Genomic DNA, 60,948 nt, shown 5'->3' with positions numbered 1-60,948 from the left:
TGCACAGGCTGCGGGATCCCAGGTTCACTTGTCCCTGTGGTGGCAGATTCTCTCTGCCCATTCCAAGCCCACCAGGACTCAGCACTTGCTGCAAGCCTCCCAGCAAGCAGCTCCTCAGCATTAGAAATGGTCTCCCCCTGGTTCAGTCAGAATTAAACAAGGATTAGTCCACCCAGATACGAAGGCTTCTTGCAATATTTCAAGATCTTATGTACACATTCACCTCACAAGCTGATTTTCTTTCATCTTCAAAAACTTATCACTAGTGCCTCACCCCCTCCACAAGAGGAAAATTGTAGCGACTACTTTTTCTGTTGTTTGTCCAATTTGTGCTTGCAGCCAGCAGCCAAGGGCAGCATCAGCCTCCAAGTACCTCACTTGACACAACCACAATCTTCTTGCATGGATGGAACCGCGTTGTCTTGATCACCTTGCCACACTTCTGCTGAGATCCTTCGAGCCACCAGAAACAGAGTGAAAGCACGTGCACCGAACTGCTCAGGCTGTACATTAGAAACACCACAAGCAACACAAAAGGCTCAAGTTTATTTTTTCTGGCATGCATGCTGCTGGAAACACAGCCCAACAGGTCTTCCAGAATCTATTTAAAACCCCAACTACTTTTCCCTTTAGCTGCCACTTTGTATGTCACTTCTTTTTTTTTTTACGGTGGAATTAAAACATCCCCAAGACACAAGTTTACGTAATGGAAACAATGACAACTCCCTGCTCTGTGAACTTGGAGCTACCGCACCAAATAAACCATTTTCCTTCAGTCAGGGCCTTGTTTTGCAGTGTTAGTGTATTACTAGGGGCATAAAAAGCAGGGCAGGCTCAGGATCCATTGCTGCAAATGTTCACAAATTCACCATTGTTCTGCAAAATACACCTGGAGTAAGGAGTGAATTTTCCAGGGGTGCAATACAGGAATGTGCACATTATTGCACTGGTTTGTGTTTAACAGTTGTTGAGTGCCGATGATTCACAGCCTGGGAAGAAAGCCTGTTAGGGTACACTTCGGATGACCTTATGCCCGACAGCTAGAACGGAGGCTGGGCACCAGCCACATGGAATGAGATGTAAGGGAGCAAAATCAATGTATGGAGCTGGCTACAAGACTCAAAGGAAAATAACACTTAACGGCCACTGGCCAAGGGAAGCAGAAGATGGCAACACACAGGGGGCTGGAGCCCGAAACACAGCAAAGTGCAGGAAAACAACATCAACACTGCTGCCCAGTGCAACGGCCAGAAAGGATCCAGGACACAGTGGCTGAAGCTGGCACAGAGCAGGACCCAACTTCTAGTTTTCTGTTCTTATCTCCACACCAGCAACTGTCCTTCAGCTGGCTGACACGTAGCTTTGTCCTGTTCTGAGACGGGCATCTGTACTGCTGGCAAAGCTCCTGGATTAAAAACCTTCAGCGATAACAACTAGGCTTTTAGAGTTTCTCTGGTCGGTGAAAATCAGAAGGCCTAAACTCAGCATATGGACACAAAACGCCACCACTGAGGACATAGCCGAAGGCTGTACCAAACCAGTCATTTCTGTGATAACTAGCAGACAGAGTAAAAGACAGTGCTTTTAAAAAAAACAACACCCAGAACCTTCTAAGGTTTTGTTCTCTGGCATTGAACCTGTGCACAATCCTGTTTAATTACCTTTTTCCTGGTAAACATCCATAGGAGTGTTACTGCTTAGAACAGAGCAGTATTTCTGTCTCTTACAAAGAGCATTACAATTGTTATTCAGTTTGCTTTAGTCTAGATCATGATATCAGCAAAAATATCAAGACTGTTTTCTATATCATCCTCAGGCTCCAGCTCTTCATGCTGATCCTTGGGAGAGGGGCATACTCTTTGTCTGTGAACTGTCTTCCTCTTCCTTCTACGAACATACACAGAGCGACTCCTCTCCATCCCCTCAGAATGCAAGTCATTTGCACCAGCGGCAGTTTGCAAAGCTGACTCTAAGCTTCTGTAGAATCTAGAAAGAAACAAATTATGTCAGTATTATTTTTGTAGGTTTGCTCAGAATCTGCAAAACTGAACAAACAAATGCTTTTGTAATATCACCAAAATGTGCCAAGAGAAGAAAATTGCTACTGACATTGAGATGTTCTAGCCAACACTGGAAGGATAATCAGAAATACCAGGGCGTGTCCTTGTGCGTGTCCTGCTACTCCACTCTGTAATGCCTGGATGTTAGCAATCAAGTGGTGGAGGCACTCAAGTGCCATGAAGACCCTGTTAACCTTACAGAAACTAGAAACGGTATCAGGTTAAATGTCTAATGACTGACAGCATTAGCAATCAGATGGACTGCTGCTATGAGCAGTCACTGCTAACTTTAACCACTACAGAGATTCCCAGTGGACATATAAAAAGAAACTCCTCTGGTTACGTATACATAGGTGCCTCACCAGTATCTGTGTCCCTCGCACTCTGGCACTTCTGCCTGTTCTCTTCCTCAGCTGGACACAATTGTACTGTGTGTAACTCTCCACCACCCTCAAAAATCCTCAGTTTTGCAAACTATGCAAAGCATTTAGTGGTTTAAAGCATGTATTGCCACCTGAATTCTGCTGAGATGGCCACTGTGTTAGAATAACAAATGCTGTTAACATGAGAAAAGAAACTCAAACCACTCTTAATAACAAAGTCTGCAAACTCATGTCGCTTACAGGTTTTTCCTTAAATACTTTATAGCCTTTGGAGCTCCTACAATTAATTGAAATTGTATTTTAGACTTTGTAAGAGCTGTCTAGTTTGTGTTTTTTTTTTTTTTTATTTAAACAATCTCTCCTGTGCATTTTTCACTTTCAGATTTAGATGTAATGAACAGGACTAGTGGAATCCAACAAACCTGCCAATCCTCCTTATGTTTTCTTCCATTTTCTGATTAGCTACATGTATCAGAAATTCAATATATTCTTCAGAGACCATCAGTTTCCCCTTGTGGCTCAATGGAACTTCTAAGCAATGAGTGCTCCGGACAGCCTAAAAACACACAGAGAAGGATTTCTCTAGAATAAAGTTTTTTATTTTATTAAGGTTGTTTGAATATTATGGGGAATTTACTAAAGGAAAAAAACCACTCTCCCACACAATTGGTTAGTTTGCTGTTAAATGAGGCAGAAAGAATTTGCAGTGCTACAGCATGGCCTGTGAAAGCAGTCAATCACGTTACAGCACAGATCTTGGCTTGTAAAAAAACTGAGGCTACAAGTAATGATGGGATTCTGTTATATTCCTTACAGGTCAGTAGAAAAGTCCTTACCATCATAATTTTTCCTCCTCTGCCAACTGTAATACCAGAGTTCCTGAACCCAGAATCAACAGCCACTGAATGCTGAGGAAAAAAAAAGATACCTTAAACAAGTCTCACACACTTTCACAGCAAGGAATAATTCCCAGTAGGTTGCAATGCAGCTCAGTCTCAGTTTTGCAAAAAAATTATTCCAAACCATCTCCCCAGATTAATACAAGAAAATAGTTACAGTAAAATGTTTTTAAGATCAAACCCATGTAGTGTCACAAATAGTGGGCAGTTTTAAGAGAGCTCCAGTCAATCCTGACTGTCCAATCTAAACCCGTCACTGCAGATGGGACATGACCATCTCTCTGGGCACGGCACTGCATTATCTGGTAGCCATGCACTCAGTCATGCTACTCTTGTACAGCTAGAAGGGCAGCAATGCTATAAAAGCAGCTAATCAGCTCTCTTCTAGATCAATGAAGGAACAAACGCATCATGCATTACTCTCTGGAGTCAGGCTAGAAAAGCAGAAGGCAAAGGTACTATTTAATGAGCTGCAACACAGGAGCCAAATGGCCTGGCTGGCAGCAAAATGCTGTCTACAAACACCGTCACTTTCAGCCCATGAAAGCAACCTGAGCTCGCTGGAAAAGCTTTTTAGCAGGCAATCTGCTTCAGCTTGCAAACCAAGCTGCAGTTGAGTAATTTTGATTTTAAAATGGAAAGCAAAATCTCTACTCACTTTAAAGCTGTGTTTTCTTCATTAGCTTACTTTTAATACCTTGGTTATTAAACATATAGCACATCTGGGACTATTCTAAAGTGCTAGAGCTTGCTCAGGAGCCAACACTTTTTCCTTTGCAGCACAGAATATAAGAGAACAATATTGTGATACTGTTACTCAATGTAATTTTACCAGAAGCTGTGCATCCTGCATCTCTTGACACTGCACGTGAAGAACAAATGGTTCAAACTTGAGCACAACATCACCAGTAGCTTTCTCAAGTGCTGCCATCTGGAAAAAACACCAAAATATTTATATTAACACTGGAGATGGGCTACAAAAGAAAGAAAAAACAAAAACAAAAAGAAAGAAAAAAAGTACCTAGTCCATGTGTGAAACAAGCATTAAAATGCAGCCCATGAACTCCAAGGAATCACGTTCAGCTGCTTTTAATTTTTCATTGCTTGTAATACACAGAAATCTCATGGATTTCCATGATTCAGTTTGCTAAGCTTGAGGTTTGATAGCAATTCATAGCAAGAGAGACTTTAAAGATGTACGCTTCTCTGTTTGTGTCTTCCTACATGCAAACAAATAGATTCAGTCAGACAGCACAGACTGAGGGCTGTGTTGCTGCAACCATGTGAAACCCAAGCACAACTATTCAGTTACTTAAAGCTGTTCTTTAAAATAAAAGACATTTACTTCTGAAGCACATTCCTCAACTTTAGAAACTCTTCTCAGGTTCAGCAGATTAAATTTGTGGCCTAACAGACTTGATCACGTTTGAATCCTAGTTTAAAGAATAACACCTACAAAGGTAAAAAAGTCAAAGTTGAAATTAGATGCATAAATACACAAGACAAGGAAAGAAAAAAAAGAGGGAAGGAACTTCATAATTGTAAAATGCAAGACATCACCTTCAGACCCCCTGAGCTGTGCCAGAAGACTGAGACACTAATGGCAGTTTTTCCTGGATTTGCAAGCGTGGAGAAAGCTGTATGATATTCCACAGGGCTTATCAGTACAATTTCCCTACTCTTCTATGCTATCTTTTTTGCAGAGTGGCTCTAAGGGCTGATACTACTTTTTTCCATTCAGGAAAGTTGCTCTGAGGCAGTTATATGACTTATTTCATTTTATGATTATTTAACCATAAGCACCATTCCCCACCGTTTGCCTTCACTTGCTCAATTTACAGCACTAAGAAATGTGCTGCGTTAACTGGAGAGATGTCAGCTGTTACCCTTTCCTTTGCTGTCTTGTCCAGCCCTCCTCATCTTTCTTGCAAAATGAAAATATTCAATAAAATAATCAAATTCATATGCTTTTTTAAGACATGATGGCATAAAAGAAAACTGCTGAAGTAGCACTCTCCACTTTCCTTCAAAAATTGAAAACTACTTAAATGTGTTTGTGCAGAATCTCCTCTGTAAATGTTCTTATTTTAAGTTGGAAGCCGGTCTTTCTGAACAGCTAAGTTAGTAATTCCTATTTTCTCTGGAACGCTGCTTTTCCAGAAAGCATCATCTCAATGCTGCCTGATACAGAACTTCCACCAGTGAAATGCGTGGTTTGACACAGCAATTGTCACTGTGGTGTCAGTGAGGAATACATTTTTTGTATTTCACCCTGTGGCACCTGCTAATGACTCTTATGCCACTGCCCAAAGACCAGCAAGCATTCGACAGAAACTGAGCTTATTTCACTTCTGGACAGGACAGCTTTCATTTTGAACAGAGCCACAGCTTTGCAAAACCAAGACTCACTTCATTCGAGATTTTCATAAATCATTTTCTGAAAGTCAGTGTTCTGTGACAGAAGCAACACCTATTCCTGACTTCTTGAGAAGCTATTGAGACGTGGGGATTATGTGACTTCTGACCATACAAAATCAGTCACATTTCATATTGGCTGCATTTACAACTACGCAGGGAACTTGGTCTTAAGCTTAAAAGCATTCTCCTAAAAACAGCTCTTGAGAATCTGTTAAGTAGAGCAACTAGAGGACAGTTTATTTTTAAATTAGAGTGCTGATTCATCTCAGTAACAGTCATAAAACCACCTGAACATTTCTTTCCATTTACGTGCCATTTTTTCCATGACATTAGGAATCCTGCATTACATAAATACAGAAGTTGTACCATAATGTCCTCTTACCACATCGTCTTTGTTACACATTTCATGTGTTACCATGAGCCAGGTGCAGATTTTCTTCTGGATCTCAGACCTGTTTACATCCTGGAGACAGAGAGAAAGAATTAAAGTGGCACTACAGATACATGATCTTTGATTTTGTGTAAAGAAAAGAGTCCTTCATCATAAATAACGTTGCTTTTAAAAAAAGCGTGTTTTCTCAAGGTACGAAAATATATTCATATAGGAGTAGTTTAAAACGGATTTATCCATGCTCCTCATGGAAGAACGGAATGTAATCCAGAGGGACCTGGACAGGCTGGAGAAACAGGCCTGGGGAAACCTCATCAGGTTCAACAAGGCCAAGGTCCTACACCGGGTCAGGGCTATCTCCAGTTTCAATACAGGATGGAGGACGACGTGATTGAGAGCAGCCCTGCAGAGAAGGACCTGGGGGTGCTGGTTGATGAGAAGCTCGACATAAGCCAGCAATGTGCACTCACAGCCCAGAAGGCCAACCGTGTCCTGGGCCGCATCAAAAGAAGCGTGGCCAGCAGGGCGAGTGAAGTGATTCTGCCCCTCTATTCCTCTCTCGTGAGACCCCACCTGGAGTATTGTGTCCAGTTCTAGAATCCTCAACATAAGAAGACTATGGAGCTGTTGGAACGGGTCCAGAAGAGGGCTACAAAGATGATCAGAGGGCTGGAGCACCTCTGCTATGAGGACAGGCTGAGAGAGTTGTTGTTGTTCAGCCTGGGAGAAGGCTCTGAAAAGACCTTCTAGCGACCTTACAGTACCTGAAAGGAGCTACAAGAAAGCTGGAGTGGGACTGTTCACAAAAGTTTGTGGTGACAGGACTAGCTGCAGTGGATATAAACTGGAGAGAGGCAGATTTAGGCTAGACATAAGGAGAAATTTCTTCCCAATGAGGATGGCGAGGCACTGGCACAGGCTGCCCAGGGAAGCTGTGGCTGCCCCGTCCCTGGAGGTGTTCCAGGCCACGTTGGATGGGCCTGATCTACTGGGAGGCGTCCCTGCCCATGGCAGGGGGGTTGGAACGAGATGATCTTTAAGGTCCCTTCCAACCCAGACTATTCTGTGATTCTATTCTCAGTCAGATAAAGCGTTGAGAGCACGGTCTCGCACTGGAAGGATTTAAGTCTCAGCAATTAATATGAGAACCTGGAGCAGAGACACCCAGCAGGACCCCGGGACCCCCGGCACCCCCAGCCCGTCGCGGCGGGACTCACGGCGGCGCCGCCCTGCAGCAGGACGAGGCGGCCCGAGCAGGAGCTGGCGGTGCAGAACGGGTCCCGGGCGTTGAGCAGCCGCAGCACGGGGGCGGCGCGCTCGTCCAGGCGGCCCTTCCTGCTGCCGTCCGCCCGCGCCAGCCGCTGCGCCTTCCGCCGCGCGAAGGCCGCCATGAGGGGCCGGGCCCGGCCGACGGCAGCCTGCGCGGGACAAACCTTCGCGGGGGCGGCCGCGGGGCGGGGCGCGGGGCGGGGCGCGGGGATCCCGTCACCGCCCCCCTCGCCGGCCCGGGCCCGCTTCGCGCCGCGGGCAGTAGCGCCGCGGAGGTAGGCGGCGCGCGCGGGGCTGCCCGTGCCGGCTGTCCCCGAGCTCGGGGCCCGGCTCCGCAGGCCCAGGCGGACACGGCCGCGGGGCTCCGGCTCGGGCCGGCCCTGCCGGCGGGAGGGGGGCCCGGGGCTCCGGCGGCGGCGGCGGGCGGGGCGGGGCCTGGCGGTGATGGGCGCGGCGGGGCGGGGTCTCCCTGAGGGCCGTACTCGGGGGCGAGGCCTGGCGGCGGAGGTCGCGCTGTGCCCGGGTTGTTGTTTCGTTGCGGAGCGGCTCCGCGCCGCGTTTCCCCGTCGAGCGGGTGCTGAGCGTCCCGGGAGCCGGGTCGGGCCCCTCTCATCCGGCCCCGCCTCTGCTTCCCACGGAGGACGGGGCCACCTTCCCGCCCGCCGAGGGCCCGGCTGCCGGTGGCTGCTCTGAGGCGAGGGAGGCCCCGACTCCCGCCGTGTCCTCGGGGCGCGGGGAGGCCGAGTTCCACCCCTACCGCGAGTCGGGGCGATCTGCGGATGGGGGATGATGTGACTGAGGGCTGCCCTGCAGAGAAGGACTCGCTGTGCTGGTCTATGAGAAGCTCGACATGAGCCGGCGATGTGCGCTCGCAGCCCGGAAGGCCAACCGTGCCCCGGGCTGCATCAGAAGAAGCTTGGCCAGCACGGCGAAGGAGGGCATTCTGCCCCTCTATTCCTGTCTCATGTGAGACCCCTCCTGGTGCATTATGTCCGGTTCTGGAATCCCAAACGTAAGAAGGATGTGGAGCTGTTGGAACAGGTCTAGAAGAGGGCTACAACGATGATCAGAGGGCTGGAGCACCTCCCGTACAAGGACAGGCTGAGAGAATTGGGGTTGTTCAGCCTGGAGAAGAGAAGGCTCCAGGTAGACCTTATAGCGACCTTCCTGTACCTGAAGGGGGTGTACAAGAAAGTTGGAGAGGGACATTTTACAAAGGCATGTAGCGACAGGATGAGGGGAAATGTCTTTAAATTGAAGTAGAGAAGATGTAGACTAGACATTAGGAAGACATTCTTCCCAATGAGGATGGTGAGGCACTGGCACAGGTTGCCCAGGGAAGCTGTGGATGCCCCATCCCTGGAAGCGTTCAAGGCCACGTTGGACAGGGCCTTGAGCAGCCTGGTCTGGTGGAAGGAGTTCCCCGCCATGGCAGGGGAGTTGGAACTGGATGGTATTTAAAGTCTGTTCCAAAGCAGACCATTCTATGATGTTATGATCCCGAGGGGCAGAGCTCTCTGTACGGGCTGTGCTGCTGCTGCTTTCCCTGCTTCCCCCACTCTCAGGCCCTGGGCCCTGCCCCATTCCGCAACTGGTTTGTGCCGATGAGTCTGGGGTTCCCCAGGTGCTTGGAGCCACTGGGATGATGTCTGCCTGCCTGCAGCCACTCCAGCCAGTACCGGGCTGCTTCCAGTCCTCTGAAGGTGGCCCCATACTAGGTTCATCACTGGGCTGCAGAATAGTTTATTAAAACATATGGGTCCATTTTTTTTCTGAGCAGAATAGAAGCTGCTTTTTGGTTTGTTATCACAACATATAAAAGTGACCTGTACTGCAGAAATTGCTTGGCAGAGTGGATTTTTGCCACGTCCTAAGGGAAATCTTAGTAGTGTACATCCCTGTGACCAGTGCTCTTTCTGGCTTGAACAGACAACCAAAACTACGCAGGCTTCTTACAGACTAGAGTTAGGAAAAAAAATAATGTTGAAGTCAGGTCCTTGTGAAAGCTGTAATCAGCTTTGGGAAAAGCCTGCCTCTGTCTGCAGCCCTGAAGTTCCATAACTGGAGCTGGCCAGCAGTGGGATCTCCTGATACCTATAAGGTTCCTATGTGCCTCTGCTGTTCCGTGATTTTTTGCTAGGTCACAAGTAAAGTGCTTCTCTCTGAGTGGATCAGCTTCCTGACAGACCTGTGTGTAACTGTCCTGTGGTGGGAGTACCGTGCTCATGGTGGTTTGTTGGAGCCCATCAGGAATGAGTGTGGTTGGAGCAGTTGCACCTCCCTGTGTTGATAAGCTTTCCTTGTGTCCAGCAGTGCCTGTGAGCTGTGAGCTGCAGCACAGGGCTGTCACATACAGATGCAGTTGTGGAATTAAGGACTGGAATCTTAAATGTCTGCATTTCAGTCTTTCCTGGCTTGTTTTAATGTTCTAGGGGTACCTTTGTTTGTGATAGCTGATTAATAGATTTTTTTTGCCTTTTTTACCTGGAGGTTTGACAGCCTGCAGGAGCGGTGACTGGAATGTCACTTGGTTAGACAACCCTGTTGGCCTGTGTGTAGCAGGCTTTTTTTTTGGCAGAGTGTAGCAGTAAGTTGTAGCAGTTTTCCCCGCAAGTTTTGGGAAAAAAGCCCAAACCAACTCTCCTTCCCCCAGTTTAAATAAAGAGTGAAGCTCTGTTTAATCTGTTGCTTGGCAGGTGGTTGTTTGATTTCTTTATTTTGAAAATGCAAAATAAATTATGATGGCAATACCATATTTTTTTTCCCTGCAGATATTCTGATAACTATGGCAGCCACAAGAAACCTGATGAGAGCTGTCAGAGTTTTTGAATTTGGTGGCCCTGAAGTGCTTAAAATCCAGTCAGACGTTGTAATTCCTGTTCCAAAAGAAAATCAGGTATATATGAGTTCTGTGTACTGAAATAATGGCATTGAATGATAATAGGCTACTCAGAACAGAATGAAGAATACAAACCAAAACTTTTCATCTTGAATATGTAGTTTTTGATCAGTATATTCGTTCTGGGACTTACGCTAGAAAACCAACTTTACCCTACACTCCAGGCTCAGATGTGGCTGGTGTAATTGAAGGGGTTGGAGAACATGTTACTGCATTCAAGGTAGGTGTAGAAAATACATTGAGTTTTAATTCATAATTGTTTATGGGTTCATCTTTGTGGGGTTGCTCTGCTGCTAATCCTGTTTCTATTGCTTTGCTGGCTTTTTTCACCTTTGCCAGCTAGTGGCAGCACACAGTGGGGTCACCCTGACAGTCCAGAGTGAGAGCTGATGCAATGCGTGTGTGTGCCCCAGACAGACATCCCAAAAATGCCGAGTGGCCAAGCTCGTGCATTTGCATGCTCGAGCTGCTTGGGAAACCATTGCACTACCCTGCAGCAGTTACTACCCGGTGTCCGCAGACCGGACCCACCCCATCCACATGCTGGATGTTTATGGAGGTCACCATGCTGGCAGCAGAAGACTCAGAGCTGTGTATCTGTGCCTTCTGTGGGCCCTGGCATTGCTCTGCCAGTGGCCAAGAGCCAGGCTGGGTGCTGTCTTGGCCCCACAGCTGGTGTTGTGCCACGGCGCTGGGCATACATAGGTGACGTGCTGCCCGCTGTGCATGTCCACATCGCCTGTGGGATTTTGGCTTGAGCCGGCCCTTCTGCAGAACAGTGGCAATATTGAGGTGTTGTAAGGTTTATTAAGAGAATATCTCTTTTCCACGTTTAAGCAAAAATAATTGAGAAATGTTTATTTTGTGTTTGTGAAAACTTTTTAGGTTTTGCATTTGGAATCTGTGTTTGGAATTCTCTAGTGTTCAGGTTCATTAAGGTCAATATTAATGAGACAGTAGGTTTGTGTGTTACCCTCTAGAGCCGGGGTTCTAATTATGACACTTTAGGTGTATGAAATGATATGGTTTGTATTGCATGGATTGTATGTATTAGCATTATAAAAATCCTCTCTGTGACAAATATAATCGGTTAGTTTTAATAGGAGAGCTGTTAGAAATCAGCTAAACATCTGTGAACTGGTTCTTAAACTATATTAAAGAAAATATAAGCGAGATGATTAATGTCTCTATTTTTTTTCCCTCCTTTCTAGAAAGGTGACAGGATTTTTACCATTGGTACGATCTCTGGAGGATATGCAGATTATGCAGTTGCTGCAGCTAATAAAGTGTTTCCTTTGTCGGATAAACTGGACTTTAAACAAGGAGCAGCAGTTGCAATACCCTACTTCACTGCTTATCGTGCTCTTTTCCAAAAGTAAGGTGTCAAATCTAAGTTTATCCATTTTGCTTATGAATATTTAAAAAATTGAAGCCCACATTTTCATTGTCCTCTAAAAGGAGAGGAGATCAATGAGTGGAAATGTTTAAAACTCTTAAGTTAAATTTGTTATGCTGATGGCATTGTCATATCATTGTCACCTAGAAGCTAGCAACTGTGTTCTCCTGTTACACATTTCTTCTCAAGAGAACAGGCCTGGAAAGGCTTCTCCGATAAGATTCTTGTAATAAAATGTATAACTCTCTCTCAGTGCTAATTGTTACTTCAGCCAGTGAAGAACAGGAATAGTTCTAATTTCTTCTAATTTCTTCTTCTAATTTCTCTTCTTCCTGAGCCTCTGTGCCAGAGAGGCTTCATGTACAGCCCTGTCTGTGCCATAGGGCAGGGTAATGAGTTAAAGCCAGGCTTCACGTCAGCTAGGTGAGAGCTTAGGTCTGGACATCTGGTTTAGTTTGATGGAACAAATTGTTAGAACCAGCATGGTTTACTTTTATGTTCTGTAACAGGTGAAAATCTTTAAGTTCAGTACCAGACCATGACTTGCTGCTAGGTGCACAACATAACTGTGCAGTATGTAAATTTGTAAGTGATATAGTTTATTTTGCCTCCTTGTTTTCCCAAAGAAGCTGATTGTACCTGTTTAGCCATAACATGAATTGGAAATCATACTGTGTGAAAGATGAGATTTGACGTTGGTTTATACAATCTGATGCGTAACGGCTGTGTACTGCAATCTTCATGCCAATATTTTCTGTTTTCCACTCAGAGGGCATGCCAAAGCAGGAGAGAGCATGCTAGTGCATGGAGCCAGTGGGGGGGTAAGTATTTGGAGAAGGCAGCTTGTAAGAAATGCTGCTTTCTGTCTTTGCATCTGCTTTTGTCTGTGGTATGATTTATGGTCACATTTATATCAATTAGTGGATTAACAAAATTAGGTTTCTGTTTCAGATGATTTAGATGCTTTTTTTTTCTGGAGCGTGTCCAGAGAAGGGCGACAAAGATGATGAAGGGGCTGGAGAACAAGCCTTACGAGGAGCAGCTGAGGGAACTGGGGTCGTTTAGCTTGGAGAAGAGAAGGCTGAGGGGAGACCTCTGTAACTACCTGAAAAGAGGTTGTGGAGAGGAGGGAGCTGGCCTCCCAAGTGACAGGGGACGGGACAAGGGGCTGTGGCCTCAAGCTCCACCAGGGGAGGTTCAGGCTGGACGTCAGAAAAAAATTTTTTGTGGAAAGGGTCATTGGGCACGGGAACAGGCTGCCCAGGGAGGTGGTTGAGTCACCATCCTTGGAGCATGCGTTTCGGAACATATCCTGTAACTGTGGCTGCTGTGGGAGCTGCTGAATCGGTAGCCTCCGGGAGCTGACCAGCTGGGACTGAATCCTGGGCAGGCAGTGTCTGTGTTCCCCCATCTTGGTCTCCCATGCTGTTGCCATGACACAGAGCAATGCCAAGAGATGGCATTGCTGTGCCTGGATGACCATTGGCTCCAGCACCAGGTTTTTGTGGAGGCATCCAACACCTCCAAACGTCCTCTGGAGTGCAGAGCAGGTACGAGACCCAGAGAATTTGGTTTCTAAAGGAACAGTTTATCTGGTTGTGCAAGGTTCATAATGTTAACAAAATTTCTGCTTGCAGGTTTTCTTTGCAGTATGTAGTGCTGGTATCAATAGCAGATGATTCTGTGAAGGCAAGAATTGCCTTGGCTTTGTATCAAGTATCTATGGCCCAGCTTTAACAAACAGACAGCATTCTACGTGGATTTATATTAAATGCTGATATCTCTTCAAAAACCCCACAAAGTTTTACCACATCTCTGTAAATATCTTTTCTTTATTAGACTGATTCTAAGGTGCAAATAACTTATGGCTAAAAAAATGTTTCCAGGCTAACTTTTTAAATTGGTAAGTTCCAATTTGCAGGTGAAATATATGAAATCGATGCTAAGAAAGAAAGAGAAAAAAGACTTAATTACTTAATTTTTCCTTTTTGTGTTTTTTTTTTTTTTCCTTTTCTTCCCTCCCCCTTCATCCCCTCAGGTTGGAATAGCGACATGTCAGATTGCCAGAGCTTGTGGTTTAAAGGTTTTGGGTACAGCAGGAACTGAGGAGGGCATGAACATAGTCCTGAGAAATGGTGCTCACCAAGTATTTAATCACAGAGAAGCAAATGACATTGATAAAATTAAGGTAAGCATGTATCAGGGCTAGGTGATTCTTGTTACTAACAGAATGAGCAGTCATTTGCAGAAGTTTTTTTTTAAGTAGATTTATGTGGGAGCAATAGCGTACTGTCTTTGTCATTTCTACACAAGATAAAACTTTCCCAGGCTAGAAGAGCTGAGCTTTCTTCACTGGCGATGGAATTTAGAAACTCTTGCATTCCAGCAATTTCCAATATGGTAGCATATTACAATTCATCAGATCAAAATACTCTAAAATTAAATTTATTACCTGTCAGTCTTGGTACAAAGGCTGTATTTAAAATGTAATCAATAAACTGTAAAATGTGTGTTATTTATAGGATATGAAATAAACGGTAGTACCCAAGCACTAATTGGACTGATAATAAGGTATTATATCCTGTATAGGAATACACAAAGATGGAAGGAGTTGATATAATAATAGAAATGCTCTCTAACATCAATCTTGCTGCTGACTTACAATTGCTGTCCTGTGGAGGAAGGATGATGGTAAGTGGTTTTGTCACTTACTTTGTGCACGTAACACCGCAGTTGAATAGTTACGAATGGAACTCGATCGTAACTTATTTGTAACAGGTTGTGGGCTGTAGAGGTCCCATCGAGATAAATCCCAGAGACACGATGACTAAGGAATCTAGTATAATTGGAGTCAGTCTGTTTCTTGCAACTGAGGCAGGAACATTTTCATTTTAAAGCATGTTTTGTTGGCATATTCCAACACTTCTCTGTTTTCAGTTAAAACCTATTGTAGGGATCATTTCACCGTAAATAACTTGTTGGTTCATTCCTTTACATTTTTATCTAATCTCAGAACATCATAAAATATTTTTGGGTTGTGAAATTTGGTTTAACTTTTGCATAAACAGTAAATACATTTCTAGAATGTAAAGGCCCTGTGGTGGTAAATGCTGTCTTTATTACATGCCGGAGGAGATGCATGAATGTGCAGCGGCACTTCTTGATGGCATAGAAGCTGGCTGGCTGAACCCAATTGTGGGCCCAGAATATCCACTGGAGCAAGTAGCTAAGGCTCATGAAGACATTATTCATGGCAGTGGTGCACGAGGAAAGATGGTGCTCCTTCTGTGAAGCCTTTTCCCATTTATTTTGTAGCTGTTCTAACTGCATCTTTGCTTACATGATTAATTGGATGTATGGTATAAAACTTACTTCTAATCAGGTTTAGCAGTAAGAGCAAATGCTGATTTACATTAATTATATCAATCAATTACCAATCGGTTTTCTTTTTGTAATAAGCAGAGTTGTGTATACTTTAAAGTAATTTTTGTAGCTCTTTTGGCTGATGTGGAAATAATAAATTTTCTCTGGTGATGTGGCCTTGTGGTACAAGGGAAGCGAATACCTCAGGCAGGATTGGATCTCTTGCTCTCTGAGAAGTTACAATGAAGCTGCTGTGGGCAGTGCAAAATGATTTTTAACAGATACACATATGTCTAGAACTAGCTATACAGATATAACTAGGACTTTGTTAATTTTTTAACCGTAATTAGTCTTATTCCATTTTTGTCACATAATTTACTTGGAATAAAAGCTTTTACTGTCAAAACAATTCACTTTTGAGCTCATGGCCAAAGAATCTGTCAAATGAGAACTACTAGGACGCAGAGGCATTTTTGTTTTGCTACGTTTGACTTAGTATCTGAATTGCAAATGTCACAGATAATTCAGAGGGACTGTAACTCTGAAGTTACTTGCTGTTATTGTATTTGCTACTCTGTAGCTGATGGTATTGGGAGAAACAGCTAATTCCTTGATGGTAAGTAGCTGGGTAGCGAGGATTTAAATTCTTCCTGCAAACTTTATTAAATTTAAAGTCACCTGAATCTGTGGCTAAAGTGAGGAGAAGAGAAAGGCTGAACAGCTTTCATTGGTGCTGAGAATTGTGTTAGTTCATAAATGAATGTGGATACATTGTTGTCCATATCCAAATACAATGCAGTTAAGGAAGAACAATTTCTTTGTGTTGACAGTTTTTACACTCAAAATGTTTGGTATTACAGGCACTTCCTTTTAATGATCCAATTCTCTAATGAGTCATGAAGTCATCACTTGCAGATGAGTTTTCTCAACTTCAAGGAGAACTTCTGTTCCTCTGAGGAAAAGTGAGTCCTTACTGACCATAAATTTCAATATAGAGGCATTTTTGTCTGCGAAACTTGTTTTTTAACGTTTGGTTTAGATTTGTTTACTGTCATACTATCACAAATCAGCACATGTTCTCTGAATCCAAGTGTAGTTTCCTCAGGCATTGCACTACCTTCTTTGAAGCTGTGATTTTATTTTTTTTTTCTGAGACGGCATTAATTTCTACTGATGTTTTGCTTAATCCCAACTAAGAAAATAATTCGCAAAATCTTTTGAAATGTCTGGATTTCTCCCCTAGGTTTGTCATCCCCTGTTAAAATATTAAGGTGAGAGAAGAGTATTTTACAGGGAGGCTTACGGAACTAATTTAGTTAATATTGGTGGTGAAAGAGCAAGGTCTCAGTGTCAAAGAGGAAAGGAATGTTCTTCTAATGGAAGTTAAGTCATGTAAGGAAGACATTGTCCAGCACCAAGCTTGTCCCTGTGGAAGTGCATCTCTGGTGTTTTGCATTAACCTCTCAGTAGAGAGGAGAGCGCTCCAAGTCACCGATTCAGACTTGCAATATCAGCCTTTTTCAGGTATGAAAGCGTCTCTTTTAATGCCATGTTTGGGATTGCTACTCAAGTGATAATTTAAACTTACAGGTGAGTAAATTTTCTAACATAGCATAAATATACGCACCTCTAAAAAGCTCTACCTATTTTTCCCAGCAGGAATTAAGAAAGTGTTTGAATTTCTGATGGGGGGGGATAATACTAAGATATTATAGCTATTAAACATAGGTCTAAAGGAATATGCTGGGTGACTGAGTTAAGTCCTCATTTCTTTCAAGATGTGTGTAATTGGTTTGGTAAACTACTTGAGCTCCGTCTTCTATAGCAGGCAGATCACAGTGCTGTTTCTTCTGTGCAAATGTAAATGTGAGGTCCTTCTGCTATTATACGGAGTCATTTAACTGTTCCTTGTTCATACAAACCTTATAGCCATTGCATCAAATGGATGCTTTTGCCAGGGATAAAGATGGGAGTGTTTCTGGAGTTAAGTATTTCAAACTAATATTTTAGTAAGTGCTTTTGAAAGTAGTTGCTGGGGAAGAGAAGGATTATGCGAACTTGGCTGTAGGAGTGCAGTAGCGTGGTCCTTGCCTGCCAGTGTCACAGGTTTGGCATCTGTCACAGCTGGAGGCTGTGTGGATGTCCCAGTGGCCAGATGCTGGCTTCCCTGCAGGTCAAAATTCCAACATGAGTAGGGAGCTGCATTCCCACTTGCTCTGAATTTGAAGGTTTAAGAATGATTAGCCTAGTGTAAATGATGTGGGTAGGTAGTGTTTAACTGATTATTAAGGTAAAAGATGCTGATTATTCCTGTTCCTTCTGGTGAAATTATGGCAGGTAGGGAATCTGTGATTCTGCTTGGCAGCACTGTTAGAAAAAGTAAAACATCTCTTAATGTGAAGGTACTAAATAGCAGGTCAAGCATAGCAGTTAATGGTTGATATGATGATGTGTGTATGAAAATACACATTTTCTTTATACACGGTATGTTTTAAAATCTGTGGTTCTTTTTAATTTGTCCTTTGCTCAGAGGGTGTTACAGGAATGAGAGGCTTATGGTTTACAGTGACTCCTTTCTTGCTTCATGCCGCCTCTGTGCTGGAGCTAATGCTCAGAGATGAAATTCAGAGCAGTTTCCCTGTCAATGCATTTGCTGATGTTCATAGGACAGGGTTTGTTACAGGCTCCTGACCAGAAGGTGTCAGAGGAGTTCTTCTGTTTCTCTGACGCTGCAGGCTTCTCCCGGCAAAGTTAAGCACATTGAACCCGCAGCACTCAGACAGCTGTGTCACAGAATCACAGAATCACTAGTTTGGAAAAGATCCACAGAATCATCAAGTCCAACCATTCCCATCAACCATTAAACCATGCCCCTCAGCACCTCATCCACCCATCTTTTGAACACCTCCAGGGATGGTGACTCAACCACTTCCCTGGGCAGCCTGTTCCAGTGCCCAATGACCCTTTCTGTGAAAATTTTTTTTTCTGATGTCCAGCCTGAACCTCCCCTGGTGGAGCTTGAGGCCATTCCCTCTCGTCCTGTCCCCTGTCACTTGGGAGAAGAGGTCTCCCCTCAGCCTCCTCTTCTCAAGGCTAAACAACCCCAGTTCCCTCAGCTGCTCCTCGTAAGTCTTGTTCTCCACCCCCCTCACCAGCTTCGTTGCCCTTCTCCGGACACACTCCAGAGCTGCAACATCCTTCTTGTAGTGAGGGGCCCCAAGAAGACATGCAATAGAGCATCTAAATTCTTGGTCTATATCTGATGTATGGTACAAATGGAAGGGGTTGTTTTCATTTTGGGACACGCAGTGTGAATAAAAATTACAGCATAGCACTGACCACAAGGTACAGGGAGGAACAAGGAGATGCAGTGGCTCTTTGGGACTGTGGGCAGGAGGTGGGTGTGAGGGATGAGAGGGCAGTGTTGTCAGTGCTGTGGCAGACATGAGCCTGGGCTGCGGCTGTAGGTGGAGGTGCAGCGCTGTGAGATCTTGTCATGCTGAAGGTGAGGGGGCCAGGGCTTGCCCACAACTTAGTTCCAGTAGCCCCAGCCTCGCATTTCAGTGCAAACCCGCTCTCACTGTAATCTGCCAGGGGGAACGGTTGAAAGTGTCCATGGATGTTCCGTGCTGTGTTCGTTGTTAGCAGAACACTCTTGTCACTGGAGGGGGAACCACTTTGGCTTGGGAACTGCTGCAGCTGAGCTTCTTGGAGACGTTGCTTGTCACATTTCTGACTAATCCTTCAGCTGCGTCTGGTCTGTCAGGGCACCCATCTGGAGAGTCTGTCAACCTAGAGATCCCTTGGTCCAGCTCTCTGTTTAGAACGTGCCATCCCCTCCACAGAGCGGAGAGTATGGAGGAAAAGGATAGCAGACAAACAAACTAGGCAGAATAATTCTGTCAGGTTGGCTGGTTTTGAGTTTAATCAGAGGAGGGGTCTGAATCAGCGAATGCTGGTGCTCTCTGTGATGGGGCTGTGAGTGGTGGGAGAGGCTACACCGGCTCTCACTGTTGTGCTCAACTTCGCACAGACAGGCAGGGCTTGGGGTTCCACGCTTGCCACATGTTATCTGTGTATCTGTGTGTGCCATGTGTAGCCATGGCAGCATCTGGAAAGGGCAGGTACGTGTATTTCTGAAAGACAGAGGGATGGAATTGCAGCTGTGGTTCGTTAATATCATTGTGCCCAAAATAAATGGTGCTTCAAAAGTATCCCCTCTCCGTTGTAACCGAGTGGTTCCCTGCATGTGTTCCTGCTGCCTTGGTGTGTTCCAGCAGGATACAATAAATTAATGAGACTTTAATTGCAGGGTTGGGAAGATAAAAAAGTCTGGAAGATGTTGATGTTCTTGATAGTTGCTTCTTTTACAAGAGACAATTCAGTATTCCATGTGGGTGGATCATGGCACAGAGGACCATTGAAGGACAGCTGAAGTCCTTCAATGTTTTGGAGCTGGTTCATCAGCAAGGGAGGGCTGGCCCTGCTCTTCCTCGCCTTCTCAGTTCAGTTGTGCTGCAGCCTTGAGAGGAACCGCTGTGATGCAGAGGAACAACAGGAGCGGGGAAGGATGATGATATCTCCTCTATCAGAGTCAAGCTGGAGGCCACTGAAATGCACCCTTTGGAGCTTTCCTGTCATTTGTGCTGAGAGAATGGAAATGTGGATGGATATTTGAGCAACTAATCTGGCGAGGGGGCTGGAGAACAGGCCTTATGAGGAGCGGCTGAGAGAGCTGGGCTTGTTTAGCCTGGAGAAGAGGAGGCTGAGGGGAGACCTCATTGCTCTCTCCAACTACCTGAAAGGAAGAGAGGAGGGTGCTGGCCTCTTCTCCCAAGTGACAGGGGACAGGATGAGACAGAATGGCCTCAAGCTGCACCAGGGGAGGTTTAAGGTTGGACATTAGGAAAAAATTTTCACGGAAAGGGTCATTGGGCACTGGCAGAGGCTGCCCAGGGAGGGGCTTGAGTCACCTTCCCTGGAGGTGTTTAGAAGATGGGTGGATGAGGTGCTGAGGGGCATGGTTTGGTGATTGACGGGAATGGTTGGACTCAACGATCCGGTGGGTCTTTTCCAGCGCGGTGATTCTATGAGTCTATGATTTGAAACAATCGAGCATCCTCTCATCTCCCACTGTGTTTTTAAGTTCACAGGCGTGTATTGTATCCAAAGGCGTTCTTCATCCTTCCCTTCTCCTTGCCTTTCTCTTCCTTTACCCTGGCAGCTCGCTGGTACTGCAGGGGAAGAGCCCGTTGCAGCGTCTCCTGCCAGCTCGGGGTCGGCGTCACAGGCGGCCGCCGCCGGGGGGTTGGGGGGCGGCCCTGGCAACCCCGCCCCTCCCCGCTGTGTCCTAGCGACGCTCGGGACGCGGCCAATAGCGCCGCTGGGAGCCGCCGCGATGGGAGCTCCGCAGACGGGGTGAGTGGAGCGGGGGCCGGGCCGTGCTTGCCCGGTTCTGTCGGGACGCGGAGCGAGAGCCTGGGGGGGAAGGAGGGTGGGGGTGCAGCCGGGGGCTGGCTCCGCGTAGAGCCGCGCCGCTCCGAGCCTTGGGAACTCGGGGGCGTGTCGATGCGTCAGGAGGGGACTTCAGCCCGCGTCTCAACGAAGGGCCAAGACACCGATGGTGGGGCACACCCCGAGAATTCGTTGTATCCCCTCCGTCCGTGAAGGGGCTGGCGGCAGGTGTGCCCCTCCTCGGTGTCTGGCTTCGCAGCCGCGGGCTGGAACGTTCAGAGCATCCACACGGCCCCGAGGCGGCACGAATTACAGATCCTGAGGACCTGTGCACGTCCCCGTCTCTGTAACGTGATTTGGCACGTCCTGTATGCTGAGCGATGCTCTGGGTAAAGAACCGACCGAGTCCCTTGCTCCCGGCCGTGTCACAAAGCGGTAGCAGAACAAGAGCCTTTTGGCTCCCGTTTCCATGCCAAGTTGTGCTCAAGATTGGAACCTGTAGAAAGATTTGCTTGTATAAAAGCCTTTGGAAAAAAGTGTGTTTCTTTTATGCAGAAATATATAGGACTCCAAACAAAATACTTAAAACCTTATTCTTGGAAGATTGTTTCCCTCTAGTTACCGTGAAAGGCACTTTTGGAGTCGGGATGATAGTTTGTTAGAACAGTTTTGGGGAAACAGTTCTGCCGTGGCCGATGGCATTTATTTCACAGATGTATTGAGGAATAGCTCCAATCTCTACCTTACAGGGAAAACACTGGAAATTGCAGAGCTGTGACTTGCAAGGACCTTGCTGAAGTGGAGAGGCCACCACATGTGGGGTTTGCCTCTGCTCCTCACTCTGGGAGCCGTTCAATAGTGCTAGCTTAGTACAGCAGTCAAATGAGCCACAGGATCACAAAATAATTCACTCTGCAAAAGACAAGGAAGATCTCTTGTCTGGTCTGCTCATGGGGTCAGCTGACATCAGACCAAGTTGCTTCATTCAGACTGACCCCTGCTCCGGCTGCGCAGCCTCTCCTCCTTCAGCCTCTCCTCACAGGGCGTGTGCTCCAGCTCCACCATCCTGGTGGCCTCCTTGAGCTCACTTCAGTGCATCCACGGCTCCTGTGCACTAGGGCCCAAACCTGGATGCAGCCACGCACATGGGGTCTAGTGGGTGACACGGAAAGGGGGCAATCGCTTCCCTCCTGCCAGCTGTGCTCCTCTTATTTCAGCTCAGGATGCTGCTGGCCGTCCTCGCTGCCCGGTGCTGTGGCTGACTCACCTCATCCAGCTTGTGTCCCCAGGACTGGCTGATCCTTTCCAGTAGAGCTACGTCCAGCCTGTCTGTCTCCAGCTTGTGCTGTTTGTAGCACAGGGTTGTTCGTTCCTGGGTGTAGGACTTTCACCTGGCCATGTTAAACTTCCTAAGGGTCCTGCGTAGCCTTTGGGCAGTGCTGGGCGAGCCACTGTCTGTGTTCCAGAGCTTCGTGACTGCCTTTGGGTGCAGGCAGAGTAAGCTCATTTCTGTCTGCTTGTTAGATCTCTGGCTGCCTTTGAGGTCATTGACCATGCCCTGGGGCAAAGTATTCATAAAATAAAGTAATTTTCACGGAGTATCTGGCCAAAGAATCTTCAGTGGTTTGGCCATGAAATAGTTCAGGTTAGGCAAAGAGTAAAGAGAGCCGCTTGAAGCTTTTGAAACAAAAGTGAAAGGTGAATGTAGCCTGTGTGTCCATGAGGCAAACAACTGGTAGTCTCATTGAGATCAGCTGGCCAAGGCCGGAGGGGACGTGCAACTGTGACCTTCCCCTTCCTTGTTATCACCTGAGGAAGATTGTACCTGGGCTTCAGGGTTTTGTGAGCTTGAAATAATGCAATTAATTATCATTAGACTGCACAGCCCCATCCAGATTTCAAGTCATCTACTGACTTCAATGAAGTTTGGTTCAGTAGCTGGGTTCCAGCGTGGCTTCTTATTCTTATAAGCACAGCAGCAGAGGTTGAAATCAAAAAATACAGAAGCCAGAGCTGTGCCTCAAGTCCAAAGGTGGTGCAGCTGAGGGTCTGCCAGTGACCCAGCTGCACAGCAGCAGCTCCCCATATTTTGAAAAGGGCCACGGCCTAAGGCTGTAGTTGGAAAAGTCACTTCGCAAGTGTTACAACCCTGCCACCCTACAAAGCAAGATCCTCTTTTTGCGGAGACTGGGGATTGTTTTCCTGGCTTTTCATCTTCTGGTCCTCTTTCACAGAGAGAGGAATCCAAGTGCAGTGTAGTCACTGGCCGTATTCACTTGGCTCAAGCTTGGAGGCACCAAACGGAACAAGCATTTATGTTGAGTTGTGTGGCAATGCCAGCAGTTGTCTTCTAAATGCCTGTACTGGTGGGTTGATGGCAAAATCCCATCCTCTGTGATGGAACTATGCCGTCTTTGGAATCTTAGGCCCACATGTGCCTGTTGGGCTATTCCCAGCTAAAATTCACAATGTCCTGACCTTCAGGACTTCATGTCATATTCCAGTCCTGCAGAAAATCACTTTGCCACCATCTGCTTTCCTCTGTGGAGACCCTGACGGCATTGTTTTTTGAAATGGGATGTACTTAACGGTGGCTGAAGAGTTTCCTTAGGGAGGGTATTGCAGGCAGTGGCCAGGTGTCTGGAAAGTCTCCTGGGAGGAGTCTTTGCTCCCAAATGGAACATGTTGGGCAGGGGCCTTGCCTTGTGGGGTTCTTAACTGACAGTCTGTGTTTGAATTTGTTCTGTCTGGAGGCTGGCTGAGCCTTTCTTGTTTATGTCCCCAGCAGAAGCAATGCCAGATCCATTAGCTTGTTAAAGTGAGGAATGGTCTCCGTTAGGGCAGGACTCTTTGCTTGATTGAAGGAGCAACGAACTCCAGTGATCATGTAAAACATGGGAGCTGTAATTCCCTGTGACTCTACCGATCAATAACTAGAGCTTTGATGCTCTCTTAGATTATTTCTTTGGTGAACGGTCACTGATTTAATTGCACTGTAAATTATTAACTGTGAACATGTGCTTTACAAAACTGATGCTGGATGCCTACTGTGACTTAGTCCTTTCAAATGAATAAGAGCGGTTTTAAAGATCCTTTTGATACACAGCACAAGCTCTGCACGCAGTGCGTTGCGCTGTAAGCTGATCAAAACCAGATACTGTTAATAAATAGTAATGGTAATGATAATGCAATGAAAATCTGGTATAATACAGAGTTCTAAGTGGACACTTCCTTAATTTACTAAAATCCTAGTCACTGGCTCTGGTGTATTTTTTGTTTTGTGTACTTAGTCATCTGCACAGCTGGACTCCCTGCCACTGCAGACGTAATTCCTTCTGCGGGGCTTTGGGCTGATAATTGGTTTACTTTGGCCCTCAATACATTCTTTTAAAGCAGAACAAATTGTGGCTTTTTTGGTTTGTGCCTCCGTTCTGTGTGTTGATTTGTGTCCTTGTACTTGGCTTTATTAATTTATTACTTTTGGGAGAAAAGCAGAGTTGTCTCTAGCAACAGCAGTTTGTTTTCATGAACAGGCAGTTAAGGTGTTACCTAGGAGCGCAGATGGTACCGAAGGGTGAGTGAGCACCTGGCATGCTGCTGGTCTCAAAGGGTGGGAGGTCAAGATGCCCACATAAAGCAGAGACAGACCTGGGAATGGGATGCATCTGCCTCCCAGGGTCCCCTCCTTGTGCCAGCGGGTGGGGAACTCCCTTCATGTACTAAGTTCTTCAGGGTGTCCAGAGAGAACATGTGCTCCATGCGCATGATGGTATTTGGTAGACTTCCTTGGTGCCTGGGGGAAGGAAGTTACCTGGTTTGGTAACTCGCCCTGGCTGCCCTTGGGCTGGGAATTGCACCTGCACCTCATCCTCTGGAGTGCCGAGTCGGTCTAACTCTTTGGTGTCAGTGGGATACTCCAGGGGGACTTGGGACAGGTGTCAGCATGGCCCGCTCCGGCTGCACTTGCCTAAAGTCTGACAGGGGAGGATGAACCAGTCAGTCAGCATGAGCAGAAACTGGGCAGCAGCTGCTAGTGGGCACAGACTTGCAGGGCTAGATGCTGCTTCTGCACACAGTTTGAACCCAAGCTTGAGCCAGTGCCCGGGTGTTCAGTGAGGCTCTGCTTGTGCTGCTCTTCTAGGCAACTGAGGCATTCACCTGGGCAGAGAGCTTGGGTGTCTCTGGGAAGTCAGGCTCTGCCAAAGCCTAGTGGATGCCCTTCCATTCTTTCCAGTGGTTTCCTGGGTTTTGTTTCAGGCCCAAAACATTTCCTCGTTTTCCCCAATACTCTCTGAACTTTGAGTTTAATTCAGCATTTTTAAAGACCAGCCTGTTCATAATTTAAATGAGAAAACGTGTGCAGAGTTGTCTTTGAAACTAAAGTTGCTGTGTCACCGTACTCAGGTGGGAATTGTGTTTTGACTAGTTACATGGTCCATGAAATATTAGATGGAAGGGAGTAAATGAAGAGGAGTTGGATTGAGTTTCTCCTCTGCCTCTGTATGCAACTGCCAGGGCGTACTGTAAGTCAACATTTAGCATAATTGATGTAATCTGGTGGTTTCAAATGCAAATGGTTTTAAAAAGTAATGTAGAACAGTTGCTATAGTGCCGGTATTTGATCAACGTGCATAACAAGGTAAGCTAAATTGTTTGTTTAAAGTTTAATTTATTGTTGGTAGGCTACTTGGGCGATTATTGTGAAACCCCAGATAAAATTCCTGTAAATTCATGATCTCCTTGCTTTTTTTAAATTTTTTTTTAATCAAATTGTTCTTTCTTCCCCTGAACATGCTGTTGTGTGTGGTGCCCTGGCCTAATAATAGACATTTTTCATGAATCGTCCCATTGAAAGACAGGCAAGAGAGGTACAGTGGCATTTAAATTTAAAGCCAAAGAAAACCAGAGAGATCAATCTCTTGTTGTGTAATTAAAATATTTCCTGCCCAGAGAGCCTGAAGGTCAGGCTGAACACTATGCAATGTGTGGCTGAGTGTGTGCATTTAACAACGTGAATGGATCTAGACTATTAAAAACTTCAGCTGACTGAAATGTATTTCGTTGTTTGTCCTCTTTCCAGAGGGTGACGTACGATGAGGTTGTGCTAAGAACTCTTAAAAAAGGTATCTGCTAGTTACGGATGCTTCTGGTTTTGTGTTTAACTCTCATATCTTGGGTTCAATTTTTTGAAGCTCTGATCTTTGGCAGCTAGGAAGTTGTAGCTCTGTTGGCATTCCAGAGGTGCAAGGCATTTCTTGTGTGGAGCAGGGGAGGGCCTTACTCTGACAATCTACATGATCAGGGTCTCTATGTTTGTTGATTTGGCGGATTTTCACCAATAAAGAGAAGAGAGATGCAGTTTGTTCACTTTGGATTGCTCAGTGTATGCATTAAAGACAATCCTGAGTATTTTAGCATGGGAACTGGAAAATACTTGAGAGGTTCTTGCATTTCATATTGGACCCATGTTTATTGCTCCAAATACAGAAAAGGACTTTTGCATAACATGAGGGGTCTTTTGAGGGGCAAAGATTGGCAGCAGGTAGTGTAGCCCAGCCACGCTGGCCGCTACGACTGCCTAGTCCCAGGACTCTTTTAGACTGAGCAGCCCTTCAGAGCCGTTGTGCTACTGGCTAGTCAGTCTCGTTAAAATCTTGAGAGCATGGTGTGGCAAAAGCCTTGGGTCCTTGGCTCTGAGCTGTGCAGGCTGGTACCGAACTGAGCGATGGGTTGCCCGGTGTCTGTGCTTTCTAACCCAGGAAGACCTGGGTTCTCAAGAGAGATCCTTCATCACTTGCCTCTTTTCTGACACCTGGGTCTGGAGGGGGACTTTCTTCGGTCCTGCCAGTGCAAAGCGTGCTCTCCACAGAAAGGCCGAGGTGGTGAAGAGGTGGTAGCTGGCTGAGTGCTGGAGCAATAGTGATGGGATTCCTGCAGACACAGGAGTCTGCTTGCTGCCCCAACTTTGGCACAAACTCTTTGCTTTCCTGCAGAGCGTGTTTGGATTTTATTGAGTTTGAGGAAATAGGCTACACAGAGCAGATCTGCTGATTTTTGGTAAAAGGTAATAAAGTAAATGTAAAAATGTAAAAATGTAACACAGTAACTGTATTTAGAGAGCAAAATTGTTCTCATCAATGCAAGTTGCACTTCAAACTATAGCCATGTGGGGCCAGCCAGCAAAACCGTAATGCCGTACCGTAGGCTTCCTGGCCTGTATATACCATGGAAGTTATGAATCTTGCCCTGCACAAGTTTTGTGCAATTGAATTTATCAATATGTTTGTGGGATAAACATTCTTGTCTGTCTGTTTAAATAATAGCCTGGAGTCACTGTTGTGTTCACATAAATGCTCCCTGAAATGGTTTAGGATGGTTCCTAATGTTGCTGTTGTAGATTGGTTTTCCTGAGTTGTTTGTGAGTTCTATTTGTGTAAAGGCCAAATGGAGAAATGCTTTTTGAGGCAGGCTTTTTTGTTCATGAGCAAATTAGTGGTTAGCCAGACAACATTGTAACAGATACGTAGCTGAATCCCAATTGAGAAAATTGTTCAAAACAGAAGGTTATATTTAAGCCTATTTTTTGACATCTGCAATTGAAGCAACCTAGTTTTCTGTATAGGTGTTTGAAGTGGCAAATTTGATGTACACTCCCTCTGATGGAGGGAACATTAAAGAAGGGGAAATAGCTGTTAAAATAAAAGGTTGGAAATGTGGATACAGAAGGAGGCTTCGGCTAAAAAACCAAATAAATAGTCCCTTCATCAGAGCAGAATTTGCATCCAAGTTAATAACATGTCTGCTAACTTTCAAGGCAGTGAAAATAATAGGGAAACAGTGTTCTGTCTTGAAAATATATTTTGGTGCTAGCAGTTTCTGTTAACCTGAGTAGATGGAAGAAAGCAATTTTTTTGGTGTTAGAGACCAGACAATAATGGCTCAGAGCTGGCTATGAAGACTGCAGGAAAATTCTTTTGTAGAGATAAAGTTGTATAAGTGATCTGTCTGGAGCTGGGATCTGGATTAGGTGGCTTCTGAAGATCCCTCCCAAGCCAAGTTATTATTATAGGTCTTTGCGCAAGCTGCCAGAAGCTCTATCACTGCCATGCCTACCACGAGTTGGGAGGCGGGAGGAGGAAGGGGAGCATGAGGTGCATGGTAGGGCAGTGCAGTGGTGCAGGAGTTATGGGACATCCCCCTCCCTGGAGATGTACCATATACTGCACTTCTGACAAAGCCCATGGCTGGGTAGCAAGGGAGCTGGAGTCCATGCCAGTAATCCAGCTCCAGATGTTGTATGATATGGTGATGGCCTGGTGAAGGTCACCTGAGGAGGCTGTTGCGAGAGTCGGTCTTGGAGGAGACTTTCAGAGCTGGGCTTTCTTGGACCCTGTGCCTCAGTGGTGGGATGCTGGTCAATGCTGAACTGCTGTATCTTACGTAGAAGTCAGTTGTTTCTGATAGGAACATTCCACAGACAGTAAGATCTTGCTTTTACATAGTCTGATTAGCATTTATCTGACAAAATGTTGGGCTTGATTCATCAAGATAGCATTTTGTGCAGCAAACTATTGGGTAAGTATGTATAACTTAAGCTGTAATAATTTGACTATCAAAGGGATTATATGCATCTATATTGATTTTATTTCAGATTTATTGGAACCTACAATAGCCTTACAGACAAACACCTGGTTGGATATTTCAGCAATGCCAGGATAAGACGACATCTTGTGAGATCAGGACTGGTGAGACTGAAAAGTTTCCTTTTCTGAGAAAAAAAAAGAGGAGAGTTCTTTGTTTCCTCTAATAGTGGACAAATCAAACCACTAATGGATTTGTTGTTTGTTTGTTAGAGGTATGTGTTGGTGAGGAGTTGACCAGCTAGCCAAATGTGAAATCATGCTGTGCCAGATCACAGCCATGCGATCACACTGAGACTGAGGGCAGGTTTGTTTAATCCAGGCATTTTCTGCTGCATTATTACCTACCGTAGGTCATCTAGATAACAGAATCACAAGGTTGGAAAAGACCCACAGGATCGTTGAGTCCAACCGTTCCCATCAGTCACTAAACCATGCCCCTCAGCACCTCATCCAGCCGTCTTTTAAACACCTCCAGGGATGGTGACTCAACAACCTCCCTGGGCAGCCTGTTCCAGTGCCCAATGACCCTTTCCATGAAAAAAATTTTTGATGTGCAGCCTGAACCTCCCCTAGCGGAGCTTGAGGCCATTCTGTCTCATCCTGTCCCCTGTCACTTGGGAGAAGAGGCCATCACCCTCCTCTCTACAACCTCCTTTCAGGTAGTTGTAGAGAGCAATGAGGTCTCCCCTCAGCCTCCTCTTCTCCAGGCTAAACAACCCCAGCTCTCTCAGCCACTCCTCGTTAAGTCTTGTTCTCCAGCCCCTTCACCAGCTTCGTTGCTCTTCTCTGGACTCGTTGCAGAGCCTCAACATCCTTCTTGTGGTGAGGGGCCCAGAACTGAACACAGGATTCGAGGAGCGGTCTCACCAGTGCCAAATACAGAGGGAGAATAACCTCCCTGGACCTGCTGGTCACACCGTTTCGTCCTAAGGCTGCATTACTGAAATCCGAATGACAGAAAGCCAGAGCTCGGAGCTTAGTTCTGTGTGCTAAGCAGTTTTGAAGACAGTAGTTGCAGCTGAGGAAATGCTTCACCTGACACTGAGCGTGTTTCAGGATGACAAGGTCCAAGGGCCACCTGGGGCTCTCAAAGTGCTGCCATGGGGGCTGCTGGTGAACGATGATTCCACACAAGAAGGAATGTGCTAAGAGTCAGTATGGAGGCCATACTCCATGGAATATCAAGCTTATGCTTCCACTGCAGCTTCTGTAATGCAGCAGTCATAATGCCTGTCTGCCTGAAACTGCGAAGAGTGGCTGACATGGATTGATGATGTATCTAAACATTGGAGAGCTTTGGCTTAGCCCTGAGCTTCTGCTCAGTAAATGCATTTCCAGTAAGAAGTTACATGTGGCACTGTATTACTGTACTGTTCTGGTGATGTGAGAATGCTTGTCAATCTGCTTGCATTTCACATCCAGGCAGAAGAAGATCTTTCATGGAGGTGTTTTGATAAATTTAGAATGTTTTATGTTTTTTGGTCTGTATTTCTTTTTGCTTACTGGATTTTTTCTCTGCAAGATCTTTCAGTTTGCAAATATACAGACTCATATTGATTCTCTTGGTTTTTTTTTTAAACTGTGAGATCTAAGCATCTTTGACTCTATTAGCAGTTTAAATAGCTTCAATGTTATTTTTCAAAAGTGTTTAATGGAAAACTGAAGGATTTGGTAAAGGTGAATGTGCTGAATATTTTAAAAAATACCTATGCACTCCTAGGTGTGATGCTGGTTAGCACAGGCAGATGCAACCCTCACACAGTGGGAAGGCGAGTGTTTAATTACCCTTCACTGACTTGGGCGATGGCCCGTGAAGAGTAAGGGTGAGCCCTCAGTTGTTAGAAAACGTGACTGCTTCTCTCCTGCTCTTGTTTGGCTGGTGGGGTCCATGCAGTCAAAGAAACTACAGTTTTGTGCTGGGAAGGTGAGCTCCAGCACCACGACAGAAAGCAGAGGTGCTACTCTGTTTGAAAACATACTTTAGTCTGTTTTCTGTTCTTTTTAGTCACTTTATATTTGATTACCACAGATCTCAAGGAGTGGAAGAATAATACCTGATAAAGAATACTGGCAAAATGTTCGGAGGAGGGATCGGCAAAGATACGCAGAGGAGTGCCTGGCTCAGGCCATGTTTCAGAAGATCCTTGATATGGAGGTATGCATTTACTAGGGATCTGTAAGCCTTTTCAAATACTTCCCAGCAGACAGACAGTGGCTATTATCTCATACCAGTCTGTTTTCTGTAGCTGTGCCCTCATGCTCTCCTGAAAATGTATCTCCTGCTGGGAAGAGGGACAATCTTTGTACTTGGCGTCCCCCACATGGAACCTCCACTGGCCTCTAGCTGTTAAACCATACTGCCATTAGAACAGACACTATCTTGGCTCACTTAATGCATGCTGGCAGTTGTCAGATTCTGGGGTGATAGTCACAGGCTAGTTTGCTTAAAAAATTCTAATAAAACCAAAATAATTTGAACATGGTTATATATGTTACCTGAGTACAAGATTTGGTCACATTCCCACTACGTATCAAGAGTGCAGCTGGTCCCTACAACTTTACAAATGCTCAGTTGTTCCCTTTCTGATATTAATACACATGGATGTAATGCAAATGGATTGAGTCAGTAGTAGTTTCATAGCTGGGCAAAATGAGGATAATGGCCAGGGAGCAGGTGAGTGATAAGCAGAACAGAAGCAAATGCTCTTACATTCACTGACATCTCATAATGTCTGTTAATGAGATTTCTTTCTCTGATATTGATAGCGTTATCACGAGCTGGAAATGAAAAGGAAACTTGAAAATTCTGTGAAGAAGGTGAGGGTGCAGAAAATCAAGGTAAGGCTTGAACGCTATTGAGTACTGATGGGACTTGCTAGTTTTGCCCTGTGCTAAATAACAGCCCTGAGTCAGGCCAATGATTCATTGAATCAAGCATCCTGTCTCTGTGGGTTATGGAAAAAGTACAAGGAACAAGCAAGTAGAGGATGATCCTGCCCCAGGTTACCTCTTCTAGCTCTATCGAATGGCTCAGGAGCTCCCATTCATAAACATGATTCCCTTTGAATCAACTTATTATTTTGGTTCTGCAGTATTCTTAGTTGTGGAATTTAATTGCAAGTTGAATAAAATGGTACTTCCTTGAATTTCTGCACAATAATTACTGTATCTGCTGTCTGATAATTCTGTTTGATGCTCCATTGTTCTCATTATGAACAAAATTAATAACTATTCCCCTTTTCCAAGACATTTGTGATTTTACATGCGTTTTTCATATTCCTTCTCATTTTCCCAAGCTGAAGACCCTCAGTCTGTTTTCAGTCGTTTGCCTCTCCTCACGATGTTTATCTGAACCAGCATGTAACTAATGAAAAGAGTTTGGTGTTGTGTGGGTAGAGCTTGATGCTGTAGTTGTTACAGTAGTGGAAATCCCAGAGAAGTCAATGGTTCTCCCTATGAAGTCACTTGGACGCGTATGGGAAAAGTTGTCATTTTGGCTGACATGTCCTCAACATCCTGTCTCTTCGTTAGAGCCTGCATTGAGAAGCATGCGCTGAGAAGCTAGCTGCTTCTTTGAGCAGTTAAACAACAGTTTTGAATCTTTTTCATTTTAATAATGCGTTTGTGAGCAATTAATCAGGTAAAGAAAGGAGGAGATTTTAATGAAAACCACTGCTCACTATGATAATTGCAAAAGCATTATTTACTGACTGAACTCCTGCTGGTAGAAAGTTGCCACTGTGTAAGCAGTGACCAAGGCACCCTATTAAGGGATTCTGGAGTTGGGTACTTTTGGAACATAAAGCAAAACTGCTTCCTTCAGTGAGAAGTGTAAAGGAGACGCCTGCAGATATACGATCTGTGTCTTTGCTGTGATGCCACGCTAGGACACAGGAACCTGTCTGCAATTAGTATTGTAATTTAATTCTCCCTTCATACATTCAGTGAAATTGGTTGAGTAGCTAATCTGAAAGGAAAGGAGAAAACCTGATGACTGGGCAAGGGAGGATAAGAAATGTAACTATCTATGTCCAGGAGGGTAATCAGCCCAGTGTGGAGCTCTTGAGAAGAAAAGGCAGGGAGGGGCACTGTCAGAGCAAGGAAATGGCAGATGCACTCAGATTTTGAAAAGAAAAAGGCCTTCGACTAAATCAAGAAATGGGAGATCTACAGAAATAGGCAGAGGAATTGAACTTGGGGAGATGTGCAGCTGTAGAAGGGTGCAGGGGAATCAATCAGAGACTGGAACAAGTCTTTTCCCTCATCTCTCTCTCATTCCTTAAGCAGGTGTTCAATTGGATCTGGGCAATTTGGTTATCATAGCTGTCTGATGAAAGACAGAGGGAAGGCAAGCTCAGACATTGCTGTTAAGGATATTTAGCACCTCAGAGACATACATTTCTGTTCTTTTAGGTGGAAAAATCCAGAAAATCAGTGGAAGATGCTTGCTCTGTGTACACCCCACATCCACAACTCGGTCCACGAAATCATTATAGGCGCCATCCTTTTGTGGTGGGAGAACCATCTGGTCAGTCACAACTGGTGAGTTTCACCAAATGCTCTATACGCTATAATGTAAGCATGCACAGCCAAAAGTGTGTACGTACACCTATGACATCTATGCCTGGTGTAAAGCAATGATCACCCTGATTGTTCTACCTGAAGGCTTCGTCTTGCCCGACTCGAGGCTGATTTCCTTTTTGCAGGATTGTGTAGTTAAAAAGAAATCTCCAGAAGCTGAGGTTGCAAGAGTGTCAAATCAGAACCTAGAGAAAAATGGCTTTGCTTTGTGATAAATCTACTTTAATATTTCCTTTTTGTGTGCCTCGTCACCCAAGGCTAGGCTGGTATCCTTACCATAAGTATTGTCAATGAATACTGTGGCTGCAGACAAGCTTACACATGTTATAAAACCCTGAAAGCAAGGGAGGATTTTTAGAGAACAGAGTTGAAGGGGCGAAGTAAGACTAAAGTTCATTCCAGAAGGCCATGCTTTGGAGTGCTGGCTCAGAAATTTCTTACTCTGTTGATGGGAAGAGAAGGAATGTTAATATACTGTTGAAAAAGAATGATACTGAAGTCCAAGGTCAACTATATAGCACAGTTTTATCTGGTTCTCCATTTCTATAATGATAGTTGGTGCGGACTGAAGAAAGTTGTTCAGTCCTGAATGACCTTCTCCTCTCCATCCCATACAGAGGGCACGTAGGGCTGTAGTTGATGATCATGGTGAACATCCTTCTCGTCAACACCAAGCCAAGGAGTTTGCCTTTTCCAAGATGGTGACTTAACTCAGTTAAACAGGTTTTTTTTTTTTGTGGGGGGAGGTGTTTAACATTTCAATGCGGTATTCTGAAGAGTATACAAGGAAAAGATAAAATAAAAAGTCAGAAAAGTGTTCAGCATTGAACAGTTGTGCTTTTGTGGTGTAGTGTCTGAATGTCCATGTGGTGAAGGCACCGAAACAGCATGCTGCTACAGTTCCTTTCAGTTCATTACATTTGCTTCAAGGCTGCACTGTGAGGAGACAGTAGCAAAAACTATATTTATGGCCAAGAATTCTTTTGGATGCTCCAGTTTGTGGATACTCAGTTAGCGATGCCTAAAGTGGTCTGGCTCTTTGGAGGCAGTCCAGGAAATTTTGTTTCCCCAGGATACCTGAGAGTCACTCATCACTTCCAAATATATTGATCAGTGCTATTTTTTATTTTAAGAGTCTACTCTGCACTGGAAGTGATCCACTGAGATTTTGTAGCTGTTTTCTTTTTCCTTTTTAGACTTCTTGGCGACCAAATACAGCTCCAGGAAATACGCTACAACCTCTTCGCCTCCCGCCAGTTTGTAGCTCTGCTGCCATAGGGTCTGCGCCGAAGGCTTCAAGCTGTAAACAAAAGCACCACACACTTGAGCCTGATCAGCAGTTTGCCAGTGGGGTGAGGCTGGATTTCATTCTGGAGGTAATGCAGATTCATGGAGAGTTTTATAATAGTGCTTTAGTACTGCAGTCCTTAGAACTGCATACTGCAGGCAACACGCCTTCCAAATATTTATCAGCTTTTATTTAAATGCTCCTTTTTGATCTCTGTTTAATTTTCAAGACATTGTCTTAGTGGTCTAATGCCCAGTTTTTCATCACAGCCCGGAAAAATGTGGTGACTTGTCTTTTATAGTCTAAAATCTCTCTATGTGCAAATTTTTCTACCTCTACATAGGTTTTCCTTTATGTAGAGAGGGAAGCAGCCATCTGGGTAAGATCAAGAACTCAGGAATATTTTCACACAGTCTTACAAGATTTCATCTTCATCTACAGCTGAAAAGTAGCAAAAACCATCTTTCTTTTTTTACCATTACTACTACTAAATCACACTAGCGGGTTCAGAGAATGAGAGCTTTTTGGTGTAGCCAAGCATGATCTTAATATGCATTCAGTTACTTTCAGGTGAGATTTGGACTTGTCTTCTCTTCTAGGAAAAGCATTATGTAATTGACTGTGTGATAGGAGTTCCATGGGAATGGAGGATGTTGGATCTGTGACCACTGACAGGCAGGAAATGCATGAATAACTTTTTGCTGCTGTGCATTTGTTCCATATTATGATGGTCATGATCTTCCCTCCAAGAATTTGCTGACGCTTTCTATGTCTTCTATAATTATGGGTGATTTGCATTGTTTCTTTAATGCTCACAACAGACAAAACAGCTAAATCAGTCATAAAGCATGAAGATGATGCAGAACTCGGATCCAGAGCACGCAATGTTTGCAGAATTTATTCTCTAGAGATGTTTTGCTTTTCAGGGCCTTGGTCCTCTGTTTGCAATTCATTCAGAAGGAGGACTAAACCTCTGCTACAAAGGCAAAGAAGCGTTTTGAACAACTTCTTGTATAATTGGTGCCAAATAGTGTTACTGTTGGAAGATTCTGGCTGACTGCTTTGGAATTTGCTTGCCATCGGAAAGAATGCAGCAGTGCTGTGGGGTTGTGCAGTATTGTGCCTGCCTGGAAGCAGAACTCTGCATGGTTACGAGTAGTATGTGTTTAACAATGATGTTGTCTAGATCTCTAAGGGCCACATTTTCAAGCAGCCTGTCCGTTGCTTTGCAAATTAAACCGAAGAGGTTTAGCGTATAAAGGTTTTCATAAACGTAATGGCAAGCACCAAGTGAGGAAATTGTTCGAGAGGCATGAGTGTTACTAATTGTAAAGAGCAGTCAAACCATGAGTAGTTCAATATGCTTGGTAGCTATTTTTTGTGTCACCTACTTAACCTGGTTAACATGTTTTTGCAGGGGGAGAGGAGTGAGTTAACACTTATGAATTCAGTGGAATACGTAACTGGTATATCCCCATATCAACTCCCAGTCATCAATCATATGATACCAGTGCCACCTCCCGCTCTGCAAAAGGGAGACAAGAGCGTAAATGCAGTGAGAGCAGTGAGAACTAGGATGCTCAGAGGCAGATTATTCCATCCCACCACTGCAGCAAATGACAGAGGGCAGCTTTTACCAAAGGTGAGTTATTCCTGTCTGCTTCTCTGTTTATTGTTACATTACCTTCCCTGTGGGTGTATTTGCCTAAAGCTGAAAGATGTGGCTATCTAGTTTGCATAAAGATTCCCTGAATTTTTGAAAGAAAAAAAAATTATAACTATTAAAATACATAGCTGCCACCCTTTTCTCTGTATACTAAAACACTGGGTGTTTTTCATCAGCTGGGGCTAAAAAGGTGCTTGAACAAAAAGGCGTAGGAACTCTTACTCATGGCCTTCTGTCTTCGTCAATCCTTCTGTCTTAGTCAAGATCCTGCCTCTGACTGTATCTGGTGCCAGAACTTCAGCAGGATGGGGGAAATGCTGTGAGTGTGTGAAAACTTCTTCTGTTACACTCCAGCCAGTCTTGACTGCTGCAAGGAAATTGTAGGAACCCAGGACTGGGAGAGACAATCAAACTTGGTCCCTGCCATTCTGGGAAATTCAATTTCTAGCGACTATCCACTTCTGACTGCTGCTGAGCACTGCATTCAAATTTTCAGTCGTTTGCCTCTCCTCACGATGTTTATCTGAACCAGCATGTAACTAATGAAAAGAGTTTGGTGTTGTGTGGGTAGAGCTTGATGCTGTAGTTGTTACAGTAGTGGAAATCCCAGAGAAGTCAATGGTTCTCCCTATGAAGTCACTTGGACGCGTATGGGAAAAGTTGTCATTTTGGCTGACATGTCCTCAACATCCTATCTCTTCGTTAGAGCCTGCATTGAGAAGCATGCGCTGAGAAGCTAGCTGCTTCTTTGAGCAGTTAAAGAACAGTTTTGAATCTTTTTAATTTTAATAATGCGTTTGTGAGCAATTAATCAGGTAAAGAAAGGAGGAGATTTTAATGAAAACCACTGCTCACTATGATAATTGCAAAAGCATTATTTACTGACTGAACTCCTGCTGGTAGAAAGTTGCCACTGTGTAAGCAGTGACCAAGGCACCCTATTAAGGGATTCTGGAGTTGGGTACTTTTGGAACATAAAGCAAAACTGCTTCCTTCAGTGAGAAGTGTAAAGGAGACGCCTGCAGATATACGATCTGTGTCTTTGCTGTGATGCCACGCTAGGACACAGGAACCTGTCTGCAATTAGTATTGTAATTTAATTCTCCCTTCATACATTCAGTGAAATTGGTTGAGTAGCTAATCTGAAAGGAAAGGAGAAAACCTGATGACTGGGCAAGGGAGGATAAGAAATGTAGCTATCTATGTCCAGGAGGGTAATCAGCCCAGTGTGGAGCTCTTGAGAAGAAAAGGCTGGGAGGGGCACTGTCAGAGCAAGGAAATGGCAGATGCACTCAGATTTTGAAAAGAGAAAGGCCTTCGACTAAATCAAGAAATGGGAGATCTACAGAAATAGGCAGAGGAATTGAACTTGGGGAGATGTGCAGCTGTAGAAGGGTGCAGGGGAATCAATCAGAGACTGGAACAAGTCTTTTCCCTCATCTCTCTCTCATTCCTTAAGCAGGTGTTCAATTGGGTCTGGGCAATTTGGTTATCATAGCTGTCTGATGAAAGACAGAGGGAAGGCAAGCTCAGACATTGCTGTTAAGGATATTTAGCACCTCAGAGACATACATTTCTGTTCTTTTTGGTGGAAAAATCCAGAAAATCAGTGGAAGGTGCTAGCTCTGTGTACACCCCACATCCACCACTCGTTCCACGAAATCATTATAGGCCCCATCCTTTTGTGGTGGGAGAACCATCTGGTCAGTCACAACTGGTGAGTTTCACCAAATGCTCTATACGCTATAATGTAAGCATGCACAGCCAAAAGTGTGTACGTACACCTATGACATCTATGCCTAGTGTAAAGCAATGATCACCCTGATTGTTCTACCTGAAGGCTTCGTCTTGCCCGACTCGAGGCTGATTTCCGTTTTGCAGGATTGTGTAGTTAAAAAGAAATCTCCAGAAGCTGAGGTTGCAAGAGTGTCAAATCAGAACCTAGAGAAAAATGGCTTTGCTTTGTGATAAATCTACTTTAATATTTCCTTTTTGTGTGCCTCGTCACCCAAGGCTAGGCTGGTATCCTTACCATAAGTATTGTCAATGAATACTGTGGCTGCAGACAAGCTTACACATGTTATAAAACCCTGAAAGCAAGGGAGGATTTTTAGAGAACAGAGTTGAAGGGGCGAAGTAAGACTAAAGTTCATTCCAGAAGGCCATGCTTTGGAGTGCTGGCTCAGAAATTTCTTACTCTGTTGATGGGAAGAGAAGGAGTGTTAATATACTGTTGAAAAAGAATGATACTGAAGTCCAAGGTCAACTATATAGCACAGTTTTATCTGGTTCTCCATTTCTATAATGATAGTTGGTGCGGACTGAAGAAAGTTGTTCAGTCCTGAATGACCTTCTCCTCTCCATCCCATACAGAGGGCACGTAGGGCTGTAGTTGATGATCATGGTGAACATCCTTCTCGTCAACACCAAGCCAAGGAGTTTGCCTTTTCCAAGATGGTGACTTAACTCAGTTAAACAGGTTTTTTTTTTTTGTGGGGGGAGGTGTTTAACATTTCAATGCGGTATTCTGAAGAGTATACAAGGAAAAGATAAAATAAAAAGTCAGAAAAGTGTTCAGCATTGAACAGTCGTGCTTTTGTGGTGTACTGTCTGAATGTCCATGTGGTGAAGGCACCGAAACAGCATGCTGCTACAGTTCCTTTCAGTTCATTACATTTGCTTCAAGGCTGCACTGTGAGGAGACAGTAGCAAAAACTATATTTGTGGCCAAGAATTCTTTTGGATGCTCCAGTTTGTGGATACTCAGTTAGCGATGCCTAAAGTGGTCTGGCTCTTTGGAGGCAGTCCAGGAAATTTTGTTTCCCCAGGATACCTGAGAGTCACTCATCACTTCCAAATATATTGATCAGTGCTATTTTTTATTTTAAGAGTCTACTCTGCACTGGAAGTGATCCACTGAGATTTTGTAGCTGTTTTCTTTTTCCTTTTTAGACCTCTTGGCTACCAAATACAGCTCCAGGAAATACGCTACAACCTCTTCGCCTCCCGCCAGTTTGTATCTCTGCTGCCATAGGGTCTGCGCCGAAGGCTTCAAGCTGTAAACAAAAGCACCACACACTTGAGCCTGATCAGCAGTTTGCCAGTGGGGTGAGGCTGGATTTCATTCTGGAGGTAATGCAGATTCATGGAGAGTTTTATAATAGTGCTTTAGTACTGCAGTTCGCAGAACTGCATACTGCAGGCAACACGCCTTCCAAATATTTATCAGCTTTTATTTAAATGCTCCTTTTTGATCTCTGTTTAATTTTCAAGACATTGTCTTAGTGGTCTAATGCCCAGTTTTTCATCACAGCCCGGAAAAATGTGGTGACTTGTCTTTTATAGTCTAAAATCTCTCTATGTGCAAATTTTTCTACCTCTACATAGGTTTTCCTTTATGTAGAGAGGGAAGCAGCCATCTGGGTAAGATCAAGAACTCAGGAATATTTTCACACAGTCTTACAAGATTTCATCTTCATCTACAGCTGAAAAGTAGCAAAAACCATCTTTCTTTTTTTACCATTACTACTACTAAATCACACTAGCGGGTTCAGAGAATGAGAGCTTTTTGGTGTAGCCAAACATGATCTTAATATGCATTCAGTTACTTTCAGGTGAGATTTGGACTTGTCTTCTCTTCTAGGAAAAGCATTATGTAATTGACTGTATGATAGGAGTTCCACGGGAATGGAGGATGTTGCATCTGTGACCACTGACAGGCAGGAAATGCATGAATAACTTTGTGCTGCTGTGCATTTGTTCCATATTATGATGGTCATGATCTTCCCTCCAAGAATTTGCTGACACTTTCTATGTCTTCTATAATTATGGGTGATTTGCATTGTTTCTTTAATGCTCACAACAGACAAAACAGCTAAATCAGTCATAAAGCATGAAGATGATGCAGAACTCGGATCCAGAGCACGCAATGTTTGCAGAATTTATTCTCTAGAGATGTTTTGCTTTTCAGGGCCTTGGTCCTCTGTTTGCAATTCATTCAGAAGGAGGACTAAACCTCTGCTACAAAGGCAAAGAAGCGTTTTGAACAACTTCTTGTATAATTGGTGCCAAATAGTGTTACTGTTGGAAGATTCTGGCTGACTGCTTTGGAATTTGCTTGCCATCGGAAAGAATGCAGCAGTGCTGTGGGGTTGTGCAGTATTGTGCCTGCCTGGAAGCAGAACTCTGCATGGTTACGAGTAGTATGTGGTTAACAATGATGTTGTCTAGATCTCTAAGGGCCACATTTTCAAGCCGCCTGTCCGTTGCTTTGCAAATTAAACCGAAGAGGTTTAGTGTATAAATGTTTTCATAAACGTAATGGCAAGCACCAAGTGAGGAAATTGTTCGAGAGGCATGAGTGTTACTAATTGTAAAGAGCAGTCAAACCATGAGTAGTTCAATATGCTTGGTAGCTATTTTTTGTGTCACCTACTTAACCTGGTTAACATGTTTTTGCAGGGGGAGAGGAGTGAGTTAACACTTATGAATTCAGTGGAATACGTAACTGGTATATCCCCGTATCAACTCCCAGTCATCAATCATATGATACCAGTGCCACCTCCCGCTCTGCAAAAGGGAGACAAGAGCGTAAATGCAGTGAGAGCAGTGAGAACTAGGATGCTGAGAGGCAGATTATTCCATCCCACCACTGCAGCAAGTGACAGAGGGCAGCTTTTACCAAAGGTGAGTTATTCCTGTCTGCTTCTCTGTTTATTGTTACATTACCTTCCCTGTGGGTGTATTTGCCTAAAGCTGAAAGATGTGGCTATCTAGTTTGCATAAAGATTCCCTGAATTTTGGAAAGAAAAAAAAATTATAACTATTAAAATACATAGCTGCCACCCTTTTCTCTGTATACTAAAACATTGGGTGTTTTTCATCAGCTGGGGCTAAAAAGGTGCTTGAACAAAAAGGCGTAGGAACTCTTACTCATGGCCTTCTGTCTTCGTCAATCCTTCTGTCTTAGTCAAGATCCTGCCTCTGACTGTATCTGGTGCCAGAACTTCAGCAGGATGGGGGAAATGCTGTGAGTGTGTGAAAACTTCTTCTGTTACACTCCAGCCAGTCTTGACTGCTGCAAGGAAATTGTAGGAACCCAGGACTGGGAGAGACAATCAAACTTGGTCCCTGCCATTCTGGGAAATTCAATTTCTAGCGACTATCCACTTCTGACTGCTGCTGAGCACTGCATTCAAATTTTCAGTCGTTTGCCTCTCCTCACGATGTTTATCTGAACCAGCATGTAACTAATGAAAAGAGTTTGGTGTTGTGTGGATAGAGCTTGATGCTGTAGTTGTTACAGTAGTGGAAATCCCAGAGAAGTCAATGGTTCTCCCTATGAAGTCACTTGGACGCGTATGGGAAAAGTCGTCATTTTGGCTGACATGTCCTCAACATCCTATCTCTTCGTTAGAGCCTGCATTGAGAAGCATGCGCTGAGAAGCTAGCTGCTTCTTTGAGCAGTTAAAGAACAGTTTTGAATCTTTTTAATTTTAATAATGCGTTTGTGAGCAATTAATCAGGTAAAGAAAGGAGGAGATTTTAATGAAAACCACTGCTCACTATGATAATTGCAAAAGCATTATTTACTGACTGAACTCCTGCTGGTAGAAAGTTGCCACTGTGTAAGCAGTGACCAAGGCACCCTATTAAGGGATTCTGGAGTTGGGTACTTTTGGAACATAAAGCAAAACTGCTTCCTTCAGTGAGAAGTGTAAAGGAGACGCCTGCAGATATACGATCTGTGTCTTTGCTGTGATGCCACGCTAGGACACAGGAACCTGTCTGCAATTAGTATTGTAATTTAATTCTCCCTTCATACATTCAGTGAAATTGGTTGAGTAGCTAATCTGAAAGGAAAGGAGAAAACCTGATGACTGGGCAAGGGAGGATAAGAAATGTAGCTATCTATGTCCAGGAGGGTAATCAGCCCAGTGTGGAGCTCTTGAGAAGAAAAGGCTGGGAGGGGCACTGTCAGAGCAAGGAAATGGCAGATGCACTCAGATTTTGAAAAGAGAAAGGCCTTCGACTAAATCAAGAAATGGGAGATCTACAGAAATAGGCAGAGGAATTGAACTTGGGGAGATGTGCAGCTGTAGAAGGGTGCAGGGGAATCAATCAGAGACTGGAACAAGTCTTTTCCCTCATCTCTCTCTCATTCCTTAAGCAGGTGTTCAATTGGGTCTGGGCAATTTGATTATCATAGCTGTCTGATGAAAGACAGAGGGAAGGCAAGCTCAGACATTGCTGTTAAGGATATTTAGCACCTCAGAGACATACATTTCTGTTCTTTTTGGTGGAAAAATCCAGAAAATCAGTGGAAGGTGCTAGCTCTGTGTACACCCCACATCCACCACTCGTTCCACGAAATCATTATAGGCCCCATCCTTTTGTGGTGGGAGAACCATCTGGTCAGTCACAACTGGTGAGTTTCACCAAATGCTCTATACGCTATAATGTAAGCATGCACAGCCAAAAGTGTGTACGTACACCTATGACATCTATGCCTAGTGTAAAGCAATGATCACCCTGATTGTTCTACCTGAAGGCTTTGTCTTGCCCGACTCGAGGCTGATTTCCGTTTTGCAGGATTGTGTAGTTAAAAAGAAATCTCCAGAAGCTGAGGTTGCAAGAGTGTCAAATCAGAACCTAGAGAAAAATGGCTTTGCTTTGTGATAAATCTACTTTAATATTTCCTTTTTGTGTGCCTCGTCACCCAAGGCTAGGCTGGTATCCTTACCATAAGTATTGTCAATGAATACTGTGGCTGCAGACAAGCTTACACATGTTATAAAACCCTGAAAGCAAGGGAGGATTTTTAGAGAACAGAGTTGAAGGGGCGAAGTAAGACTAAAGTTCATTCCAGAAGGCCATGCTTTGGAGTGCTGGCTCAGAAATTTCTTACTCTGTTGATGGGAAGAGAAGGAATGTTAATATACTGTTGAAAAAGAATGATACTGAAGTCCAAGGTCAACTATATAGCACAGTTTTATCTGGTTCTCCATTTCTATAATGATAGTTGGTGCGGACTGAAGAAAGTTGTTCAGTCCTGAATGACCTTCTCCTCTCCATCCCATACAGAGGGCACGTAGGGCTGTAGTTGATGATCATGGTGAACATCCTTCTCGTCAACACCAAGCCAAGGAGTTTGCCTTTTCCAAGATGGTGACTTAACTCAGTTAAACAGGTTTTTTTTTTTTGTGGGGGGAGGTGTTTAACATTTCAATGCGGTATTCTGAAGAGTATACAAGGAAAAGATAAAATAAAAAGTCAGAAAAGTGTTCAGCATTGAACAGTCGTGCTTTTGTGGTGTACTGTCTGAATGTCCATGTGGTGAAGGCACCGAAACAGCATGCTGCTACAGTTCCTTTCAGTTCATTACATTTGCTTCAAGGCTGCACTGTGAGGAGACAGTAGCAAAAACTATATTTGTGGCCAAGAATTCTTTTGGATGCTCCAGTTTGTGGATACTCAGTTAGCGATGCCTAAAGTGGTCTGGCTCTTTGGAGGCAGTCCAGGAAATTTTGTTTCCCCAGGATACCTGAGAGTCACTCATCACTTCCAAATATATTGATCAGTGCTATTTTTTATTTTAAGAGTCTACTCTGCACTGGAAGTGATCCACTGAGATTTTGTAGCTGTTTTCTTTTTCCTTTTTAGACCTCTTGGCTACCAAATACAGCTCCAGGAAATACGCTACAACCTCTTCGCCTCCCGCCAGTTTGTATCTCTGCTGCCATAGGGTCTGCGCCGAAGGCTTCAAGCTGTAAACAAAAGCACCACACACTTGAGCCTGATCAGCAGTTTGCCAGTGGGGTGAGGCTGGATTTCATTCTGGAGGTAATGCAGATTCATGGAGAGTTTTATAATAGTGCTTTAGTACTGCAGTTCGCAGAACTGCATACTGCAGGCAACACGCCTTCCAAATATTTATCAGCTTTTATTTAAATGCTCCTTTTTGATCTCTGTTTAATTTTCAAGACATTGTCTTAGTGGTCTAATGCCCAGTTTTTCATCACAGCCCGGAAAAATGTGGTGACTTGTCTTTTATAGTCTAAAATCTCTCTATGTGCAAATTTTTCTACCTCTACATAGGTTTTCCTTTATGTAGAGAGGGAAGCAGCCATCTGGGTAAGATCAAGAACTCAGGAATATTTTCACACAGTCTTACAAGATTTCATCTTCATCTACAGCTGAAAAGTAGCAAAAACCATCTTTCTTTTTTTACCATTACTACTACTAAATCACACTAGCGGGTTCAGAGAATGAGAGCTTTTTGGTGTAGCCAAACATGATCTTAATATGCATTCAGTTACTTTCAGGTGAGATTTGGACTTGTCTTCTCTTCTAGGAAAAGCATTATGTAATTGACTGTATGATAGGAGTTCCATGGGAATGGAGGATGTTGGATCTGTGACCACTGACAGGCAGGAAATGCATGAATAACTTTGTGCTGCTGTGCATTTGTTCCATATTATGATGGTCATGATCTTCCCTCCAAGAATTTGCTGACGCTTTCTATGTCTTCTATAATTATGGGTGATTTGCATTGTTTCTTTAATGCTCACAACAGACAAAACAGCTAAATCAGTCATAAAGCATGAAGATGATGCAGAACTCGGATCCAGAGCACGCAATGTTTGCAGAATTTATTCTCTAGAGATGTTTTGCTTTTCAGGGCCTTGGTCCTCTGTTTGCAATTCATTCAGAAGGAGGACTAAACCTCTGCTACAAAGGCAAAGAAGCGTTTTGAACAACTTCTTGTATAATTGGTGCCAAGTAGTGTTACTGTTGGAAGATTCTGGCTGACTGCTTTGGAATTTGCTTGCCATCGGAAAGAATGCAGCAGTGCTGTGGGGTTGTGCAGTATTGTGCCTGCCTGGAAGCAGAACTCTGCATGGTTACGAGTAGTATGTGTTTAACAATGATGTTGTCTAGATCTCTAAGGGCCACATTTTCAAGCAGCCTGTCCGTTGCTTTGCAAATTAAAACGAAGAGGTTTAGCGTATAAAGGTTTTCATAAACGTAATGGCAAGCACCAAGTGAGGAAATTGTTCGAGAGGCATGAGTGTTACTAATTGTAAAGAGCAGTCAAACCATGAGTAGTTCAATATGCTTGGTAGCTATTTTTTGTGTCACCTACTTAACCTGGTTAACGTGTTTTTGCAGGGGGAGAGGAGTGAGTTAACACTTATGAATTCAGTGGAATACGTAACTGGTATATCCCCGTATCAACTCCCAGTCATCAATCATATGATACCAGTGCCACCTCCCGCTCTGCAAAAGGGAGACAAGAGCGTAAATGCAGTGAGAGCAGTGAGAACTAGGATGCTCAGAGGCAGATTATTCCATCCCACCACTGCAGCAAATGACAGAGGGCAGCTTTTACCAAAGGTGAGTTATTCCTGTCTGCTTCTCTGTTTATTGTTACATTACCTTCCCTGTGGGTGTATTTGCCTAAAGCTGAAAGATGTGGCTATCTAGTTTGCATAAAGATTCCCTGAATTTTTGAAAGAAAAAAAAATTATAACTATTAAAATACATAGCTGCCACCCTTTTCTCTGTATACTAAAACACTGGGTGTTTTTCATCAGCTGGGGCTAAAAAGGTGCTTGAACAAAAAGGCGTAGGAACTCTTACTCATGGCCTTCTGTCTTCGTCAATCCTTCTGTCTTAGTCAAGATCCTGCCTCTGACTGTATCTGGTGCCAGAACTTCAGCAGGATGGGGGAAATGCTGTGAGTGTGTGAAAACTTCTTCTGTTACACTCCAGCCAGTCTTGACTGCTGCAAGGAAATTGTAGGAACCCAGGACTGGGAGAGACAATCAAACTTGGTCCCTGCCATTCTGGGAAATTCAATTTCTAGCGACTATCCACTTCTGACTGCTGCTGAGCACTGCATTCAAATTTTCAGTCGTTTGCCTCTCCTCACGATGTTTATCTGAACCAGCATGTAACTAATGAAAAGAGTTTGGTGTTGTGTGGGTAGAGCTTGATGCTGTAGTTGTTACAGTAGTGGAAATCCCAGAGAAGTCAATGGTTCTCCCTATGAAGTCACTTGGACGCGTATGGGAAAAGTCGTCATTTTGGCTGACATGTCCTCAACATCCTATCTCTTCGTTAGAGCCTGCATTGAGAAGCATGCGCTGAGAAGCTAGCTGCTTCTTTGAGCAGTTAAAGAACAGTTTTGAATCTTTTTAATTTTAATAATGCGTTTGTGAGCAATTAATCAGGTAAAGAAAGGAGGAGATTTTAATGAAAACCACTGCTCACTATGATAATTGCAAAAGCATTATTTACTGACTGAACTCCTGCTGGTAGAAAGTTGCCACTGTGTAAGCAGTGACCAAGGCACCCTATTAAGGGATTCTGGAGTTGGGTACTTTTGGAACATAAAGCAAAACTGCTTCCTTCAGTGAGAAGTGTAAAGGAGACGCCTGCAGATATACGATCTGTGTCTTTGCTGTGATGCCACGCTAGGACACAGGAACCTGTCTGCAATTAGTATTGTAATTTAATTCTCCCTTCATACATTCAGTGAAATTGGTTGAGTAGCTAATCTGAAAGGAAAGGAGAAAACCTGATGACTGGGCAAGGGAGGATAAGAAATGTAGCTATCTATGTCCAGGAGGGTAATCAGCCCAGTGTGGAGCTCTTGAGAAGAAAAGGCTGGGAGGGGCACTGTCAGAGCAAGGAAATGGCAGATGCACTCAGATTTTGAAAAGAGAAAGGCCTTCGACTAAATCAAGAAATGGGAGATCTACAGAAATAGGCAGAGGAATTGAACTTGGGGAGATGTGCAGCTGTAGAAGGGTGCAGGGGAATCAATCAGAGACTGGAACAAGTCTTTTCCCTCATCTCTCTCTCATTCCTTAAGCAGGTGTTCAATTGGGTCTGGGCAATTTGGTTATCATAGCTGTCTGATGAAAGACAGAGGGAAGGCAAGCTCAGACATTGCTGTTAAGGATATTTAGCACCTCAGAGACATACATTTCTGTTCTTTTTGGTGGAAAAATCCAGAAAATCAGTGGAAGGTGCTAGCTCTGTGTACACCCCACATCCACCACTCGTTCCACGAAATCATTATAGGCCCCATCCTTTTGTGGTGGGAGAACCATCTGGTCAGTCACAACTGGTGAGTTTCACCAAATGCTCTATACGCTATAATGTAAGCATGCACAGCCAAAAGTGTGTACGTACACCTATGACATCTATGCCTAGTGTAAAGCAATGATCACCCTGATTGTTCTACCTGAAGGCTTTGTCTTGCCCGACTCGAGGCTGATTTCCGTTTTGCAGGATTGTGTAGTTAAAAAGAAATCTCCAGAAGCTGAGGTTGCAAGAGTGTCAAATCAGAACCTAGAGAAAAATGGCTTTGCTTTGTGATAAATCTACTTTAATATTTCCTTTTTGTGTGCCTCGTCACCCAAGGCTAGGCTGGTATCCTTACCATAAGTATTGTCAATGAATACTGTGGCTGCAGACAAGCTTACACATGTTATAAAACCCTGAAAGCAAGGGAGGATTTTTAGAGAACAGAGTTGAAGGGGCGAAGTAAGACTAAAGTTCATTCCAGAAGGCCATGCTTTGGAGTGCTGGCTCAGAAATTTCTTACTCTGTTGATGGGAAGAGAAGGAATGTTAATATACTGTTGAAAAAGAATGATACTGAAGTCCAAGGTCAACTATATAGCACAGTTTTATCTGGTTCTCCATTTCTATAATGATAGTTGGTGCGGACTGAAGAAAGTTGTTCAGTCCTGAATGACCTTCTCCTCTCCATCCCATACAGAGGGCACGTAGGGCTGTAGTTGATGATCATGGTGAACATCCTTCTCGTCAACACCAAGCCAAGGAGTTTGCCTTTTCCAAGATGGTGACTTAACTCAGTTAAACAGGTTTTTTTTTTTTGTGGGGGGAGGTGTTTAACATTTCAATGCGGTATTCTGAAGAGTATACAAGGAAAAGATAAAATAAAAAGTCAGAAAAGTGTTCAGCATTGAACAGTCGTGCTTTTGTGGTGTACTGTCTGAATGTCCATGTGGTGAAGGCACCGAAACAGCATGCTGCTACAGTTCCTTTCAGTTCATTACATTTGCTTCAAGGCTGCACTGTGAGGAGACAGTAGCAAAAACTATATTTGTGGCCAAGAATTCTTTTGGATGCTCCAGTTTGTGGATACTCAGTTAGCGATGCCTAAAGTGGTCTGGCTCTTTGGAGGCAGTCCAGGAAATTTTGTTTCCCCAGGATACCTGAGAGTCACTCATCACTTCCAAATATATTGATCAGTGCTATTTTTTATTTTAAGAGTCTACTCTGCACTGGAAGTGATCCACTGAGATTTTGTAGCTGTTTTCTTTTTCCTTTTTAGACCTCTTGGCTACCAAATACAGCTCCAGGAAATACGCTACAACCTCTTCGCCTCCCGCCAGTTTGTATCTCTGCTGCCATAGGGTCTGCGCCGAAGGCTTCAAGCTGTAAACAAAAGCACCACACACTTGAGCCTGATCAGCAGTTTGCCAGTGGGGTGAGGCTGGATTTCATTCTGGAGGTAATGCAGATTCATGGAGAGTTTTATAATAGTGCTTTAGTACTGCAGTTCGCAGAACTGCATACTGCAGGCAACACGCCTTCCAAATATTTATCAGCTTTTATTTAAATGCTCCTTTTTGATCTCTGTTTAATTTTCAAGACATTGTCTTAGTGGTCTAATGCCCAGTTTTTCATCACAGCCCGGAAAAATGTGGTGACTTGTCTTTTATAGTCTAAAATCTCTCTATGTGCAAATTTTTCTACCTCTACATAGGTTTTCCTTTATGTAGAGAGGGAAGCAGCCATCTGGGTAAGATCAAGAACTCAGGAATATTTTCACACAGTCTTACAAGATTTCATCTTCATCTACAGCTGAAAAGTAGCAAAAACCATCTTTCTTTTTTTACCATTACTACTACTAAATCACACTAGCGGGTTCAGAGAATGAGAGCTTTTTGGTGTAGCCAAACATGATCTTAATATGCATTCAGTTACTTTCAGGTGAGATTTGGACTTGTCTTCTCTTCTAGGAAAAGCATTATGTAATTGACTGTATGATAGGAGTTCCACGGGAATGGAGGATGTTGCATCTGTGACCACTGACAGGCAGGAAATGCATGAATAACTTTGTGCTGCTGTGCATTTGTTCCATATTATGATGGTCATGATCTTCCCTCCAAGAATTTGCTGACACTTTCTATGTCTTCTATAATTATGGGTGATTTGCATTGTTTCTTTAATGCTCACAACAGACAAAACAGCTAAATCAGTCATAAAGCATGAAGATGATGCAGAACTCGGATCCAGAGCACGCAATGTTTGCAGAATTTATTCTCTAGAGATGTTTTGCTTTTCAGGGCCTTGGTCCTCTGTTTGCAATTCATTCAGAAGGAGGACTAAACCTCTGCTACAAAGGCAAAGAAGCGTTTTGAACAACTTCTTGTATAATTGGTGCCAAATAGTGTTACTGTTGGAAGATTCTGGCTGACTGCTTTGGAATTTGCTTGCCATCGGAAAGAATGCAGCAGTGCTGTGGGGTTGTGCAGTATTGTGCCTGCCTGGAAGCAGAACTCTGCATGGTTACGAGTAGTATGTGGTTAACAATGATGTTGTCTAGATCTCTAAGGGCCACATTTTCAAGCCGCCTGTCCGTTGCTTTGCAAATTAAACCGAAGAGGTTTAGTGTATAAATGTTTTCATAAACGTAATGGCAAGCACCAAGTGAGGAAATTGTTCGAGAGGCATGAGTGTTACTAATTGTAAAGAGCAGTCAAACCATGAGTAGTTCAATATGCTTGGTAGCTATTTTTTGTGTCACCTACTTAACCTGGTTAACATGTTTTTGCAGGGGGAGAGGAGTGAGTTAACACTTATGAATTCAGTGGAATACGTAACTGGTATATCCCCGTATCAACTCCCAGTCATCAATCATATGATACCAGTGCCACCTCCCGCTCTGCAAAAGGGAGACAAGAGCGTAAATGCAGTGAGAGCAGTGAGAACTAGGATGCTGAGAGGCAGATTATTCCATCCCACCACTGCAGCAAATGACAGAGGGCAGCTTTTACCAAAGGTGAGTTATTCCTGTCTGCTTCTCTGTTTATTGTTACATTACCTTCCCTGTGGGTGTATTTGCCTAAAGCTGAAAGATGTGGCTATCTAGTTTGCATAAAGATTCCCTGAATTTTGGAAAGAAAAAAAAATTATAACTATTAAAATACATAGCTGCCACCCTTTTCTCTGTATACTAAAACATTGGGTGTTTTTCATCAGCTGGGGCTAAAAAGGTGCTTGAACAAAAAGGCGTAGGAACTCTTACTCATGGCCTTCTGTCTTCGTCAATCCTTCTGTCTTAGTCAAGATCCTGCCTCTGACTGTATCTGGTGCCAGAACTTCAGCAGGATGGGGGAAATGCTGTGAGTGTGTGAAAACTTCTTCTGTTACACTCCAGCCAGTCTTGACTGCTGCAAGGAAATTGTAGGAACCCAGGACTGGGAGAGACAATCAAACTTGGTCCCTGCCATTCTGGGAAATTCAATTTCTAGCGACTATCCACTTCTGACTGCTGCTGAGCACTGCATTCAAATTTTCAGTCGTTTGCCTCTCCTCACGATGTTTATCTGAACCAGCATGTAACTAATGAAAAGAGTTTGGTGTTGTGTGGGTAGAGCTTGATGCTGTAGTTGTTACAGTAGTGGAAATCCCAGAGAAGTCAATGGTTCTCCCTATGAAGTCACTTGGACGCGTATGGGAAAAGTTGTCATTTTGGCTGACATGTCCTCAACATCCTATCTCTTCGTTAGAGCCTGCATTGAGAAGCATGCGCTGAGAAGCTAGCTGCTTCTTTGAGCAGTTAAAGAACAGTTTTGAATCTTTTTAATTTTAATAATGCGTTTGTGAGCAATTAATCAGGTAAAGAAAGGAGGAGATTTTAATGAAAACCACTGCTCACTATGATAATTGCAAAAGCATTATTTACTGACTGAACTCCTGCTGGTAGAAAGTTGCCACTGTGTAAGCAGTGACCAAGGCACCCTATTAAGGGATTCTGGAGTTGGGTACTTTTGGAACATAAAGCAAAACTGCTTCCTTCAGTGAGAAGTGTAAAGGAGACGCCTGCAGATATACGATCTGTGTCTTTGCTGTGATGCCACGCTAGGACACAGGAACCTGTCTGCAATTAGTATTGTAATTTAATTCTCCCTTCATACATTCAGTGAAATTGGTTGAGTAGCTAATCTGAAAGGAAAGGAGAAAACCTGATGACTGGGCAAGGGAGGATAAGAAATGTAGCTATCTATGTCCAGGAGGGTAATCAGCCCAGTGTGGAGCTCTTGAGAAGAAAAGGCTGGGAGGGGCACTGTCAGAGCAAGGAAATGGCAGATGCACTCAGATTTTGAAAAGAGAAAGGCCTTCGACTAAATCAAGAAATGGGAGATCTACAGAAATAGGCAGAGGAATTGAACTTGGGGAGATGTGCAGCTGTAGAAGGGTGCAGGGGAATCAATCAGAGACTGGAACAAGTCTTTTCCCTCATCTCTCTCTCATTCCTTAAGCAGGTGTTCAATTGGATCTGGGCAATTTGGTTATCATAGCTGTCTGATGAAAGACAGAGGGAAGGCAAGCTCAGACATTGCTGTTAAGGATATTTAGCACCTCAGAGACATACATTTCTGTTCTTTTTGGTGGAAAAATCCAGAAAATCAGTGGAAGGTGCTAGCTCTGTGTACACCCCACATCCACCACTCGTTCCACGAAATTATTATAGGCCCCATCCTTTTGTGGTGGGAGAACCATCTGGTCAGTCACAACTGGTGAGTTTCACCAAATGCTCTATACGCTATAATGTAAGCATGCACAGCCAAAAGTGTGTACATATACCTATGACATCTATGCCTAGTGTAAAGCAATGATCACCCTGATTGTTCTACCTGAAGGCTTTGTCTTGCCCGACTCGAGGCTGATTTCCGTTTTGCAGGATTGTGTAGTTAAAAAGAAATCTCCAGAAGCTGAGGTTGCAAGAGTGTCAAATCAGAACCTAGAGAAAAATGGCTTTGCTTTGTGATAAATCTACTTTAATATTTCCTTTTTGTGTGCCTCGTCACCCAAGGCTAGGCTGGTATCCTTACCATAAGTATTGTCAATGAATACTGTGGCTGCAGACAAGCTTACACATGTTATAAAACCCTGAAAGCAAGGGAGGATTTTTAGAGAACAGAGTTGAAGGGGCGAAGTAAGACTAAAGTTCATTCCAGAAGGCCATGCTTTGGAGTGCTGGCTCAGAAATTTCTTACTCTGTTGATGGGAAGAGAAGGAATGTTAATATACTGTTGAAAAAGAATGATACTGAAGTCCAAGGTCAACTATATAGCACAGTTTTATCTGGTTCTCCATTTCTATAATGATAGTTGGTGCGGACTGAAGAAAGTTGTTCAGTCCTGAATGACCTTCTCCTCTCCATCCCATACAGAGGGCACGTAGGGCTGTAGTTGATGATCATGGTGAACATCCTTCTCGTCAACACCAAGCCAAGGAGTTTGCCTTTTCCAAGATGGTGACTTAACTCAGTTAAACAGGTTTTTTTTTTTTGTGGGGGGAGGTGTTTAACATTTCAGTGCGGTATTCTGAAGAGTATACAAGGAAAAGATAAAATAAAAAGTCAGAAAAGTGTTCAGCATTGAACAGTCGTGCTTTTGTGGTGTACTGTCTGAATGTCCATGTGGTGAAGGCACCGAAACAGCATGCTGCTACAGTTCCTTTCAGTTCATTACATTTGCTTCAAGGCTGCACTGTGAGGAGACAGTAGCAAAAACTATATTTGTGGCCAAGAATTCTTTTGGATGCTCCAGTTTGTGGATACTCAGTTAGCGATGCCTAAAGTGGTCTGGCTCTTTGGAGGCAGTCCAGGAAATTTTGTTTCCCCAGGATACCTGAGAGTCACTCATCACTTCCAAATATATTGATCAGTGCTATTTTTTATTTTAAGAGTCTACTCTGCACTGGAAGTGATCCACTGAGATTTTGTAGCTGTTTTCTTTTTCCTTTTTAGACCTCTTGGCTACCAAATACAGCTCCAGGAAATACGCTACAACCTCTTCGCCTCCTGCCAGTTTGTATCTCTGCTGCCATAGGGTCTGCGCCGAAGGCTTCAAGCTGTAAACAAAAGCACCACACACTTGAGCCTGATCAGCAGTTTGCCAGTGGGGTGAGGCTGGATTTCATTCTGGAGGTAATGCAGATTCATGGAGAGTTTTATAATAGTGCTTTAGTACTGCAGTTCGCAGAACTGCATACTGCAGGCAACACGCCTTCCAAATATTTATCAGCTTTTATTTAAATGCTCCTTTTTGATCTCTGTTTAATTTTCAAGACATTGTCTTAGTGGTCTAATGCCCAGTTTTTCATCACAGCCCGGAAAAATGTGGTGACTTGTCTTTTATAGTCTAAAATCTCTCTATGTGCAAATTTTTCTACCTCTACATAGGTTTTCCTTTATGTAGAGAGGGAAGCAGCCATCTGGGTAAGATCAAGAACTCAGGAATATTTTCACACAGTCTTACAAGATTTCATCTTCATCTACAGCTGAAAAGTAGCAAAAACCATCTTTCTTTTTTTACCATTACTACTACTAAATCACACTAGCGGGTTCAGAGAATGAGAGCTTTTTGGTGTAGCCAAACATGATCTTAATATGCATTCAGTTACTTTCAGGTGAGATTTGGACTTGTCTTCTCTTCTAGGAAAAGCATTATGTAATTGACTGTATGATAGGAGTTCCACGGGAATGGAGGATGTTGCATCTGTGACCACTGACAGGCAGGAAATGCATGAATAACTTTGTGCTGCTGTGCATTTGTTCCATATTATGATGGTCATGATCTTCCCTCCAAGAATTTGCTGACACTTTCTATGTCTTCTATAATTATGGGTGATTTGCATTGTTTCTTTAATGCTCACAACAGACAAAACAGCTAAATCAGTCATAAAGCATGAAGATGATGCAGAACTCGGATCCAGAGCACGCAATGTTTGCAGAATTTATTCTCTAGAGATGTTTTGCTTTTCAGGGCCTTGGTCCTCTGTTTGCAATTCATTCAGAAGGAGGACTAAACCTCTGCTACAAAGGCAAAGAAGCGTTTTGAACAACTTCTTGTATAATTGGTGCCAAATAGTGTTACTGTTGGAAGATTCTGGCTGACTGCTTTGGAATTTGCTTGCCATCGGAAAGAATGCAGCAGTGCTGTGGGGTTGTGCAGTATTGTGCCTGCCTGGAAGCAGAACTCTGCATGGTTACGAGTAGTATGTGGTTAACAATGATGTTGTCTAGATCTCTAAGGGCCACATTTTCAAGCCGCCTGTCCGTTGCTTTGCAAATTAAACCGAAGAGGTTTAGCGTATAAATGTTTTCATAAACGTAATGGCAAGCACCAAGTGAGGAAATTGTTCGAGAGGCATGAGTGTTACTAATTGTAAAGAGCAGTCAAACCATGAGTAGTTCAATATGCTTGGTAGCTATTTTTTGTGTCACCTACTTAACCTGGTTAACGTGTTTTTGCAGGGGGAGAGGAGTGAGTTAACACTTATGAATTCAGTGGAATACGTAACTGGTATATCCCCATATCAACTCCCAGTCATCAATCATATGATACCAGTGCCACCTCCCGCTCTGCAAAAGGGAGACAAGAGCGTAAATGCAGTGAGAGCAGTGAGAACTAGGATGCTGAGAGGCAGATTATTCCATCCCACCACTGCAGCAAATGACAGAGGGCAGCTTTTACCAAAGGTGAGTTATTCCTGTCTGCTTCTCTGTTTATTGTTACATTACCTTCCCTGTGGGTGTATTTGCCTAAAGCTGAAAGATGTGGCTATCTAGTTTGCATAAAGATTCCCTGAATTTTGGAAAGAAAAAAAAATTATAACTATTAAAATACATAGCTGCCACCCTTTTCTCTGTATACTAAAACATTGGGTGTTTTTCATCAGCTGGGGCTAAAAAGGTGCTTGAACAAAAAGGCGTAGGAACTCTTACTCATGGCCTTCTGTCTTCGTCAATCCTTCTGTCTTAGTCAAGATCCTGCCTCTGACTGTATCTGGTGCCAGAACTTCAGCAGGATGGGGGAAATGCTGTGAGTGTGTGAAAACTTCTTCTGTTACACTCCAGCCAGTCTTGACTGCTGCAAGGAAATTGTAGGAACCCAGGACTGGGAGAGACAATCAAACTTGGTCCCTGCCATTCTGGGAAATTCAATTTCTAGCGACTATCCACTTCTGACTGCTGCTGAGCACTGCATTCAAATTTTCAGTCGTTTGCCTCTCCTCACGATGTTTATCTGAACCAGCATGTAACTAATGAAAAGAGTTTGGTGTTGTGTGGGTAGAGCTTGATGCTGTAGTTGTTACAGTAGTGGAAATCCCAGAGAAGTCAATGGTTCTCCCTATGAAGTCACTTGGACGCGTATGGGAAAAGTTGTCATTTTGGCTGACATGTCCTCAACATCCTATCTCTTCGTTAGAGCCTGCATTGAGAAGCATGCGCTGAGAAGCTAGCTGCTTCTTTGAGCAGTTAAAGAACAGTTTTGAATCTTTTTAATTTTAATAATGCGTTTGTGAGCAATTAATCAGGTAAAGAAAGGAGGAGATTTTAATGAAAACCACTGCTCACTATGATAATTGCAGAAGCATTACTTACTGACTGAACTCCTGCTGGTAGAAAGTTGCCACTGTGTAAGCAGTGACCAAGGCACCCTATTAAGGGATTCTGGAGTTGGGTACTTTTGGAACATAAAGCAAAACTGCTTCCTTCAGTGAGAAGTGTAAAGGAGACGCCTGCAGATATACGATCTGTGTCTTTGCTGTGATGCCACGCTAGGACACAGGAACCTGTCTGCAATTAGTATTGTAATTTAATTCTCCCTTCATACATTCAGTGAAATTGGTTGAGTAGCTAATCTGAAAGGAAAGGAGAAAACCTGATGACTGGGCAAGGGAGGATAAGAAGTGTAGCTATCTATGTCCAGGAGGGTAATCAGCCCAGTGTGGAGCTCTTGAGAAGAAAAGGCAGGGAGGGGCACTGTCAGAGCAAGGAAATGGCAGATGCACTCAGATTTTGAAAAGAAAAAGGCCTTCGACTAAATCAAGAAATGGGAGATCTACAGAAATAGGCAGAGGAATTGAACTTGGGGAGATGTGCAGCTGTAGAAGGGTGCAGGGGAATCAATCAGAGACTGGAACAAGTCTTTTCCCTCATCTCTCTCTCATTCCTTAAGCAGGTGTTCAATTGGATCTGGGCAATTTGGTTATCATAGCTGTCTGATGAAAGACAGAGGGAAGGCAAGCTCAGACATTGCTGTTAAGGATATTTAGCACCTCAGAGACATACATTTCTGTTCTTTTTGGTGGAAAAATCCAGAAAATCAGTGGAAGGTGCTAGCTCTGTGTACACCCCACATCCACCACTCGTTCCACGAAATCATTATAGGCCCCATCCTTTTGTGGTGGGAGAACCATCTGGTCAGTCACAACTGGTGAGTTTCACCAAATGCTCTATACGCTATAATGTAAGCATGCACAGCCAAAAGTGTGTACATATACCTATGACATCTATGCCTAGTGTAAAGCAATGATCACCCTGATTGTTCTACCTGAAGGCTTCGTCTTGCCCGACTCGAGGCTGATTTCCTTTTTGCAGGATTGTGTAGTTAAAAAGAAATCTCCAGAAGCTGAGGTTGCAAGAGTGTCAAATCAGAACCTAGAGAAAAATGGCTTTGCTTTGTGATAAATCTACTTTAATATTTCCTTTTTGTGTGCCTCGTCACCCAAGGCTAGGCTGGTATCCTTACCATAAGTATTGTCAATGAATACTGTGGCTGTAGACAAGCTTACACGTGTTATAAAACCCTGAAAGCAAGGGAGGATTTTTAGAGAACAGAGTTGAAGGGGCGAAGTAAGACTAAAGTTCATTCCAGAAGGCCATGCTTTGGAGTGCTGGCTCAGAAATTTCTTACTCTGTTGATGGGAAGAGAAGGAATGTTAATATACTGTTGAAAAAGAATGATACTGAAGTCCAACTATATAGCGCAGTTTTATCTGGTTCTCCATTTCTATAACGATAGTTGGTGCGGACTGAAGAAAGTTGTTCGGTCCTGAATGACCTCCTCCTCTCCATCCCATACAGAGGGCACGTAGGGCTGTAGTTGATGATCATGGTGAACATCCTTCTCGTCAACACCAAGCCAAGGAGTTTGCCTTTTCCAAGATGGTGACTTAACTCAGTTAAACAGGTTTTTTTTTTTGTGGGGGGAGGTGTTTAACATTTCAATGCGGTATTCTGAAGAGTATACAAGGAAAAGATAAAGTCAGAAAAGTGTTCAGCATTGAACAGTCGTGCTTTTGTGGTGTACTGTCTGAATGTCCATGTGGTGAAGCCACCGAAACAGCATGCTGCTACAGTTCCTTTCAGTTCATTACATTTGCTTCAAGGCTGCACTGTGAAGAGACAGTAGCAAAAACTATATTTATGGCCAAGAATTCTTTTGGATGCTCCAGTTTGTGGATACTCAGTTAGCGATGCCTAAAGTGGTCTGGCTCTTTGGAGGCAGTCCAGGAAATTTTGTTTCCCCAGGATACCTGAGAGTCACTCATCACTTCCAAATATATTGATCAGTGCTATTTTTTATTTTAAGAGTCTACTCTGCACTGGAAGTGATCCACTGAGATTTTGTAGCTGTTTTCTTTTTCCTTTTTAGACCTCTTGGCTACCAAATACAGCTCCAGGAAATGCGCTACAACCTCTTCGCCTCCCGCCAGTTTGTATCTCTGCTGCCATAGGGTCTGCGCCGAAGGCTTCAAGCTGTAAACAAAAGCACCACACACTTGAGCCTGATCAGCAGTTTGCCAGTGGGGTGAGGCTGGATTTCATTCTGGAGGTAATGCAGATTCATGGAGAGTTTTATAATAGTGCTTTAGTACTGCAGTCCTTAGAACTGCATACTGCAGGCAACACGCCTTCCAAATATTTATCAGCTTTTATTTAAATGCTCCTTTTTGATCTCTGTTTAATTTTCAAGACATTGTCTTAGTGGTCTAATGCCCAGTTTTTCATCACAGCCCGGAAAAATGTGGTGACTTGTCTTTTATAGTCTAAAATCTCTCTATGTGCAAATTTTTCTACCTCTACATAGGTTTTCCTTTATGTAGAGAGGGAAGCAGCCATCTGGGTAAGATCAAGAACTCAGGAATATTTTCACACAGTCTTACAAGATTTCATCTTCACCTACAGCTGAAAAGTAGCAAAAACCATCTTCCTTCTTTTACCATTACTACTGCTAAATCACACTAGCGGGTTCAGAGAATGAGAGCTTTTTGGTGTAGCCAAGCATGATCTTAATATGCATTCAGTTACTCTCAGGTGAGATTTGGAGTTGTCTTCTCTTCTAGGAAAAGCATTATGTAATTGACTGTGTGATAGGAGTTCCATGGGAATGGAGGATGTTGGATCTGTGGCCACTGACAGGCAGGAAATGCATGAATAACTTTGTGCTGCTGTGCATTTGTTCCATATTATGATGGTCATGATCTTCCCTCCAAGAATTTGCTGACACTTTCTATGTCTTCTATAATTATGGGTGATTTGCATTGTTTCTTTAATGCTCACAACAGACAAAACAGCTAAATCAGTCATAAAGCATGAAGATGATGCAGAACTCGGATCCAGAGCACGCAATGTTTGCAGAATTTATTCTCTAGAGATGTTTTGCTTTTCAGGGCCTTGGTCCTCTGTTTGCAATTCATTCAGAAGGAGGACTAAACCTCTGCTACAAAGGCAAAGAAGCGTTTTGAACAACTTCTTGTATAATTGGTGCCAAATAGTGTTACTGTTGGAAGATTCTGGCTGACTGCTTTGGAATTTGCTTGCCATCGGAAAGAATGCAGCAGTGCTGTGGGGTTGTGCAGTATTGTGCCTGCCTGGAAGCAGAACTCTGCATGGTTACGAGTAGTATGTGTTTAACAATGATGTTGTCTAGATCTATAAGGGCCACATTTTCAAGCAGCCTGTCCGTTGCTTTGCAAATTAAACCGAAGAGGTTTAGCGTATAAATGTTTTCATAAACGTAATGGCAAGCACCAAGTGAGGAAATTGTTCGAGAGGCATGAGTGTTACTAATTGTAAAGAGCAGTCAAACCATGAGTAGTTCAATATGCTTGGTAGCTATTTTTTGTGTCACCTACTTAACCTGGTTAACATGTTTTTGCAGGGGGAGAGGAGTGAGTTAACACTTATGAATTCAGTGGAATACGTAACTGGTATATCCCCGTATCAACTCCCAGTCAGCAATCATATGATACCAGTGCCACCTCCCGCTCTGCAAAAGGGAGACAAGAGCGTAAATGCAGTGAGAGCAGTGAGAACTAGGATGCTGAGAGGCAGATTATTCCATCCCACCACTGCAGCAAATGACAGAGGGCAGCTTTTACCAAAGGTGAGTTATTCCTGTCTGCTTCTCTGTTTATTGTTACATTACCTTCCCTGTGGGTGTATTTGCCTAAAGCTGAAAGATGTGGCTATCTAGTTTGCATAAAGATTCCCTGAATTTTTGAAAGAAAAAAAAATTATAACTATTAAAATACATAGCTGCCACCCTTTTCTCTGTATACTAAAACATTGGGTGTTTTTCATCAGCTGGGGCTAAAAAGGTGCTTGAACAAAAAGGCGTAGGAACTCTTACTCATGGCCTTCTGTCTTCGTCAATCCTTCTGTCTTAGTCAAGATCCTGCTTCTGACTGTATCTGGTGCCAGAACTTCAGCAGGATGGGGGAAATGCTGTGAGTGTGTGAAAACTTCTTCTGTTACACTCCAGCCAGTCTTGACTGCTGCAAGGAAATTGTAGGAACCCAGGACTGGGAGAGACAATCAAACTTGGTCCCTGCCATTCTGGGAAATTCAATTTCTAGCGACTATCCACTTCTGACTGCTGCTGAGCACTGCATTCAAATTTTCAGTCGTTTGCCTCTCCTCACGATGTTTATCTGAACCAGCATGTAACTAATGAAAAGAGTTTGGTGTTGTGTGGGTAGAGCTTGATGCTGTAGTTGTTACAGTAGTGGAAATCCCAGAGAAGTCAATGGTTCTCCCTATGAAGTCACTTGGACGCGTATGGGAAAAGTTGTCATTTTGGCTGACATGTCCTCAACATCCTATCTCTTCGTTAGAGCCTGCATTGAGAAGCATGCGCTGAGAAGCTAGCTGCTTCTTTGAGCAGTTAAAGAACAGTTTTGAATCTTTTTAATTTTAATAATGCGTTTGTGAGCAATTAATCAGGTAAAGAAAGGAGGAGATTTTAATGAAAACCACTGCTCACTATGATAATTGCAGAAGCATTACTTACTGACTGAACTCCTGCTGGTAGAAAGTTGCCACTGTGTAAGCAGTGACCAAGGCACCCTATTAAGGGATTCTGGAGTTGGGTACTTTTGGAACATAAAGCAAAACTGCTTCCTTCAGTGAGAAGTGTAAAGGAGACGCCTGCAGATATACGATCTGTGTCTTTGCTGTGATGCCACGCTAGGACACAGGAACCTGTCTGCAATTAGTATTGTAATTTAATTCTCCCTTCATACATTCAGTGAAATTGGTTGAGTAGCTAATCTGAAAGGAAAGGAGAAAACCTGATGACTGGGCAAGGGAGGATAAGAAATGTAGCTATCTATGTCCAGGAGGGTAATCAGCCCAGTGTGGAGCTCTTGAGAAGAAAAGGCTGGGAGGGGCACTGTCAGAGCAAGGAAATGGCAGATGCACTCAGATTTTGAAAAGAGAAAGGCCTTCGACTAAATCAAGAAATGGGAGATCTACAGAAATAGGCAGAGGAATTGAACTTGGGGAGATGTGCAGCTGTAGAAGGGTGCAGGGGAATCAATCAGAGACTGGAACAAGTCTTTTCCCTCATCTCTCTCTCATTCCTTAAGCAGGTGTTCAATTGGATCTGGGCAATTTGGTTATCATAGCTGTCTGATGAAAGACAGAGGGAAGGCAAGCTCAGACATTGCTGTTAAGGATATTTAGCACCTCAGAGACATACATTTCTGTTCTTTTTGGTGGAAAAATCCAGAAAATCAGTGGAAGGTGCTAGCTCTGTGTACACCCCACATCCACCACTCGTTCCACGAAATCATTATAGGCCCCATCCTTTTGTGGTGGGAGAACCATCT

At 43.8% G+C, this 60,948-nt stretch overlaps 3 protein-coding genes across 3 annotated transcripts; 2 read left to right on the top strand and 1 right to left on the bottom strand.

Annotated features, from left to right (window-relative positions):
• Positions 1–531: 531 nt before the first annotated feature.
• LOC138723197 (tRNA wybutosine-synthesizing protein 3 homolog) lies at positions 532–7,558 on the bottom strand. The gene is made up of 6 exons (XM_069862114.1): positions 7,369–7,558; positions 6,143–6,223; positions 4,175–4,273; positions 3,280–3,351; positions 2,866–2,999; positions 532–1,986 (listed from the first exon to the last, which is right to left on the bottom strand). Exons 1-6 carry the CDS (start codon positions 7,540–7,542, stop codon positions 1,764–1,766), a joined length of 783 nt encoding a protein of 260 aa, XP_069718215.1. The 5' UTR covers positions 7,543–7,558; the 3' UTR covers positions 532–1,763.
• A 2,647-nt stretch (positions 7,559–10,205) lies between these two features.
• On the top strand, positions 10,206–15,254 carry LOC138723256 (quinone oxidoreductase-like). The gene is made up of 8 exons (XM_069862186.1): positions 10,206–10,316; positions 10,432–10,539; positions 11,531–11,694; positions 12,485–12,536; positions 13,754–13,903; positions 14,305–14,406; positions 14,494–14,590; positions 14,846–15,254. The coding sequence occupies exons 1-8, from the start codon at positions 10,206–10,208 to the stop codon at positions 15,004–15,006; spliced, it is 945 nt and encodes a 314-aa protein (XP_069718287.1). The 3' UTR covers positions 15,007–15,254.
• A 5,222-nt stretch (positions 15,255–20,476) lies between these two features.
• Positions 20,477–33,466, top strand: LOC138723255 (glutamate-rich protein 3-like). The gene is made up of 5 exons (XM_069862185.1): positions 20,477–20,496; positions 28,184–28,277; positions 30,205–30,330; positions 30,942–31,013; positions 33,374–33,466. The coding sequence occupies exons 1-5, from the start codon at positions 20,477–20,479 to the stop codon at positions 33,464–33,466; spliced, it is 405 nt and encodes a 134-aa protein (XP_069718286.1).
• The last annotated feature ends 27,482 nt before the right edge of the window (positions 33,467–60,948 follow it).

This window comes from Phaenicophaeus curvirostris, chromosome 8, assembly GCF_032191515.1.
Source record: "Phaenicophaeus curvirostris isolate KB17595 chromosome 8, BPBGC_Pcur_1.0, whole genome shotgun sequence".
Lineage (NCBI taxonomy): Eukaryota > Metazoa > Chordata > Aves > Cuculiformes > Cuculidae > Phaenicophaeus > Phaenicophaeus curvirostris.
This window is presented reverse-complemented; position numbering and strand designations above follow the sequence as displayed.

What these genes read in the sequence shown, in the direction of transcription:
- LOC138723256 (XM_069862186.1), top strand. Translation starts at nt 10,206, where the DNA reads ATGGCAGCCACAAGAAACCTGATGAGAGCTGTCAGAGTTTTTGAATTT. An exon ending in TATCGTGCTCTTTTCCAAAA is followed by an intron (nt 11,695 to 12,484) that starts GTAAGGTGTCAA and finishes TTTTCCACTCAG; the next exon opens with AGGGCATGCCAAAGCAGGAG. An exon ending in ATGACATTGATAAAATTAAG is followed by an intron (nt 13,904 to 14,304) that starts GTAAGCATGTAT and finishes TATCCTGTATAG; the next exon opens with GAATACACAAAGATGGAAGG.
- LOC138723197 (XM_069862114.1), bottom strand. Translation starts at nt 7,542, where the DNA reads ATGGCGGCCTTCGCGCGGCGGAAGGCGCAGCGGCTGGCGCGGGCGGAC. An exon ending in TGCAGGATGCACAGCTTCTG is followed by an intron (nt 3,352 to 4,174) that starts GTAAAATTACAT and finishes TTTTTTCCTCAG; the next exon opens with CATTCAGTGGCTGTTGATTC. An exon ending in GAGGAGGAAAAATTATGATG is followed by an intron (nt 3,000 to 3,279) that starts GTAAGGACTTTT and finishes GTGTGTTTTTAG; the next exon opens with GCTGTCCGGAGCACTCATTG.
- LOC138723255 (XM_069862185.1), top strand. Translation starts at nt 20,477, where the DNA reads ATGGGAGCTCCGCAGACGGG. An exon ending in ATGGGAGCTCCGCAGACGGG is followed by an intron (nt 20,497 to 28,183) that starts GTGAGTGGAGCG and finishes ATTTTATTTCAG; the next exon opens with ATTTATTGGAACCTACAATA. An exon ending in AGAAGATCCTTGATATGGAG is followed by an intron (nt 30,331 to 30,941) that starts GTATGCATTTAC and finishes TGATATTGATAG; the next exon opens with CGTTATCACGAGCTGGAAAT.